The sequence below is a fragment of the Tasmannia lanceolata genome, unplaced genomic scaffold, assembly GCF_043159265.1.
Source record: "Tasmannia lanceolata isolate RefF3 unplaced genomic scaffold, GAP_Taslan_0.1 ptg000002l, whole genome shotgun sequence".
Lineage (NCBI taxonomy): Eukaryota > Viridiplantae > Streptophyta > Magnoliopsida > Canellales > Winteraceae > Tasmannia > Tasmannia lanceolata.
Window position 1 is genome coordinate 29,212,394 of NW_027518679.1, and position 72,089 is coordinate 29,284,482.

Below are 72,089 nucleotides of genomic sequence, written 5' to 3' on the forward strand. Positions count from 1 at the left end.
GATCATGAACCCTTTTTACACTGTTTTCAAACTAAAAACCTGGATTCTAAAATCCGGTATCCAAATGGCCGCCGTTTGCCGATTCTCATTTTTCCACTTCCACCAGATTATTTAAACGAGAATGAGAAACCTTGAGGAACATGCTCTTATTTTGCGTACTCATCCTAAATTCTCTAGTTCGAGGGCTATCCTTTTTGTTTTTAATAAAGAAACAATTTGCAAAAAAATAATTTTATACAGCAAAAAAGAATTTTATACAACAAGATGAGTTAGTGTAAGTATTAAAAACATGGTAGTGCATGTGACTGGGATTGCACGTGATGATCTTCACCATCTCTGATCTCCGATCGAAGGCTGATGACCACAAGACCCAACAATAGAATTATCCCAACACATTGACTATGTAATATCACCATTAGATTATCTTGTCCAAGATCAGATGGGCAGGGCCCACTGATTAATGGAATTTTAAAGCTCTCTCATGATGAGATTTTAGATGGTGTAAGCCAGTATACTCCAGTATTTTTCAAAAAGTACTATACGGGCCGCGACATAGGATGATCCAAACCGCCTATTCGATGGGCCACAACGTAAATAGTTTGTGGCCCAAAAATCATTTCCCAAACCTCCCATCTATAGAGGTTTTCATAATCAGAAGGCTAGGATCATCCTAATGAAATGATCTTTTGAGCATGACCTATTTATGATGTGGCCCGTGGAATTGGTGGTTTGGATCATCCTTTGGAATGGCTCGTGCTATACTTTTTAAAACGTATATGGGTTTACGCCGTATAAAAGCCTTTTTATCACTAGAGAGACCAGACATTATTAGGGATGCAACTCAGGTCGGCGGGTCGGGTTTTCCAGAAACCTACCCTAGCCGAGAAATTATCTCAGGTCGGGTCGGGTCGAGTTTAGTTTTTTTTTTTAAAAAAAAAACACTAGATTCATAAATCCGACTCTACTCAAGATAGTTTCTCAGGTTGGGTCGGGTCGGGTCGGGTTTTTATTTTTTTAGCGTAGGATAATGACTAATTTCAAAGATTGTAAACAACGACAAATTTTCATGCTAAAAATCTCTAGATTTATACCATCAAGTGCATAAATTTAATAAAGAAACTATTTTTTCACATTACAAACATGATGAGCCCAATGAAAACAATTATATCAATATATTAGAAAATAATTTGCAATGTTATTCAAGAGATATTTAAGAAAGTAATAGTACACCTATAAGAATCGGATTAGGTTTCGGGTTTTTTTTCTTTAAATCCAATCCGACCCGACCTGACCCAAGATTGAGTCGGGCTTTTAAACTTCAAACCCTACGCCCTACCCAACCCAAGACCCATGATTTCTAAACCCAACCTGGGTTATTTTCAGATGGGGTTGTTGTGGGTCGGGTTGACCCAAGTTTCAACCCTAGAAATTATATGATGCCTGGCCGTAGAGACCTGCATTTTACAAAAAAGTATGGTAAGGCCCACTCCATATGATGATCCAAACCGGCCCACTCCATAGGATGATCCAAACTGTCAATTTGTTGGGCTACAATGTAAATAGGTTGTGCCCAAAAATCATTTCTATAGGATGATCCTATCCCTCTGATCTATCGAAATTTCCGTAATGTGCAGTTGTTGGATAGATCGGAGGGTTGGGGTCATCCTATAGAAAATGATTTTTGGGCACTGACCTATTAACCTTGTGGCCCAACAAATATGGGTCCGTACGGTCATATCATTTCTCGTCAGAGACATCCAATTAGGGGTGTCAACGGATCACTTTGTATCGGATATACCTATATCTTCGTATCGGATATACCTATATCTTAGTCAGATCGGATTCGGAGTGTTATTCGGATCCTACTTCTCATGTCTCAGCCACAATCCATTTCAAATTGGACCATCCATCGGAGTTTCCTAGTAGGTCCTAATTACGTTGTACAAAGTTAAAATTCACAAAAGAGGACGAGGGCGAGTTGCAACTGTGACAACCCACCAGATTAGAGGCTTAAAGTCAATGTTTAGAGAAGGAAAAGAAGTCTGACTCAGATGAATGACAAAATACTGAAAATAGAAATCACTTGACAAATACTTATAGCTTATTTTTACTAAAATACCCTTCAAATAATACTTAATTTTATAAAAATTGAACGGAACAGTGAGGGTACTCGGTCGAGTAGATAAGCTTATCTACTCGGTCGGGTTAAAAACAGTGGGGGCCCACATTGTTTGCGTGATCCCAACCATTCATTTGAAAGGCCCTTACCTACATAGGGTGTCCACAAAAAAATTAGATCCATAGGATCATCCTAACCCATCTAAATGTGAAGGGAAAAGTGGTGAAAAATGGACAGACACAGTTTGTCCACAAATCTGCCCATTTTTCCCTCCACTGTTGAATGGGTTAGGATGATCCTATGTAGCTGATTTTTTGTAGACATCCTATCTAGGCAAGGACCTTTGAAATGAATGGTTTGGATCACCCAAAAATATGGGCCTCCATTGTTTTTAGCCTACCGAGTAGATAAGCTTATCTACTTGACCGAGTACGCTCACTTTTCCCAAAACCGAAAGGTATTTTCGTAAAATAATATAGGGAAAATTACATGTACAGCCGCTCTAGTTTCTGACACATACACTTCTACCCCTGTGCTGAGGGATTAGGGTTACGCCATTTCCACCACCGCCGTCGCACCTCCGGCCACCGCCACCTTCGGCCACCCGCCGCACCTTCACCACAGACAATGAAACCCCACCCCATGGCTACATCAAACCCACATTTCAAGAAAAAAATATTGATAAAAACAAAAAAAAGCCCTAAAATGTTAGGGTTTATGTGCAAATCATGATTTTTTAGTTTTCAAGAGTTCGAATCAAACCCTAATTTTTAGTTTTCAAGTCTGAAAGCCCTAATTTTCAGTTGGGGAAGACGAGGGCATTTTGGTCATTTCCACCTCGCCGTCTGGTCCGTCCAGTTAAAAAAAAAACCCAATGGAACCACAGGGGTGTAGTTGTCACGTTTAGAACCACAGGGTCGAAGTATGTATGTCAAAAGCTAGAGGGGGTGTAAATGTAATTTTCCCAATAATATAATATTCTCGGATTTCGGACTGTCATGTGGGCTTTTACATTAAACTTGTGATTCGGATAGTCCATCGGACACTGTTTGATCCATTGGGACACCCCCTACATCCAATCCAAGGGTTTAAGCTTTCACTCGTTTCATTTTCTCAAAGCAGAGAGAGGGGTTTTAGGAGGGAGAGAGGTATAGCTATATTACTCTATTAGCTACTGAAAAGCAAACCTAAAAAAACCCATTCTTTCATGGCTCTGACCCCTTCTTCTCTCTTCCTCTTCCTCCGTTCCTTTTCTCCTACAAACCCTAATTTTCAATCTCGTTTCCCTTCTCTCATCCTCAAAACCCTAACCCTCCGCCATTTTTATGGCTCCATCTACAGAACATCTTTCTCTACCTCTCCTTCCTCTGCTCTCCTCCAATCCGACCCCAATTTCCCCAAACCCACAGATCCCAAAACCCTAACCCTGTCTGCTCGAATGAGCTTCGTCTTCGAACAAATGGACGCTCTCGAAAAGGACAAAGAAACTAGCAGTAAAGACGAAGCCTTACAGAGAATTCGCACATGGAGAGAGAAGAAACAAAAGAACGATGAGACTAACAACATTTCAGAATTAGGGTTTTTAGGGTCTGTTGATTCGAAATCAGAAGAAAATATGAAGAAAGATAATTTATTTACTAAGGAGGTGGAGGTGGAGGTGGTTCATCCTTGGCCTGAATGGATTGAATTGATGGAGAGATTAGTGCATCAGAATTACTTCGATTTTCGGAGGAAGAACGAGGATCGATTGATTGAGAATGAGATTGATGATGTAGATTTGTTAGGGTTGAACGAAGAAGGATTGAGAGAAGAAGGGATTGATTTTACAAGGGATTTTATGACGGTTCGATCCGCTTGTATTAATTTCGGTCGTGATCGCTTCGATATCTTAAGGTTTACTCTTACCTATTTTTATACATACAGTTGGGGCTCTCATAATTAATGCTCCATAAATTTATAATCTCTTATAATCTATTGCTAGAAAAATCAAGTGATATAAGATATAAAAGAGTACCTTTTTAGAAAATGTTGTTCAAACTACATATACTTTACAATTCTATATGTAGGTACACTATAGGAGAAGGAAGAGAAAAAATAGGAAAGAAAACATGTGTCAAAATTCACAGATCCTAATCTCATTTCATACCACTAGCATTTTGACAAGATTGGAGTGTGTGTATATACAGAATGTTTCTAACCAAAAGAGTGAAAGACCGTCAATTCATCTCTCTTAAATGATAAGAAGTGTAAGACCACTCATCTCTCTCATCCCACTCTCTCGCTTAGTATCATATGCTAAAAAAAATGAAATTTAAGGGTGGTGATAACGGGTAGTGATAAGGGGCGGTGAGATTGCAAGAAAAATCAAGTGATAGACTTATTTCTTATTACTTAATATGCTCTAATATTTTATATAAAAAGATGCCACTGGGAATATACAATATAAGAGACCCATCTGTATTACTTTGTTAAAACTTAAAACGACCCGTATAATTAATATTGTAATGGTAGTTTTCTCCAACTTAAATATGAACCCCTTGAAGCATATGTATGTGATCAAGGTGCTTGCATCTATATATGTTATGGGTCTAATTGGTCATAACACAAATAAACAGATAAAAAGATTGAAAAAGAGAAGGGAAGGGTTGATTCGAGACAATCAGACCTCTTAAAGGTTCAATTTGAGAGGAACCATGACTATCCAGAAACACAAGTTTCTTTGTTGCCAAATTCTTCGTATTTTCATTAAGATACAACTTCTTAAATACAAGAAGAAAGGTGTGCCACATCACTACCCTATTAACCCGCTTACATGACATATAAGTTTCTTTGTTTGTGTTGAAGAAGAAATCAAAGCAAGAGAAAAAATCAAGGAGAAAAACCACAAAGCAAAGAGGGAAACTTTTTCGTCTTTTTTAATGTGATTTCAAAGCATTACACTACTCACCACAAGTTTTTGCTCTTCCCCTTCTTATAGAGAAAAACTAAAAACTAACTTGTAGTCAAACTTCATAACCAAATCCTATTCTAACTAAAATTATAGAGAGCAAAATGACCACCTAGATACAATCACACATTTAACTCCTTTTAATTATATCTTTAGATGAAACTCAAATACAATACCACCCACAAGTCCTCAAACAAATAGAATACTAGAAATCAAAAGAACTCACCTACTTATCCAAAATCATCACCTAAGAAGTCTGCGATGACAATGAAGCATCCCAAGATTGCACTTGAGAGGCATTGTGTGTGATAAGCTTGGAAGACCACATTGGCGCTGTTTGTGTTGCAAAAATTGAAGTGATGAATGCATATATTATGAACACCTACGTTTTCTACTTTGTACATATTCAGCCTTCTGTGGTCTTTGGGTACCTTTTTTCTACTGATTGTACCTTCTTGTAGTTTGCATGGGAAATTATATTTTCTGAGATAGTTTCCTGCTCGGATATTTCTTGCTTCTCCAATCATCTTGGTGTATGGATTTTGTGCTTTGCTCAGTAACTGTTTCGATGACTGTGGACTATTATTTCAATCAACATTATTCTATTCAGTATGTGCTGAGCTGGCAAGGGATTTCAGGTCATTGTCGCGCAAGGATATTCAAATTCTGGTTGGTCATGGGTGCCCTTCCGTGGATCCAAAGGTGGTTTTTTCTGCAAAGATATTGAGAAAGCATGTCCATCTGGATGAAGGAGATGTATGTATCACATCCTTTACTTTGGAGGTTTTCAGTATCAACGTGTATGTTCTTGTGAAACAGGGGTTTTCATGTGGTAGGAATGTTTGTTGTTGTCGTGTTGTATTATTTGTTCTTTGATGCTCATATTACCGATAAAGTCATTACTCATTAGTATTCTTAAGTTGCTTAGTTGTTGTTATCTATCTAGGTCTGAAGCCCTCCCTAGTCAAACAATGTTCCAAACAACCATGGTTTAAGGCTCAACTAACTTTTTGAGTTGCCAAGTTTGAATTGTCAAGGTAACAAGCTGGGAAGTCTAGACATGTGATGTCAACTTAATCAAATTATATGACACACCTTCTTAATTATGCAATTTTATTAATATAACGATATGCTTATTATGAAACTATAAAAGTATTAAGAGTAATGCTATCTCCAAATCCACGTCATGAAACTGACTTCAAACTGTTACAAAAGTTCCAACAACATTCATCATAATTCTCATAAATTAAGAGCTACAAAGCCCCTCATACCCTCTCTCATATGTGATGTTCCAAGACTTAGAAGTACAGCAAAAAATGTCTCACTGGGATTCAGGAAAAAATCCTGCATACACTGCCAATTTTTGGACCAGCGAATAAAAATTATTTCTCTGAATTTATATCGTCTATGAGGGAGGTAAGACCTTCAATCTTAAATCTTGATAACCTTGATTATGCTGCAATGAACTGCCATAGGAAATGGTTAAATCCATTGGGTGGTTCAGTTAGATTGTATTAACAAACTTGTAAATGGCATTTGTACTACCCAAAATAAACTACTTGTCTAATATTCTTTAGTACAACGACTAAACTACCCTTTGTAGTTAGTATATTAATAATAATGTAGAAAAACGTATGCAACAGTCCAAACTGTTGGTTCTGTTTATGCATATACCTAGATCCTGCACTTTGCGTACTATGATGCATTACATTGTAATTTTCATCCTCTATTAGTTCCATGTGGCGGCAAATAATTTAATTGGTTAAAATATGTTATTATATCCATCTCAGAAGTGAATTGTATGGTTGCTAATTTTCAATTGACTTTTTGGGTGAAGTTGAAGCAGCATCATTTCCTTCACGTGTCTTACCTTTCTCATTTAATCCTTTAGTAGTCTTGTCCTTGCTGGCACCTTCCAAGTCTTCCTTTAGAGGCAATCCAGAATTGCTCTCTGTTGTTTTCTCTTGTTTGATCTCTAATTTTTTTCTTGTAAGCTCTCTGAAATTCAGTTCTTTTTTCTCAAGAACTAACTTTTCAGTTTTGCATTTTGATTCTGTAATAGGCTCCCTTTTTGGAGGATATGGTGAGGCAAGACTCACCACATTTTCATATTCATCTCCATCATTTGAGAAATGAAAAACTCTTTCACCATTTGAATGTATCTCTCTTATAGTTAATATTTGCACATCATCATCACTACTGCCATCATCCAGTGCTTCGCGGGCACAAATTTGTAACTGAATGATGATTTTAACACAGGGCAAGAGAAAATACATATAATTCAGATTAACAGATAATGTGACTAGCAATAAATTACTGAAGTAAATCAAGCATGGAAGGGAAATTAAATTAAATAGAAATAACCTTCTCATTGCAGAAGAGAGGCGATGTTGGGTTTAGACTAAACTAGGTATATAAGGTATCTGTTATGCCTTTTGCAAAGACAGGTGTTCTACGTAAAGAAGAGAGACACTTGGTTGTCTTCTCCTGGGGCATGTGAGAGAGGGAGCTTGTGTGATCTTTGGGTTGAGTGGAATTGGGTTAATCTCATTGTAATCTTATTTGTTTCTCTTGTTTTTGGCCGATCAAAATTTTTACAGGCTATATAAAGGTCGAATCATGTCTAGTAATTATGCAATTTGTGCATAGTGAAAATTCCTTGTTGGCTTCGTCTGACATAGCTTCCTTTGGAAGTGAACCACGAAAATCCTCATGATTTCTCTATTTTTTTGCCTTATATTGCCATCATAGATTATATCGTATGATTATTTGGATAATCCTAATCTAACTGGATTTTTGCTGTTAGTGATTTACCATCCAACATTTGGATATGTCTCCTCATGGTGGCAAAGAAAGTGTTTTTCTTTCTAATTTTAGTTTTAAGAGTCATTTAGTTGAATTGTTTGATCTAACGAGGGTGAGCACCACTGTTTTTCAATGATCCAAACCACTAATCTTCTAGGCCCTATTGTAGATGGAATATACTGATAAAACTCCGCCCCTTTCAAATGATCCTAACCCTCTGACGATGGTGATTTCTTGCTGAATGTGAATGTTGGATTTCATTTGTTTAACAATCCATTTGCATGGCACTAATTGGAATGCTAAGATCATCAGAATGGGGAGATCTTGGGCATGGCCTATCCAACACGTGCTCCATCAAATGGTGTAGATCAATGAATATATGGTCTCGCTTCTACTTTTACCGCCCCTATTTTTATTTCGTAAAATAAGTTTGAACACAATATATTGCACATAGTTCTTCCTGAAAATTTGATGCCTTCCAAAAGAGTTGAGCTTCCACTCCTTTCAAGTTTCTTATTCCTATCAACCCCAAAAAAGCACCACAATTTCACCTCCAACTATACTAGACACGACCCATGCAGCAATGCCTACTTTCCCGCTGTAATTGCCGTCAGAATTCACCTCAGTCCCCCAGTTATATTCTCATGATTAATATAAGAAGTGCTTTGCCTGGTGTCTTTGTCATGTTGGTCTTTTTGTTCATCTCCCTGAACTTTTTTTTTGTTTTACTTGGTGTACCATTTTTATTGTCATTTTCAATGAACTGGTTTATGTGTAGGAAGAAAAAGTAAGAAATTTACCATTCAAAAACGAAAGAAAAAGTAAGAAATTTTTATCATGCTTGAATTTTTACTATATTTTATTGAATGAGATAAATGGAATGTTAACTGATGCCATGGAACCCATGCATTTTCAGGTCTGTAGTTCTTGCAGTCTTAGAAACTCCTGTAGCAGAGCATATTTGCTCACACCTAAAGAGGATGAGGCGCGGACTCTTGATGTAATGCGTATTCTATTGACATTTGGCTTTGAGCCAGTGACTGGATCGGTCGAAAATAAGGCTCTTTTGAAATTGAAGTCTGTAAAAACAGTCGTCCGAAAGTTACTACATGAGGTTGTCAAATTGAGTGCCATTCCAATAGATCCAAATCTTCCACCACCGGTAATCAAAAAGCGCCCTCCCAAAGTCAAGCAACCACCTCCCCCACCCAAGAAACGAGTAGGACGTGATGATATTGAAATGAAGAAAGGAGACTGGCTCTGTCCAAAGTATTTTTTCACTAGATTATTACTTTTTTTATGTTTGGATTTAGCTCTACTTTCATCTAATTCATCATTCAGGAGCTTCAGATTCCCTTTGTAATTGGCTAATGTTATTTGCACTGGTTTCAGGTGCGACTTTATGAATTTTGCAAAGAACACTGTCTGCTTGCAATGCGATGCCAAACGCCCTAAGAGGCAGCTACTCCCAGGGGAATGGGAATGTCCTGAGTAGGTTCTCTCGCCGTTATAGTTGAAACCTATGCCACAAATATCGTTCTCGGGAATTTCTCAGCAAGGGAAAATCTCGGGATATGTTAATCTTTTGTATTTTTTTATATTTTATATCGGGGAAAATGATAACATAAAATTATTTAAAAATATATAAATTGAGAAAAAATATTAAAAAAAAATAGAGAAAAAATCATAAAAATATCGTGATATTAAATGAAAATATCACTAGATTTTTTAAATTCTCTAGATTATTTTGGGATTTTGTCGTTTTATCAAAATATTGCGATAAAATCACTATATTGTGAAAATATCAGAGATCTTTGTGACATAGCATGAAACCATTTCTTGATTTGTTGATGCTTTACTATCATGTTCCCGGGTTGGTTTTTTCTTGCCATTTTCCATTTTTACATTTTAATGGACAGCTATGAAGCGTCGGACTACGGTTGCTTTTATTGTGCTGCAGGTGCAACTTTCTGAATTATAGGCGAAACATGGCATGCTTTCATTGTGACCACAAACGCCCACCAGATGAATTCATGGAGAATCAATTTCAGGAAAAGCCACGTGGGCCTAGGACAAGGTTGGAGAGGGCTGCCAGTATGCCAGGCATTTCTAATGCGTGGAATTTTGATTTTGATGACAATGAATCCGACGGTGCAGATGTTGCTGCCTTTGAGTTTGCAGATCCTCCTAGAATGGGTGAGGATTCTCCTTTAAATGACCAGGCTTATAGAGGAAGTTCGAGAGGCTTCGAAGATGATTCATTTGAGGCTGGAAAAATGCAAAGAATCCATGAAAGGAGCAGATATTCAGACTCTGATCTAAGAAAGCCCCCTTCACGTGCTGCTGGCACGGGATTTGATGATTTTGATGATGAAGAAGATGATGACATTAATAGTTATGAGTTAGACACATCGAATAGCTATCCAAAACCGGAGGTTCCTTCAAAGAATTTCTCTAGGGTTGACGGGCCTTCTGGGTCTGAAGATTTTGATGATTCTGGTTATGACAAGCCATCTCGAATGATGCGAGGAAGGGAAGCTTTTTCTGGCTCTGAGGATGATGACATTGACGAGCAAGATTTTGATTCTGACAAAGAACTTTCAGCTCATCGCAACTGGAAATCTAGTCATGTTTCTGATTCTGGACGGAGAAATAGAAATAGAGGTGGAAGTGGTCCACACAGGGGTCTCTCTTTTGGTTCGGACGATGAACTAGGTCTTAACTCTGATTCTGATGATGATATAGACCATGGCTTCACACCTAAACAGAATAAAGGGAGGATTCAGAGTTCAAATAGAAAGCGTCTTAGGCCAGTAGATTCTGATTCTGAAGATGGGATTCTGTTTGGTTCAGAATCCGACGATGATGAGAGTGGTGATGATTTGCAATCTCGTAGAAATAAGATGAGAGGGAATAAAACTAGGCCTGATAAAAGAGAAAATGCTTTCGGGGATCGTCATCAGTCGGGTTCTGCAAAAGATGGACGATTCAGATCGAATGGTACGATGAATGGCAGAAGAAAATCATTCGATGATGTTGATCATGATAGATCTTTTGGAGGGTCCCGCAGGAATGATAGAGGATCTCGAAGAGATGACAGAGGATCTCGAGGGGAAGCCAATGGTGGATGGCGAGAAAACAGAGGTGGGGGCAGAGGATCTCGAGGGGATGACAATGGTGGGTGGAGGGGGGACAGAGGTGGGGGCAGAGGATCTCGAGGGGATGACAATGGTGGGTGGAGGGGGGACAGAGGTGGGGGCAGAGGATCTCGAGGTGATGACAATGGTGGGTGGAGAGGGAGCAGAGATGGGGGCAGAGGATCTCGAGCGGATGACAATGGTGGGTGGAGAGGGAACAGAGATGGGGGCAGAGGATCTCGAGCGGATGACAATGGTGGCTGGAGAGCAAACAGAAGTGGGGGTAGAGGATCTCGAGGGGATGACAATGGTGGATGGAGAGCGAATAACAAAGGAGGTGATTTACGGGATTTTGATAGGCCTGCCAGAGGGGAAGGATTTAGAAACGGGCCACGGGGAAGATCTAATGAATTCCGTGATAGATCGGATAAAGTAAGAGGTTTCGGTGATGATAGACCACGTAGGCGTATAATTGAAAGATAAATGTTGGTCATTTTTGGATATTCCTTTATGTGAACGTCCCGGATCGAATTTAAGGCAATTACTGCAAGTTGCAGCATTCTATGAGAGTTATGCGGCTGTGTGGGAATATTAGAGGTTGTATCTTCTTCCTATGTGAGGAGATTATAGTCAAAGGTTAGTCATCGCGGTCGGTTCTATTTAGTTTTGCAGTTTAATCTCTTCATATATGTTGTATCATATTTGCCTTTTCTTTTATTATGTTGTAAAGCATGCATACCGCATGCTGTTGAGAGAAAATGGCATCTCAAGTTTGATTTTGGCAAAATTGTTACTGAAATTCATGTGGTAGCAAAAGTACAGTTAAAGCTTAACATTAATAATAAAAATTAGAGAACGAGAGATCATTTAAGCTGATAATAGGCATGAATTTAATGGAGTTCCTTTGTTCTTGTTTTCCTTAGCTGTTGAACTTTGCTTCACGCAGGTTCCAATCTTGATTCAATTCCGGATTTAATATTCTTTTTTGGAGTTTAAACAGGTGAAATAACATCCAAACTGAGAATATATGTTCTTGTTAATGGAAGGCACTCTCTTAAATATACTCAAGAACGGAGAGGGAAGAAAGAATAAGAACAGACAACAGAGTAACTTTTAATCAATGTGTCAGTAATTTATCTATTGCACAACTATTGTGTAAATTAGGTTTGGGATGGAAATTTTACAGTTAGTTTTTCAATGGAAATTGAATCAACTGTTCATATAGTTCTGGAGAAGTTTGGTGTCATAAATTTGATTCATGTAAATTCTAATCCCTTTAGCAAATTATCCATAGTTAGGATTTTAGAGGCTGGTTGTTTTCTGCTTGTTAAACTTTAGTTCTGATGAGGAAGTTTTCATCAGGGTTCAGTACATCTTGCAGATATTAGCTATTGAAAGAATTAAAAAGAAAAAAGAATGCTCATGGTTTCTTGACTGAGTGTAATTCTTAAACACTACACCCTTTGTTATCTGCATCTATATTTCAGAAACTTTTTCATTGCATCGAATGCACATTTGAGAGAATTGTAAGTTCATGTCAGTATGGATGTTGACACTTAATGCTTTCATGGCACATTATCAGAACAATAAGAGATTCTTAGAACCCAATAACTGCGAGCTTTCATTTCAAAAGAAAACCTGCCAGCTTCAGCTGGAAGAACAATGGTCTCCCTGACCATTCTATCTTTACTTCCAATTCCTCATATTGTATTATAACACACTCCAAGCTTATAGTTAGTATACATTATATGAGATTGGTAGACTGCCCTTCGCAATCGTTCAACAGAATCCATAGAGAAATTCTGTGGAATACTGAATCTTGCAAAAACAACTATCTATGATTCAACCATTCCAAAAAAAAAAGCAGAAAAAGAAACCTATCTATGATTCATTAAACACTATCACAATACCTTTATACACTCATACACACAGATTCACGAAACGGAGTGACGCCTCCTCTTCTGAAATAGAAATCGAGCTTCTGAATTAGCCTTTCCATTAATGGGCTTGACATCTTTTACTCGGAATAGGGCATTGAGTTTGCTTAATTTTTTAGTGAAGGATTTGAGTATCTTATTAGCAGGATTTGATTTAATAAGCTCCTGTTTCATAGAGACATGGTCTTTCTCTAAGTCAGTAAGCCTCATTCTCATCCTTGCAACCTCAAGCTTTAGTTCTCTGTTTTCTCTTCGAACTGATGCATAATTATCTCTTGGTGAGATGGCCCCACTACCAGCACCACTGCTCGAACGTTGAGGATAATGGCCATTGGTCGATCCAAAGAAGAACTGAGTGTGACCTCCATTCATGGCATTTCGAAGCCTTATCTGCTCGAAATACAGAACTTGGACTGCCATTTGCACTGGTAGCCGTTCGTTCTGAGCTGCATGGCTGCAGGCCTCCTGTGATAGCTTTTGACAATCAATGGTTTTGCAGAGGCGGTAACGGTCGGAATCCTTGATATTGGGATGAACCTGTGAGGAAAGAATGGGGTTTTAGAGCTCTTACAAATATGGTAAAACACTGAACATAGTTCTAAATTTCGGCCGAAATATTTCGGTTTCAGTCCAAACAGATTCCAAAAGTATATTGAATCGTTTTTTTTTACAGGATTTTGGCGAAATTTCGGTTATTTACAAGATTTCCACTGAAATTTTAAAAATTTCGAATTTCCATCGAAATTTAAGATATCCGCCGAAATTGTCGAAATTTTGTAAATTTCCACCGAAAAAAATATACTAAATTTTTTTACCAAATTTTACATGATTTCAAATTTCGGCTGAAACCGACATTTAAATACTTGACACTGCAAAGGAAACAAGACCAAGTGGCGAAGACAGATTTCTTAAAGATTCTGTGTTGAACAGACATTAGTTATACTTTCAAAAGCAATTAAAATTTGAATCAGAATTAAAGTAATGCAAGGGGACCGGATGCTACCTTGAGGAAAATATCGACCGCTCTGTATAACCCATCATTCACGACTCGTGCATGGTCAGGGAGTAATTCTGCTAGGGCGATGAACTTTGATGGCATCAAGTTTGAATCTAGTGCAATTTCTGCCAGATAAGAGTCCAAGAGCTTTGATGCTTTAAGTATTAAGCTCTGTTTAGGAGATCTCGGACTGTCAAAATCATAACCCATATCACTCTCATCTCTCAGCTGATTCCCTTCATCTTCATCCTCATCCAAGTTTAGGAAAATCGAGAAAATCCTCAATATAGAATCTGTATCATACAAAGGGTGATTATTACCATGGGGGTTTGCAGGAATGAGAATATCTTCAAGAATTGCTTGGTCTAGTTGCAACCCAATTCTTCTTTCTAAATCTGCTTTACAGGCGGCCGACGCAGATGCCATTGTTGCAGTTTTAAGTAGACCCGAAAGAAAAGCCATAGGTACCGGACTTTTTCTCGATTGAGTTGGCAGTAAACCCACTACTGCCTCAACAATAATTCTCTGTTTTTTCTGCAATTCCATATCCATAAAGCTCCCTTTAACTGATTGAATGTCTCTAACAACGAGACCTTGAAGAGAATTATGTGCATAGTTGATCAATATCTTGCTAATCATGTCTTGTTTTAGACCCTTTGATTTCACTGCTGATAGAACCCTTTGGAAAAAGTCTAGATTAAGCACTGTGAGACTCTTTCCCCACCAATCTGATGGAGTTTCTATTTCTGTATTGATTGGTTTCATGGGTAAGTTCTGTTCAAGTTTGGATAAGCCACTTGTGAGTTGTTCTTTACAGGCGTTTGATGCAATCCCATTAATCAGTCTGCTAATCATGTTGATTTCCTCTGCTACTGGTAGGAGGGTTTCACAACGATGAAGAACAGTTATTGAGTTTGAAATGTGAGGGATCACAGTCTCTTTTATGTATATCTCAGTGCGGATTTCCAAATTCTTTTCTGCGAAATCTTCTGTCATGTCTAGATAATGAGCCGCACATCGGAGCATGGCAACATTAGATAGAGCGATCTCGACATTTACACCATAGCAGAACTTTGCAGCTAACTCAAATGCCTCTGATCCCCCAGGGACAGCCTGGAGATTTATTCGCGATACTTTTGGATCCCTTGCTTCAGACAATATTTTTCTGATTTTTCCACTTCTGGAAACCAAAGGGAACTGTAAAGGAACCATGACTTTGTAAGAAAGCAATCACTGTAATTTTTTTGGGTCAAACTCATAAAACAGAAACAAATATAATTTCTAATTTCACAGATACTTGTAAGATAACAATGGGAGAAAATATAACTCTATTGCTTCTTTTTTATTTTGAAAGATATATAACTTTGTTTTTGAAGGTCATAATGAAAATTTGTGGATTTATATCGTGAACTGAAACTCACTCCATTTTAAATGAGATGTTACTCATATTATAAGAACTTAAGTGAACAAGTAGGTACTCATTATTTCAATAAAAAAGATGAACATTGAAATCAGAATGTGTTATCTAGCATGCAGTTAATATAGACGCTTATGATAGTAAAATGGAAAAATAACATAAGAAATTATCTGTAGCTGAGAAGCAATGGAAACAAAGATGCCTAGCCTAGTTCATGATTTCCTATGATGCCCCTCCCCAAAAAAATGTGATACCGATCAAAATGCTTTCGTTTCCATCACACCGAAATGATTCGAAATTGAGACACATTCTAAAACCAATTATCTCAAGTGCATTAGTGGTATACTATATCAGTATGTGTTATATAATTATATTTATATGAAATGCATGTGAAATGTTGTGTATGTATTATGTATAAATATTTATATGAATTACAAGTGAAATGTGATATGTACTGAATTACCATACATGTGCGATAATGCATGTCACTAGGCGTCTAATGTTCATCATGAATGACAGTCTTACTTCTGTAATGGTTTCTAAGTGTGTGTTTGTGCGTATTCCAGCATTTCTTATAGTTTCTATCTCAAAATTCTATCATTTGCATATCTTTCCATACGTTTTTTGTGATTTTACATGATTTCCACCAAAATTTCTATCCAAAAATGAATTTAAAACCTTGGGCATGATAAGGATGCAAGGTTAAAGATATAATGCGCAGTTCACAATTTAATTAGTACGGAAGCAACCCTGTTCTTACCTTATGAAGTGAGAAATTTGTTCCTCCTACTTCCACTGTAAGATCACTAGAAACATCAGAAAGTGGCCTGCAAGATGGTAAACATCCTATAATTAGCAATAGAGATTGATGAATGAAGACAACTGTGTCTTCGGCCTACATGTTTATTAAATTCCTAAACATGAAAAATATTAAACAGAGTTATTGCTGAATCTGCACCATCTTTGATACATAAGCTTCAAACCAAATCAGTGACAAAGGACAAGGCCTTCTCTTGGAAGTTCTTATTAATGGTTCCAGTTCTAATGCATTGTAATCATGCCTATGAAGTATGTATGTGCCATTGGAGTTTTTCTGGTCTGGTTCATGTGAACCTATAATTCGACATGGACGCTGAAGAAGTGCAGAAATAACTTATCAATGTCAGAATTTGAAGATTGTTCATGGTTCCTATGGGTTTTATCTGGAATATGGGCTTGGTTGAATTAGAAAGCTCATTGTCAAATTCAAGCAACACAGACATTCCAGCTCCATGCCTTCGGCCAACTTGTTCTGGGTAATTTTCGGCCTCATAAGTGACCAAGTTTAGCTTCTTTTTTAAGCAGGAATAGTATTTTGTGGGATACCCAGAATGAAAATTTGCTTTAGATGGACTCCTTTTTACCTTGACCGTGTTCTTGTCTGAGTCCACGTTTTGCCCTACAAATCCAATCAAAAGTCCTTTTGACTCTCCTGAGTTAATACCACGTCAACCAATTACTCAGCCAAGTACTCGATCTTGGATTGAACCTCGGACTCAAGGTTGAAGAACAGAGCTTTGATCAATTGGGCGAAGGTTCAAACCCTACACTTGGGTAGCTTTTAATTTCTATTTTAACCAACTATTTTCTGACCCATTTGATGGGTAGTTTGGCTCATCATACACATGGCAATGTTTAGATGCTGCAGTGTTGGATAGAAGACTTCAAAGTAAATAGGTGAAGTACATTTTAATCCTACTCTTTAAATGCTGCAGAAATTGTTTAGAGATTAAGAACGCCTAGTTTTTGTTTAACTAAACTCAGGAAGTGAAAAAGAAATGTAAAGTATTCCTACTTTCGGCCAAAGAAAATTCTGCCCCATGTTTTCTGGTGAAAGATTTTGAAAGTTCATTCAGGAAAAGGAGAAATGCCATTTAAATCAGTTTACACCTCCACGAAAGTCCACCAAATTGGAATGTTAGGTAACCATTCTCTTCACTTTTGCACATTTTTTCATGCTGAATGATGAATGAAAAGAACAAAACAAAAAAAGGAAAAAAAAGAGGGAAAAAGGGGTTTGGAAAATCAGACTCACAAAGCAATGAGTGGGAGAGGGAGGAAACAAAAGCAATTTGTTTTGGGTTCATGATATTTCCACCCCCATGGGCTAAGAATTATATTGATTGTGATCTTAGCCATTCAATCAAATGGCTTTTTGATCAGGTGGTCACATTGTATGTGGGAAATAGCAAAGCTCATTCTTGGCCGTCCGATTTTAGATCTTTGATCAAATTTTCTCAAACTTTTCCATCCTAACCATCAAATTAAGCGAAAATCGAACAATTTCCAACATATTGTTTGTTTTGATGAGTTTCATAAGGCGTATAAAGATATATATCATTAGCTATAACATACCTATATCTCCCATTTGATCTAAACTGTCTCTGTTTCTTTCTGTGAAACAATTGGGAGACACCCTAAGCCAGTCTGGGCGTGGACTGGCTATTTAGCATTTACCAGTAAGAACTTAATTCCTTGCAATGGATAGTTGCAACTCCAAAAAAATGGAATTCGGCATGTATATGTGTAGATGACATATCAGAATAAGTAAACAAACACTGTTCTCAAGGACTCGCATAATCGAAATAGCAAAATTCATGGGTCATTATCAATATAGGCGTAGAAATGTACATTTTGGCCGCACAAAGAGCAAATCCCAAAACCAAGAATATGGGAAGCAGAAGAATTATCAATGGGGGGAAGGCCTGTTTGTTTTGGTTTCTGAGAATTGATTTTGACTCCAAAATTGATTATTGGACTCAAAATTAAACGCTTTTGAATGGAGCCAAAAATAATTAACATGTAGTAGGTAAGTAGGGTATATCTAAGGTTGCAATGTGGAGAATCTTTTTACTTGACCCGGCCCGAAAATAAGCTTGGTTGGGTTTAGGAATCATGGGTCTTAGGTTTGGTAGGGTTTTAAGGGGAAAAAACCGGAAACGCTACCGGACTCTTACAGGTGATTAGGTTTGTGATGTGAAAAAGTAATCTCATTATTAAGTCTACACACTTACTGACTTAAATTTAGAGGGTTTTCTTGCGAAGATTTGCTATTTTCTACAATCTTTGAGATTAGTCCTATCCTAAGCTAACTATAAAAAAATCTGACCCAACCCAAGGAACTATTTTGGGTAGGGTCCGCTATATGAATCACGAGTTTTCCCATAAAAAAACTCGACCGGACCCGACGAGAGATAATTTCTTGGTTAGGGTAAGGTTCTGAAAAACCCGACCTGAGTTGTAAACCTACGTATACCTCGCTTAGTAATGGGTTATATGGGTCTAAACCTATGTTACCTGGTTCATCAGTTCACTTGGTTTGGGTTATTTTCCACGGTTCAAAGCTTTTATAGGAACCGGATTCTTAGGAGTGCTTTCTTTGGCTTTACTTCTATTCTAGTTTAGTACACTCTTGCACTTACTGGTATTCATGAAGACTTTTCAAAGGCAGCTGTTATCCACACTACAATACTTAAACAGTGGCACTACAAACTTTGTTTTACACTTTTCTAATTGGATGCTGGTAGCATATTGAGTATTGAAATATCCATTAAAGGCTAATTACAAAACTATAAAACAGCAAAGTACTGCCATTATCAAAATATGGTACTGCAGATATCAGTCTTCATCTTCTCAAATCTTAATACACTGGAGATGACATGTAGATACTCAAAAATAGAAAGTGAAAATACAGAGATTTTATATGGTGCCAGATACTGAAATCCAGTGTAGGACTTACCACCCTTCAGATTTGATCTAACGGCATCCCACATTTTAAGAGGCTGTTGTTGGATCAAATATCAAGGGTGGTACTTCTAACACACTGCCTACATTGGACTCCATGCTCGGGCACTATATAATTTCTAGAAAAAAGATTTTATATGGTGCCCAAGCATGAAGTCCAGTGTAGGACTTATCGCTCTTGATATTTGATCCAACAACAGCCTCTTAAAAGGGCGGTATCGTACAGCCTACACTGGACTTGTACACTCGGGCACCATATAATTTCTTGAAAAGAGATTCTATATGGTTATTGAGCATGAAGTCTAGCTTAAGACTTAGCCAAAACGATCTCTTCCCAAGGTTAGATGTCGAAATTGAGCATTGAAGAAGAAGAAGAAGAAGAAGAAGAATACCATTCGGTTGCTTGACGGGTGCTTGAACTTGGCCGAAACGATCTCTTCCCCGAAATGCTCGGCTTCAATTCATTCATTGTAGCAACACCCATATCTTCTTCACCAAGAGAACCCAATAAAACCCCAACTCTCTCTCTCTCTGTCTATAAGAAATCTAAGCCATTTTCATGGAGCTTTCATGGCCCACCTCGAGGAAGGCATGGGTAGGTGTATAGATACATAGAGTTCTTTTTTTTTTCTTGGTTGATTAAAGGTCACATTGAAAAGCTAGAGTGCAGCGTGTTTGAGCTAAAAGTTAACTTACTTAAGAACCTTTGTTGGATTAAGGGGATGCTTTGATGTGCTTTTGAATATTTTAGTCCTGATCAGAGTCACATAATTCAACTTCACCTTCTTTTCGGTGAAAGTGGGTGCCTTTCAATTTGATTTTGGTTGCTGGATTCCTGAGACTTGCAGTGCTTTTTGGGGGTGTAATCATGACTGATGAAAGCTGCCCCCCTAACAAAAAATTGTTTTTTCAACTTTATGTTGTGTCATGGTTAGTGTAAGGGGCACTTGTGGGTTTATTTCACAGAGGAAAATTAGGTTTAGATTGGTCTTAGTTTTGTATTCAAATGGCAAAGATTGCCTTGCATATGTGTGTAACTCCCTGTTTGGGGAAATGAATAGAATCACATTTGTCCTTTTTTTTTTGGCAATTTGTGGAGTTTCCTACATGCTTTGTTGGCATTGGATGTCAAGGTTGGAATGGTAGGATATAAATGGTGGTGACTAAAGAGACAGAAATGACCAAAGGGATATCAATTGGACAAATGGGTCTGAATCATTAGTAGGGAGAAGTTAGTGGCTGTAATTATGGTGTACTAAAAACATGTGAGCCCTCAAACTTCCTGTATATACACTATGACTGATCATAAAACTGTCTCTCCAAATTCTGTATAGCATGATTGATCATGAGTCTCTTCCTCTATCTACTAAATTGGACACAGCCACCTAACTTTCATATTAGTTGCCATATCCAAATCATGAGATTTTATATGGTGTATGTGGGCTCAAAGTCAAGAATTTTTTTAAAAAGTATAGTAGAGCCCACTTCATAGGATGATCCAATCTATTCATTTGTTGGTCACAACTAAATAGGTTGTACCCAGAAAATCATTTCCATAGGATGATCTGAACCCTCCAACCTTTCGATGGACTGCACATTATGGAAACCTTTATAGATCGAACGGTTAGGATCATCCTATGGAGATGATTTATGGAGTACAGCATATTTTAAGTTGTGGCCCAGCAATTAAAATAGTTACAAAGTTCAGATTAAAGAATAAGGGCTACTATGGATACCTCTAAAACTTTGAATACAAATGGCTCTCAAATTAAATATGATTATTTACAAATAATCTTTATAATACTTTTTTTAGAAATGAGATATTAATGACTTCTCAGGAAGTCTTAATTTCACATATGAAAATTGATTTAATTAAATAGTCTTACTGCAAATAAGGTTCAACTTCAGTGGTTCAAAAGAGGCCCTAAATCGGCGAAGCAAATGTTCGAAAAATTGAGGAACAATTCTGAAAAATATAAAATAAATGTACAGATAAAATAAGAAAAATAGAACAAAAATATATTGGTAAATGCTTCAAATATTCAAGAAAGTTCTGAAAGAATAAAGTATAAATACATAGGTAAACTAAGAAAAATAGAACTAAATTTTTTTTACAGGTAAATTTATAAATTTTTTAAATTGCATTATTCTTTGAATTATTGATTTTTAAAGTACCAACCCACTAGAAAAAAGTTTTGTATGCCTTGTGTGGACATGAAGCAACTGCAGGAATTCTTCAATGCAAAAGAATGACCATGATAAAAGGGGAATTCAATAATTCACAATATTTTGTACAAAATTTCCAATTAATCGAAGTCGATAGTTGAGAAAGTTTTTGTTGGAATTTCTTGCTTGAATTTAATTTCTGGAAAATTTTGGAATGGGAAAAATATTTCTAAATGCTTCTACCTTTTTTTTTATATACTAAAAATGATAACTTGAACCAACCCTATTCATTTTTTTATATAGTGGTACCTCCAATTTATGATAATATCCCTTTAAATTAACCACAATCATATCATTTCCCTATAAATAGTGGAAAGAAAAAATTTCCCAAGAATTATTTTATCAGAAATGTTTTTCTTGCAATCCAAACTGGGCCTAAGTTTCAAATTGTTAAGATAAACTTCTAATCAATGAACTGGTCATAGAATTGATATTGTTTTAACTTTAACCACTCCACAATCATTAAAGTTATTGTACTGTGATTTAGTGGAATGTTAGGGTTTGATTCTTTGAGGTGGACATAATTAGGTAGCACAATCCACCACTTTTGGAACCATTTTTTACATGCTAAAAATGATAACTTGAACTAACCCTTCTCAATTTTTACATAGAGGTACCTCAAATTTGTGGTAACATCTCTCTAAATTAACCACTACCATATCATTTGCCTCTAAATAGTGGAAAGGAAAAAAGAAAAGAAAATTTTTTTAGAAGAATTTTTTTTCTTGCAATCCAAACAGCAACTAAGCTGCATTAATATTATATTGCCAAATAATATCTTAAACATTCAATTAAGTATGAACCGATGTGCCTAACGACCGTGGTGTCAAATCAAGCGGTCCCCATTACACTGCTAAACCCATATTTTTAAGGAAAAGTACAGTTCATCAAAGATAATCTCAGAAAATTTTAGTGGAGTTAAATATCGATCGAGCGCTGCAGTCTCTAAACATGTTATTTAATTACATTCTGATCTCTGATAGCTAAGTTGTGTTTAAGGTGAAGATTAGGATTTATTTCAAGCATCTTAACTGAAAATTGCATCCATGGTTATTTGTTTTGAAGACAACAATGTCTTGCATGTAGAGGACTAGCACTCTTGCCTCTTGGATCTAGGAAACAAAATTGGTAAAAAGTGATGGCTTGAGGGGTCATGACAAGCTGTTGAGTGCAAGAAAAGCCTGTTTTGAAATGATCAAGCCCTGTAGAGATATTGGAGGCACATGGAATCCATATTAGGGAGCTGGTTTGTCTTTTACTAACTTTAAGAGTCAATAACATGTAGCAAGTGGTCAACATCATTGAAAGGGAAATGAAAGAGTTGAATGATACTATTACTGAAAATAACCTTGGATCATTGAGATAAGAAAGTTTTACGTAGACATTTAGATCTAATCCCATTGATGGAGCCCAAAGGACAGAGTTTTTGATATAAATGGGCAGAAATGAACTTTCATGGATCTTCAAGAGGATATTTGTGTTATATTTTGTGGGCATGTGACATTCTACTTCATGGGGCAGTTTGGGTGCAAAGGATAATTTCTTTGGGAAAAAATCCCTGGAAAATAAAGTTTTTATGAAAAATACTTTTCAAAGTTGGAAATTTTCGCTGTTTTGTAGGAAAATATCAACAATTCTAGACCCTCGAATTTCTTTTTCTTATATCTTTTATATTTGTTTTGCTAGATCGATACAGTCCTAAGGTCCTCTTTGGATTATAAGATTTTTTGTATGAAAAAGTTTGGAAAAGAAAAACTTCTCCTGAGTTTCTTGCTTTTCCATTGTTCGATCATAGTTTCAAAACTCTCCCGCGTCATTGTGTAGTCCCTTGATTCAACTCCCTTTTACCTCGACTGTGATCTTGTCGTGAGTCCACATTTTAGACTATAGAGTCAATCAAACTCCTTTGACTCTTCCGAGTTATGATGGCATTAACTGAGTACTCAGCTGGGTCAACCGAGTACTCAACGATGTTGTTCTGAGTCAACTAAGATTTGTTTTGGCTGAGTTGTGACCTGCATTCACGTTTTGAAACAATATATTTGATTACGCATGGAAAAAGTAACTTGAACCACTCCCATACAAGTTTTATCTAGAGAGACCTTCAATTTATAATGATATCCCTTTAAATATGTCATAACCATCGCATTTCCTTATAAATTGTTGAAACAGAAAAAAAAATTATGGGGGAAAATTTGCACAAGAAATGTGTTTCCTTTATGCCCTGTTTGGATCGTAAGAAAAACAGTTTTGATTTAAAAAATTTTGCTTGAATTTTTTTTCTTTCCATAATTTGGAGGAAAATAATATGATTATGGTTACTTTAGATGGATTTTATCATAAGTTGAAGGACCTTCTAAAGAAAAATTGAATTAGTGTAGGGTCAAGTTATCTTTTTCCGTGTATAAAAGGTACGAATTTTAGAAATATTTTTCCTTTCTAAATTTTTCCAAAAAATTCTTGCAACCCAAGCAAGACCTAAGAGACATGTTCTTCCCCAAGAGGAGCATGCTTGTAAACCTTGGAGAAACCATGTACATTACTTGTACAGGGAGGGGCCCCAGATCTCTCGGTATGATTTCCCCTATTCGAGTGATGTTCCCGGATAAGCTATGCATGTGCACCTTGTGTTAGAGAAATAATTATGTATCTGTTGGAAAGAAAAAGCAGTAACCAGTTTGCTTCAAGGCGCGAAATCGCTTTCCTTAAGACAGATTTCGCCCCCACTAGAAGTGTGCAAAGGGGATCCGCGAACTGCCTCCAAGATACAATGAAGCCAGTAGGAATGTCCTACTAATTTGACGACGCTATGCACAAGCGGAGTCAAATCCGAAATGCCCTTAGAATCTTACAAGCCTGAGAGAATTAGTCTAATTTCTGTTACTGCAGTATAACAGTAATTAGATAAACAATAAGAAAATAGTTTAGTAAAACGAATTTTGGTGGGAGCAAGAAAGAGAGTATAATGCACTAGAAGTCTTAAGAATTTATCCAGAAACGGGTAAATTCGATTGTCCTTTGAAATGGTTGGGTTCTGCAACTTTTATAGAGCCTCTGGTGTCTTTTCAGTGTGAAAAGCACCCCTGTATAGAGTCTTTCCAGATCGGTTTGAATTCTGGCCGTTAGATCGCGCCCATACGCGATTCAACGAACCAGATCAATCCTAGAGAGTCTGTTGGGATATTTAAATTCCCGTCCTCCCATCTAACCGTTAGATGATCCATCTATGGTACAGATCGCACCCCTTAGATCCTTGACCGTTGGGAAGGGACACAACCCAATGGATCGCACCCACTGACCGTTGGAGCACTGGGCCCGCTGGGCCGACCGTTGTGCTCGAATCAAAGCCCAACCCAATCGAACTATTCGACACTGGGCTTGGGCTTGATGGGCCTTTGAACTATTCGGCCCACCCACTAGACCGATCCACAATCGTCTAGATCCAACGGTCCAGATCAGATCTGGAAAAATTAAAGGCTCCAATCGCTCCTCGCTACGATGCGGCGTGCGAAGTGCAAAGTGCGCCTAAAAAAGCGCCACTATGCGCCCTATAGCCCATTGCCCACGTCGCGCGTGCGTGTGCGCGTGCGCGAACGGTGCGTTGCACCGTCCCGCGGGTCCAACCATGGGTTCAACCCAATGTGCAATCAAACAAGTAATAGAAAAGTGTAGTGCTTTATAAGCCCTTCTCTTTATTTTCTCTCATCCGATTTGGGACTATCTTTTCAACTACATTACACTATTCTCTTTCTCTTGCAAAAAGCAACTATTTCCAAAGAAAAGTTTTTCTTTTTCCAAAACACACTTAAAGAAAATATTTTCCAAAAATTGTTTTGACCAAAAACACTTGATTTTGAAAAATCTTTAACACCTTGTGCATTCATTTCTGACTGTGGTAGGGAATTGGGTCAAACCCGCGGTCTCAAGGTTGTGACACAGATCACTATCAAATTGAGCTATGAACGGGCCAGGGCTCCTTGTTTGGTTGTTAATATAGCATTGAAATCCCTGGAGACTGTCTCAAGCTTAATCATTTCTTGTGTACTGATGTGTCACCCTTGTCTCCTCCCAATAAAACTCATGCCGAAAACTACAAAAAAAAGTGACATTTTGCTTGGATTTCTGAGAAATGATGCTTCTTCTCTCTTTCTCTCCCTCTTGTATCTACGTTGGTAATGCCATCTCTACCGCTACTCTACAAGGTTACCAACCAATCACCCACTATTCTATGAGGTAAGTTCCAGGTAAATCCAATGTTTGTCTCCTCCCTGCTAACTGCTTACACCACTACTCGACAAGGTAATTACCTGCAACTAAACAAAACCTAAAGAAACCTACATATATTTGGTATATAGGACCTATAGAGAAATTTACATGCATAAGATGTTTAATCAATAATGTATAATGAAGAAGGTAATGATTTGAAGACTGGGCTCCATTCAACTCAACAAAGCCTTTGTCCCAAACTAGTTGGGGTCGTCTAAATGAATCCTTTAGAAAAAATTTATGAAGAAGGTGAAAGGAATCTACCCGGCTCTAATCCTGGCTCCAGTTGGGTTCTTCTACGTGAATCATTTTCTTCCATTCTATCCTATCCAAGGTCATGTTCTCTATTATGTTCCTAGCTATCAAGTCTTTCCTCACTGTTTCTACCCAACGGTCTGCCCATACTTCTTTTTACTCCATCACGAGATGCCTCTTTCACTAGAGCTCCAAAGGCCTACGTTGGATGTGTCCAAACCATCTTGCGGTGCTCTCTCATCTTCTCCTCAATTGGTGCCACCCCCACCTTTTTACGAACGTCTACATTTTTAATTCTATCTAACCTTGTGTGGCCGTACATCCATCTAAGCATTCGCCTCTCCACTACACTAATCTTATGCACATGCTGCTTCTTGGTGGCCCAACATTTTGAGCCGTACAGCATGGTTGGCCTCACAACTATCTTATAAAACTTTCCCTTTAACTTGGTAGGGATTTTACAGTCGCACAGAACTCTTGAAGCAAGCTTTCACTTCAACCAACCTGCTCTTATCTAAGACCGGGCTCTATTCTGGAAATAATATTGATGATGGTAAATAACCAAAATGTCCTTATCTAAGAGTTAAATTTTTAAATAAATGCCATCTCCATAAAACCTTGTTACCCGCAGCCACATGTTCTGTAATGGAAAAGACTCCTTTCTGTTTCATTTTAGATATTTCTGGAACAAAAAAGAAAAAAAAAAAAACAAGAAAGACGAGTCTTATTTACCCAGATGTATACATTAAACATGATTTTTCTGATTTTAAAATAGAAAAAAACATTAAAAAATATTTCCCTAAAACCGCCAAATGCCTTCTGAACTCTTTGTGGACTTTCCTATGGAAATTTACCAGTAAAATAGGTGTAGTTTAGTCATTTTGGTGGCCGTTTGTCATCTTGGGCATGTGTGGCAAAACTATAAACTCGTCTTTTTCAGCAAAATGGATTCCTATTTTACTAGCAGCTGGAGAAAGTAGAAATATGGGTTGCCACGAGCATGTCTCATGCTATTTAAAACATTACAAATGTTAATACAACTTTTAAATACCTAGTATAGGTAAATTACTTTATATCTGTGTTGTATACCTCATAAATATAAACTTCAATTTATATTATTATAAGGGAAATTTTTTGTTTCCATGCTCCACCTTAGGCCCTATTTTGATTGCAAGAATTTTTTGGAAAACTTTGGATGGGAATTTTTTTTTTTTTTTTTTGAAATGGCAAGATCTTTATTAATAAATGAGACAAACCTCTAGATCAAGCGGATCTAAGCGAGATACAAGAGGAGAGAGATAGAACAAGGACAAAGAGTAAGTAGCTAATCACGGGGAAGAAAAGAAAAAATCTCAAAGGGTGATCGATTAACCCCCTCCCTGGCTAGACAATCTGCCTCACTGTTTGTCGTTCGGTGAACATGTTGAAATTGGACATGGTGATCGACCTATTATTTAAATGAGTTCGCCCCAGTTCAGATAAGCTTGTTTTGACCCGCTTTGTATGAGGGTTTTGGGCTTATTTTTGTATTCTAGTTTTCAGAATAGCATTGCACGCTCAGAAAGGGTGTGCAATCTGGGTGGGTTAGGTGAGATATACTAATTTTCTCTTGTAATCTCCGGTTCTTATTTTGGATTTTCTTGTCGCCTCTACCATGGATGTAGGCTTTATATAGAGAAAGACGGATTTCACAACACCGAAATATCCTCTTCTCAAATAGTGCAACCGAGGTTAACACTAGCCCAAGAACAATAACCAAAAGAGAAGAAGAACAATGCCCAAAAGAGATGTGCTTCAATATATGATAGAAAGAACAACACAGAACAAAAAGAGAGAAGAAAGCTTCAATACATAGACAGAATATGAAAAAGTTAGCATTTTCTTCAAACACTAGCTTGCACACAAGAGAGCTTCAATGAAGTTTCAATGGAGGTCTAGGTAGTGGAGAATCTCTACCAAAGTGAAGTAATGAGAATTAGGCTTGGTCAAGGAAAGTAAAGAGAAGATAGCTTAGGTAAGTGGTAGTGGGTATGGGAAAGTGGTGTCTTAAATGCTTAGGGAAATAGTGGGTTTGGAGTTCCAAGTAAAGGTTTGAATTTGAAATAGGTAGGTAGTGGGAAAAGTTGGAGCAAACATGTGTGGCTCACACATGTGCAAGCTAGGCAAAAAGGCCAACATGCCCATGGACACAAAAGTACATATTTGCCCTCACTACAACACTCAAAATAAAAATAAAATAAAGCTACCCAAAAAATACACTTTAAAATTTAACACTTTACACCGAAGCTTTTAAATCTTTGTGTTTTCATGTGCTTGCTTGTGTTTGTCTATGTCATTTTGTTTTGCCGTTGAAATTGCAGGTTGCTATTTGGGGGGGGGGGGGGGGTGCGTGGGGTGCGTTTTCACAGCTTTTTATCGTAAAGGCTCTACCCAAATTCACAGCGTCTTCACAGCTTTTTATCGTAAAGGCTCTACCCAAATTCACAAAAATCAACCTGAGTTGCACCCCTATGTGCCATGAGAAGCTAAATTGTCAATTTTTTTAGTCGTTGATCTTACAAGTAGTGTGTTCATGTCGCAAATGTGAAACTACCAATTACTCCAAACGCTTAAGCTGTTGGAGAAAGAGTTATTTAATCTTTTATACTTAAAGACTCTCCCTCTTTTATACTTCAACACCCCCCATCACGTGTGGCCCCTCTTTTAGGGTTGATCTACACGTGGCACATGTGGCCCCTTTTTTAGATAGAAAGGGATACTGTTATCAAAATGAGGGAAAGTGAGTATGAGTTCCATTATTTTTGTAAACTCTGACGGGTCTATTCTAGAATAGTCTGAAATCGAATAAGGAAGCAATATATTAGCGTTTATCATCTCAAGCTTGACCTATACCCTTATAAATTTAGTGATCCTCAGCCCTATATCTTGATATGCATTGTATGAGTTGATCTTCTCACTACTCAACAGAACATGTGTAGAAGGTGTGATTGAAAGCCTCATCGACTCGATCGGATTATTGGTCATATAAATTCCATAGTTACATATTATAATTAATATCTAAAAAAAGGGAAATGATATATTCCCCCCTCTAATGGATAAAATCCCCCTCCCCCCACCCCCCTCCTAACGTTTTCCGTTAAGTTTTAAAGGCAAAGAAAAACGTTACAGGGGGTGAATTTATCCTCGAGCAGTGAACCATTCTCACAGAACCCGTTACAGGAGGGGTTGTTGTGAGGGCGCCGAATATCATTTCCCAAAAAGGAAAATTTTAGATCAAGCTGAACCTATGGTTTACGACTACATCACACAAGGAGTTTGTGCTTTGTACAATGGAATTGGTCACCTAAGCTTCATTGAAATGTAACAGACTAAAAAAGATAGAAACTTATATTACCTGGTTCATTTGTTCGCCCAATTCAGATTTGGGTTTGGGTTAGTGAAAATTGTTTCCAGGTATTGAAGCAGCGGTTAGTGTCAGCTCCTATCCTATACTCACCTTGCCGACCAGCGGCAAGGGGTCACAATCTACAGCAATGCCTCGAAGAAAGGCATGGGCTACGGGTTGATACAGAATGGAAAGGTGGTGGCCTATGCCTCCCGACAGCGAAACTTTATAAAAAAAAATTACCCCACTCATGATTTGGAATTAGCAGCGGTAGTCTTTGCTTTGGAGATTTGGAGAAACTATATATACGGTGAGCCCTGTGAAATATATACAAATCACAAAAGTCTTAAGTACATATTCACTAAGAAAGAACTCAACATGGGGAAGCGAAGATGGCTAGAACTCATGAATAATATGACTTGTCAATCCACTATCACCCGGGTAAAGCGCACATAGTTGGCGACGCCCTAAGTAGAAAATCCCCTGTCAATTTGGCAACATTGATTACATCACATAAACACATTCTAGAAGACTTGAGTTATTTGGTTATTGTGGTGCATCAACATGGGGCATATGTTTAGTTGGTCGGTTTGCAAGTCCAGCTGACATTTGCTTTAAAAGATTAAGGGGCCGTTTGGATATGCGGATTTTAAAATCCGGGATTTCTTCAAAATTGTAGCTAAGAGATAGACCAGGCAAACGGGTAACCCACGCGGGTACGGGTACGACCCGCGTGGGTACATACCTAGTGGGTATGGGTAAAAAATACCCGCAGTTCTACGGGTAGACTTTTCACTAACCCAGACCCAACCCGCGCGTAGGTAAACCCGCGGGTAACCCATCAAATATATATTTAATTTAAAAAAAACCTTTTGCGGCAACGACGATTTCATTTTCTATGGACCATAATCCAATAGAAAATGCAGGCAAGTGCAGTGATTAATTCAGTAATTTCCATAGATACCCTTACAAACTCCTTGAATATCTAAACTTCTCAATCAACAATCCTGAATATGGGAATAACATTCTTTGCTTTGCTATTTCCCATCTACCCATGGTTTTCAACTATAAACTCTAGTTTTGACAAGTAACCCGCGGGCACCAGGGCCCGACCCAGACCCACCCGCTAGTCACGGGGTACGGGCCAGGTGCGGGTCTTTTTTTTGGCGGGCAACGAAATTGGTACCCATACCCGCAAATTTTGCTACGGGCCGGGTATACCCGCGGGTACAGGTGCCATTTTGCCGGGTCTACTAAGAGACAAGAGAAGAAGTGGACTAGCCGTTGTTTTTGACTCGTTTTTTACTTCTCGCCCTTCTTTTCGACAACAAGAGAGTAGCAGATCCTCCTATATTTCCAGGTTTTAGAAATCTTAGGATGCAGGAGAGATTTTTACATCCTGAATTTCTCATTTAAAATCCAAGAAACACTGTCAGGACAACATACAACTGCTTGATCATGAACCCTCTTTTACATTGTTTTCAAACTAAAAACCTGGATTCTAAAATCCGCGTATCCAAACAGCCCCTAAAGTGGCATAGTTTACTAACCTTCAGAGGCAAAAGATCAAGGCTTTAGTAGAATCCGGTTCAGTCACTCAGTTTCAGATTCACGGGGATGGCTCATTACAGTCTTCATGTTCATATATCAAGACTAAAGCCACTAGTTAGATCATCCTTTTTCAGAAGTAGAGCTAGTCAATCTACACTTGTCTTTCGCTGAAGACAGGTTAGGACCAACTTAAGAGTGTTTAATGCTATCCTAATTGCTGACGCCCCTTCTCTAATTTCTACCCACTCGATGAGAGAATTGAGCAAGAAATATGTCAGGTTATCGTGTCAAGGTCTTTTAGTTAAGGGTGAGTCTAATCTGGTTGACTCAGAGAGGTTTGTGAGCTCGAGCTGGATCTGTTCGGATTCGGATTGGAGGTCTTGGGCTTGCATCTTCCCATTTCCTTCTAACTTCGGCTTGCTGGTGGTGGGGTGGGGAAGTAAGGAATAGTGCGAAGAGAAGGAAGTGCGCTAAAGCATTGAGCTAGCAAGAGAAAGTGCACCTAAGAATTGGTTTTCCTGTCATATAAGGAAGTTCATCGTCCTGCAATTCCAAATCAAAGGGGGGCGACCTGGGGGAAAAGGATAAGGTAGAAGCTCACAACACAGGGTATACAATACATCTAGATAGCACCAAGACGTATAGAGATTTGAAAAGCATTTTCTGTTGGAACACTATATAAAGAGAGAGATTGCCCAATCTGTGTCACATGGAGTCTGAAGAAAATTGGAAATTTTCATTAATCTTGGATGTATTACAAAGAGTAGGTTAGTGCTTATATAGAGCACCTACATGATAAACATAGAATGGAATCAAGATAATTCTAGAAGGAAATAATCCCTAATCAAATCTACTTTCCTAATCTCCATTGCTTGCCTCTTCTAACCCACTTGCCTCATTTATCTTCCTGCCTCGTTTACCCAACTTACCTAATCTACCTCCAAGATGATCCAACGGTGAGATCTTAACCCAATCTAACCTTTGGATCCCACATATTCCAGCATGCCCTCTCAAACGTATATGGATTGAAAATCGATATACGTTTGACAACAATTAAAAAAAAAAAATCCCAATACAATAGAATTCCCCAAATTACAAATGTAATAAAAATCAACAGATTTGATACACACTTCCAAAAGTCTATGATGAAGATCCTCTGATGAAGACTGATGTTGCCGCCAATGATCATTGATGATAGTTGCGAAGAAGATGACGATTGACTTTTTGTCGTGAAGAGGACTTAAAAGCCAATAGATCATAGCCTCGATAGGGCTAGATAATACTCAAGCCTTGATGGGTGAGTAAATATGGGTCACTATGGACCAATGCCGGAATAGGCAAGAATTGGGTCACAATGGACACATGCCGGAATGGGCAAAAAATGAGCTAAAAATGAGCCTCGTGGGCGAGAAAGGGCCACGATGGGCAAGAAATAATGGGTCAGCAAGTACCGATCCTCTTGGAATTTGACTCTCAAGTGCGAACCTCAAATAATCGAGGCCCCTCAACTGAGTAGAGAAATCAATTTCAGGCATGCACCTCAAAGATGTACCTCAACTGAAATAAGACAAAGAAAAGAAATGGAAAAAAAAAGAAGCGACAAAAAACGACTACTTTAATGACGGCAACAACACTTAACTTTGAGAAAGTCGAGAAAAGGAGTGTGCACATATCAAATATGATGGTGTGATTATCAATTTTAGGGTATGCCACGTAAGATGAGGTGTGAGGCATTTTGAAGGAATTGTAAAAATGCAGTTGAGAATATTTGAGAAATTAGGAAGAGAGGCTGCCACCATCAATTTTGGTAGTTGAGTTCAGGACAAAAGGAAGGTATGTCGATCCAAGATGAAGGGTACTATTAGGAATACTAATTCCCTTGATGTCATACTAATTCAAAGACAGGAAGATGCCATGTTTGCAGGAAAATGAGAATATTTTAAAATGCAAAGAAAAGTGAAAAGTTTTGGAGATAGAAGTGGGTGTTGGAAGCAAAGTTATCCCTTATTTTTGTGAAAGACAATGGAAGGGTGTTTTGAGAAAAATGGTGTGATGTTATTTCTCACACTCTCCTTTTAATGCCTTTTCCAAAGCCAAAAACAATCAAAACGTATCTCTGTTGGCATTAAATGCCTTCTTTTAAGATGGCTTAGAACAATAACGGCAATTACATGAGAAAGGCACAATAATGGGCCAATTATAAAATTTTAGATGGGGATTAGAGATATGAAATATGGAATGGAGGGGCTGCCTTTATCAAACCTAGTGCAAAAGTTTTGCTAATGAGGAAAGTCTAAAAAATTAGAAGGAAATGTTGCTGCCATTATCAATTTTGTGGTGAGGGCACCATGGTTCATCAAATATAAAGCGGGAAAAAAAAGAACGTCAGAAGGACATGGACGAACTCATTCTCTACCCTTGTGATCTTGTAATGGCACTTCTGCAAACACACTGAAACAACACAATGGTGCTATTGGATGGTTAGGACAAATAAAACTAAGAGAAAAATAAAAAAGACAGTAAAACAAAGTTGGGAAAGATGGTGGCCTGGCGGACGGCTAGATCAGCTGTCCGCCGGAAAGCAAAGATTGTAGGGTTGTCGTCAAGGCCGCACCTCGGTAGGATCGACCCGCTCTGATACCATGAAGAAAATTGGAGATTTTCATTAATCTTTGATGTATTACAAAGAGTAGGTTAGTGCTTATATAGAGCACCTACATGATAAACATAGAATGGAATCAAGATAATTCTAGAAGGAAATAATCCCTAATCAAATCTACTTTCCTAATCTCCATTGCTTGCCTCTTCTAATCCACTTGCCTCATTTATCTTGTTGCTTCGTTTACCCAACTTACCTAATCTACCTCCAAGATGATCCAACGGTGAGATCTTAACGCAATCTAAACGTTGGATTCCACATATTCTAACAGGATCGACTGGTTGATACCATGTCAAAGATTTGATTTCCACTAACTTTGAATTGAATTAAAATTAGCTCTAATGTGTGTTGATATAGAACACTCTGATAGGATAAACATAGAAAGAAATTAGCTCAATCGATTAAGTAAACAAATCTAACCCAACAACCCAATTTAGCCTAGCTGCCTAATATACTAATGATCTTTCTTCAAATCTAATATATTTGAACATATCTTATCATGGATCTTTGTAGGACAAACAATGGATATGTTCAAAATAGAGCACTTACATGATAAAATGTGCTTATATAGAGCACTTATATTATAAATATATATATTAAAATCAAGATAACTATGGAAAAAGATAAGAATAGAAACATCCTAATCAAACCTAATTACCATATCCGGCTTACTTGCCTAATCCAACAAATAACATAATACCATATCCGGCTTACTTGCCTAATCCAACCAATTACTTAATCTACCATCCTAACAATCAACGGTAAACATTCCCTTAAATTCAAGGGTCAAGATTAGTGTCCACCGCATAAGGAATTTCGCGGCTGGTGAATAGAGATAAAAGCTGTTGTCTTCATTCACGAGGTGGCTAGTCTTACATGCGACAGACGAGTTGTGAAATGCCTTTTGGGATGGACCCTAGCAAATCCCTTCATTTCATACACGTGGATATTCATTCAAATTACTCATAGTCGGAAAATGACCAAAAGACCCTTCTTCCTCCCTTTCTTTCTCTGACAACTATATAACCAAAATGTCCTATTCCATCGCCCTTGACTATTTCTTCCTCGTTGTAACGTTTTCAAACAAACAAAAAAAAAAACCCTTTTTTCTGATTTCACCTTACTTTTCCCTCCTTTTTCAAAGATCTTTCAATGCCAATATTTATCTACCTTCTGCATTAACTTGTTATACGTAAGAATCTCCTCCTAGCTGTCATGGATAGAGAATCTAGGGTTTCTGAATCCCAATCCAGGGAAGAACAGGTAAATAATGAAATTAGGGTTTTGGGTTTTTTCTTTTGAATGATTTTTATCTGTTTAATCTTCACGTAGTTTGATTTGAATCAGTATTTTTATGTTGGGTTTTTGTGTAGGGTTTGATTAGTATTGCACATTTATTGTTTTGTTCATACAAAGAGAGTGATGATGATTGAGTGAAATAAATATACTTGAAAACCCAAAAAAATTAATGAAAATAATAATTATATACTATAAAATTAAATAAAGGGTTTCTGAATCCCAATCCAGGGAAGAACAGGTAAATAATGAAATTAGGGTTTTGGGTTTTTCTTTTCAATGATTTTTATCTGTTTAATCTACACGTAGTTTGATTTGAATTAGTATTTTTATGTTGGGTTTGATTAGCATTGCACATTCATTGTTTTGTTCATACAAAGAGAGTGATCATGATTGAGTGAAATAAATATACTTGAAAACCCAAAAAAATAAAAAATAAAATTATATACTATAAAATTAAATAAATATACTTCATGATGTTTTTAGAGTGTTTACTAGTGCAAACCATTTATACCCGTTACATCTCCCACCCTGTCACTATATCATATGCTATCATTTTTTGGCGGACCCTACCTAACGATGTCCCCATGCCAAGTTACCAACTGATGTGGCAGAACATTGACACCATTCATCCATTAATGTTTGTTCACATGGATGTGATGGCGTAAATGATTGATGACTTTTTTTTTTTTTGGGTAAAATATAAATTCATATAGAGGTAAAACCATGCATAATGTACGTGTGTGCAAAGAGTGATGGAAATTTGTCATACGACGAAGGTTATTTGTCCATTTGCCTCGGCTATCTGATTGAGGGCAAATGACCCCACGATCTTGCATTAGGAATTTTTCCTATAATGAAGCTTATAGATTTTATTTTCTTGTCCCTCAATTTCACGTCTTCCAGACTAGATCATATAAATTTCTTCATTAAGTTCTCTATTTAAGAATATTGTTTTAACATTCATTTGGAAAACCTTCAAATCATGGTATGCCACTATGCCACTACTGACATAATTATCCTTGTGGGTGTAAATTTGGCTACATGAGAGTATGTTTCTTCATAATCAAATCCTTCTGTTTATGTAAATCCCTTTGCTACTAATCTTGCTTTGTGCTTCTCTGTTGATCCATCTGGTTTGAATTTTCAGTTAAATGCCTATGTACAACGTATAGCCTTTCTATTTTTCTTCTTTAGGTTTATCTACTAACTCTCATACCTGATTTTTCTCAATGGAGTTTAATTCTTCTTTAATAGCTTCCTCCTATTTGTCTGACTTGGGTTATTCTAGAGCTTCTCAATAAGATGAAGAGTCATCAATTTCACTTTCATTTAAGAAAGTATAAAATCGATTAACATTAATGAGGGTTATCTAACTTTTTGAACCCTAGGTTTTTAGTTCGAAGTATACTCAAGGGAGTTTTAGTTTCATTACCGACTGCATTGTTTTCTTTAGTTATTTCAATTGACTCTATTGACTTTCTAGGATTTCATGTATCTAAGGATTCTTTTAAGAAGTGAGTCTCTATCTCTCGACTACTCCTAGTGACCCTTCATCATGATGAATCACAAATCTATAACCCTTAAAATTCTCAGGATATCCTATGAATGTGCATTTAGTAGTTTTACTACTCACTTTATCTATGTTTTGACTTAGTACTAACACATGAGCGTCAGATCCCCAAACTTTTAAGTTTTTATATATGGTTTAAAACCTCTCGAGAGTTCATATGGTATCACTTTTTTGATTTCCGTTGAAACTCTGTTTAGTATATACATGGCTGTTGATAAAGCCTAGCCCCAAAAGTTTGAACTCTGTTTAGTGTATACATGGCTGTTGATAAAGCCTCACGCCTAACCATATCCATTAGGGTTCTGTTTCATCTTTCAGCTATACTGTTTTGTTCTAGTGTATAAATTATTGTTGTTTGGAGTGTTGTTCCGCATTCTCTGCTGAATTCATTGAATTGTTCTGAACAGTATTCAGAATTGTTGTGAACATATTCACCACCTGTATCTGTTTCAAGTATTTTAAGTTGTCTACCTAATTTGTTTTCAACTTCTTTCGTGTATTTTTTAAAGATGTCTAAAGCATCTGGTCTCAGGTGTTCATTATTTTTTATTGAGTATTTATTGGTCTTCTGTTCATGCAGGGTCACTGGAAGAGTACTAAGCATGTTCTGCTTTTAGCATATCAGAGTTTTGGCATAGTATATGGTGACTTGAGTACATCACCGCTTTATGTTTACAAAAGTACATTTGCTGGAAGGTTGCAACAGTATCAAAGCAAAGATTCAATATTTGGTGTTCTTTCCTTGATATTTTGGACTTTCACACTGATTCCGTTATTCAAGTATATTACTATCATCTTGAGTGCAGATGATAATGGTGAAGGTAAGTGCTATAAGCCTTTTATTGTGCTATAGTTTTCTTTTTCTGGGTTATAAAGTGATTATTGGGATCGTGTACAGGAGGAACGTTTGCTTTGTACTCCCTCCTTTGTAGACATGCAAAACTCAGTTTGCTTCCTAATCAGCAAGCAGCTGATGAGGAGCTATCTACATATTATGGAAATGGACACTTTGCTCGGAATATAGGTCCCTCTCCATTGAAAAGGTTTCTTGAAAAACATAAACGGCTGAGAACTTCCTTACTTCTTATAGTTTTATTCGGTGCTTGCATGGTCATAGGCGATGGTGTTCTCACACCATCAATTTCTGGTAAGAATACTTTATTTTCACCTTCCCAATATTTCCATTTTGACTGTCATAATCTAGTGAAGCACACTCAATTGGGTGTTTGCTTTTAACTGTGCATAGTTTGTTGTGCACTTCGTTGTTTCCATAGTACACATTCTGATAGCTTTTGGTGCAGTTCATTGTTTCCATATCACACTTTCTGAACTTTGAGCTTTGGTGCGTTGCAGTTTTATCATCCATCTCGGGTCTGCAAGTTCAAGTCAAGCAATTACATGATGGTAACTTTTGCTTTCTCGGATGTTGTTGGTCTTACCTGGAATAATTTTTAATTAAATCCGATTGTCTAACACTACGCTCCAAACTAGGAATAAGAATGCTGTTTCACTTGCAAAACTCAAATTATAATTATAACCCAGACGTGTAAATAATCAGCCTAGAGATTTTTCTCACATTTTTCTCACCTATGTTTATCCTGAAAAATCTGTAGCTTTTCTTTCAACATTTGAAAGTTAAGCCCAATGTTACTTGGAATATGGTTTATTCTGGTATGTGAAATGGGATCAGGTACTGGGTACGATAGTAGCCCGGTATGCGGAATGATGAAGGTAGGCTTAGCTGGTCCACTATTTGGGGCTGCGGGTCGATTTGGAGCGCTAAATCGGGTTGCCATGGTACCTTAAATCCTTAATATGTGTGTGTGTGTGTGTGTGTGTGTGTGTGTGTGTGTGTGTGTGTGTGTGTGTGTTACATGCCTGAATGGCCGTAACAGAATTAAACAAAGAAAAAAGATAGAAAGAGATGGGGGAATGGTTGATTCGAGGCAACCAGACCTCCTAATGGTTCAAATCAAGAGGAACCATGACTCTCCTAAACAAAGTCTCCTTTGCTGTAAATTTTTCTTCTCCTTCATTACATTGAAATACATAAACTTAAATACAAGCATAATGAGATTGCCACATCATCAACCCACTTACCACTAACATGACACATAATAAAAACTAACACCCATGACTCTAAAACACATACCCACAAACCTAAAATGCAAATCCCTACATTAACTACCTCGCAACTACCTCCTATACACCATACATATACGTATCATTCCTTCCCCCTTGCAAACGACCTTGTCCTCAAGCTCGAAAAATTAAATAAAATACTTCAATCCGCCTAGGTATGGGACTCGGTGGGACCCAGCCTGGTATGGGACAGGTTTAAAGGGCCTTGCCTAACGCGTTCCATCAGCTTTGGAGCTTTTGGCGTATCGGTAAGGTACCTAACATTTGGTATCAGAGCGGTAGATCCGTAGATCTTGTGCTATGGCTGCGCCGTCAAAGCTTTTGGAATCCCTACGCGATGATTTCCCGCAAATTAAAATCAAGTTTTTGAAAATGATGGAGGAACACCGGCGAATCACGGAAGGCTTGGAAAAAATCAGCAAAGAGATCAAAGAAATGCGAAAAGAAGATCAAAAGTTGAAATTTGAGAAAGCTATTGCTCGTGTAGAGAAAAGTTCGAGATTTGATGGCGACAAAGATAGTTTTGTTGATCGTTCTACCAAGAATCTTATTGATGATTTCCAACCATTCGATCACTCCATTATTTTAATGCGGTGTCCTGAAATATCATATTTCTGTTTGAGTTTGATTGCAGTGAATTTTGAAGGCGAGGTTAAATTGATCGTGACCATTAAGATTTGGGATCCCGGTGGAATAAATATTTTCTCCAACAAATTCAACCTTGAGGACAAGGTTGTTTTAAGGGGGAAGGAATGATATGTACATATTAGTGGTCTTAGTTGTGTGTAGTTATTATGTATTGTGATGTAATGTGGGGTTATTGTGGTAGTGGTGTGCGGTTACTAAGTAGTGGTATTAGGTTATGTAGTGGAGTCATTTGTGGTAGTTTTCAAGTGTCATGTGTTTGTATTTAACTTTTGTATTTTCAATGAAAGGAAGCAGAGAAGAATTCTACAGCAGCAAAAGAAACTTTGTTTTGGAGAGTCATGGCTCCTCTAGAATTGAGCCGTTAGGAGGTCCGGTTGCCTCTCTCAACCTCTCTCCCCCTCTTTTCTCTCTTTTGTTTTGTTTATTTGTGTTACGGGCAATTAGGCACGTAACTGTGTGTGTGTGTGTGTGATTTGGACTAAAAATATATTCCCAATATATAAAAAAGAGCATGGCATAAGGGGATTAGAAATTAGTGAAAAATGTCAATTAAAGTGAACTTTATAAGGAAAGAATACAAAATCATAATAATCAACCAACAAGTTTGGTGAGGTTGAACAACGTAAATGTCAAAATTTCAAGAGCATGACAATAGAAAAGGCATGATATCCGCTGTTGAAGGGAAAAACCCCTGTTGATCTGTGTGTGTGTGTGTGTTAGAGCGTATGTTGACATGCATATATCTCATTCTCTCTTGTGGGTCGCCATTTTAAGCTATCTGGGTTGCAAACAAACCATGTTCTGGTCGTGCGACCTGAATTGCCATTTTTAGTGATCCGTGTTGCAAAAGAACCATGTTCCGGGTCATTCGATCTTGATCGGGGGTCGATTGGGGAGGGGGGCGCATCAAGATACATTTCTGGGAAAATCTTTGGGTGGTTGGACTGTCAAATCTTGGCCATACTTTTTGTGAGCCTTTACCATCTAGTGAACCATAGTGTCAAGTATTAAAGAATGCTATGAGTGGCAGGGGGTAGAAGTGTTTGGTCCCTAGTGTTTAGGGAGTAATATAAAAGAGAAAGAACCTGACCGGATCCGTTTCCTCATTACTATCCTTGATAAAGTTAATGTATCGTCCATAGAACCCTACAGGAGAATTTAGTCTCAGGATTCTAAAGGATTTTTTTATCAACATTTTCATTAGTCACATAATTGGAGGGTTTGTGTCTCTACTTTCTTGTGTTTGGAAGGCACTGGTTCCACCACAAGTAGAAGCGCTTTGTTGAACAACTATTGTCGAGAATATCAACACCAATGATATGCTCATGAGTAAACGTTTCTCCTTTCCAAGTAGGTGCTCTCTTTGACATATGAAGATGAATTCCTATCTAATTTATTCATTCACTATTCTGCTTCTTTTAGCTTGTGGGGCAGAATGTTATCTTGCTTTGAAGTCTCTTGGGCATTCCAATCATCATTACTAGACATATGTAGAAGTGGGAAGCATAAAGGTGGAGGGTGGTTCCATTTGCTATTATTTGCAAATTTGGAAGGAAAGGAACAATAGGATATTCAAAAGCTAAGAAGAGATCCATTGTAAACATCATAATAGATATTAAAATTTCTTTGGTTCGATCAATGGGTTTCATGGATCCTTTTTGGGGCTACAATTATGACCAAATTGATATTCTTAGGAAATGGAGGGGGATGATATACGACAGAGGATCATGATCGAGAGCAGCTCCCAGATGTACATTGCCTACTAACACTCTAAGGGGCTGTTTGGATACGGTCGTTAGAGAGTCACTCTAAGGGACATTGCCTCGTGACACTCTAAGGGGCCGTTTGGATATGCGGATTTTAGAATCGTGGATTTCCTCAAAATTGTAGATGGGAGACGAGAGAAGGAGACCAGCAGGCGTTTTCTAATTTCTTTCCCTTCTTTCCGTCAACAAGAGTAGGAGATCATCCCATGTTTCCAGGTTTTAGAAATCTCAGGATGGGGAAGAGATTTCTAAGACCTGGATTTCTTACTTAAAATCCAAGATTCTAAAGAAAAGTGAAGCGAACGGTCTCCTTCTTGTCTCCCATCCAGGATTTTAAGGAAATACAAGATTCTAAAATCCGCGTATCCAAATGGCCCCTAAAAGTGAACTTTGATAGAAGAGAGGTAACCCGGGCCTAGGTGGGGTGTTTAGAAGGGGGATATCATCAAGACATGCTCTGGTCCAACAGGTGAAATACTGTTATCTTAAAGAAATGAAGTTTCTAAACCACTTCGTTCTATCTGGCGTGAGATCACATTCATATTCATAAATGAAATATTAGATCTGGAGTAAGATTCTCTTTCTTAATGGGAGAGTGCAGGGTCAAGGATCAGAACACTGCCAAAGTGGAAATATATCGTAGCCGGATCGGTGAGATTGATCCAAAATTAGCTGGACAGATTCTTAAGGCTCTAGAAGAGCTAGTTCACTTTATATGCACTTTCCTCTACCTGAATGAGAGTTGTAGCTTTTAGCAGATCAAATGAAATCTTTATTTTGAGAAAAAGGTCCAATAGTTAGTTAACCAGTTATGCATAGGGAAAACAATCTCCGGTGTTCATACTTGTTGGTTTGAAATTCTTGGACCTCTTGATTTCTATCTTGTTTGAAGTCATCAACATGTTAACACTCATCTGTTGATGATGAGGGAAACTCGAGAATCTCCTTTTGCCATATCAGAAGATATACTAATGGGGTGGTAGATAAACTTGCGAAGGATGGGGTTCGTTTGGAGGCTTTAGAGCAGTTCGAGTTTCTTCCGCCTTGACTCTTTGTCTTTTTCTCGTTTGCTTGTAGTGTGATTATCAGTGTCTCTCTATTGTTTCATCTTTTCCGTTGCTTGTATTTGAGCATCTCGGTCCTCTTCTTTTAAGAAAATTTTCAACCATTAAAAAAAAAGAAAACTTAACACTCATCTGTTTCTTTACCTCTACCGACGAACTCTTGTCTATTTTCTTTTTCTTTCTTTTTTCTTTTGGAAGGTAGGCTGGAATTTAACCCTCAACTTTAATTATTTTTCATGTCATTCTGTTTCTTCTCATATTCTAGTAGAGTCAGCTCATATATTTGTAGATTAATTATTGGTTCTACTAAAACACAGGTGGCGTGCTAATTATTGCTTGCACGGTATTGATTGGACTCTTTGCTTTGCAACACTTTGGTACTCACAGGGTAGCCTTCATGTTTGCACCCATTGTTATCATCTGGCTCTTATGCATTGCCACAATTGGCATATACAATATCGTTCTCTGGAATCCCAGAATATACCATGCCCTTTCTCCCTATTACATTTACAAGTTCTTTAAGGATACAGGAAAAGATGGTTGGATTTCTCTTGGTGGGATACTTCTGTGTATTACAGGTGAATGAGGAAGTTGGATTTTATCAACCCTTCCTTAGAGTTTGCAATGTTGGTATGCCATCTCCATTTGTGATTATCTCATGTAAACTTCTACCACCCACAGGTTCTGAAGCTATGTTTGCTGACCTTGGTCACTTCAGTAATGCCTCCATAAGGGTACGCAAGGCTATCTATATCCGCATTGTTGATGTCAATGGTTTTCTCAGCGCAAAGCTACATACAGACATGCTTATATTGCTTGTCAATTGTGCATTACGCTCCAACTTTTCTCACGATAATGCATTTTTTATGACATCAGAAATACATGCCATCATTGGATTCATTTAGATGAGACCCACTGCTATCATACATAAATAACTGAATATCACCCAACTGAATATCACCCATGTCTTCTCTATCATTTTTTCCCTTGAGCTCTTTGCTTTCCTCTTTTTAGATTTTCACTTAATCTCATGTTTTAATCTAAATGAAAATTTTCTAATTTATACCAATCACTCTCATAACATATGCAAGATAATTTGAGTTTGAGCACTTGTGAATATAATAGGCATGTTTTCAATTTAAAAATACTCAATCTCTCAATATATAGTAATCGAATTTGAGAATGATTGAATAATAGTCGTTTGCCTTTGTTATAATAATTGTTGAGGAAGGGTCGTGCGAGTTCGGGGCAAAAAGTCTTTCATTTCGGGTGGAAAAGTTCTGAACTCCAGGGGAAGGATAGCTCTTTCATGTGCTCCCTCCCTAGGTCGATGGAAACCCTAGGGAGGGAGGCGATTTCATCTCTCTCTCTCTCTCTCTCTCTCTCTCTCTCCTTTTTAGAGTTTTTTCTCCCTCTCTCTTGCTGGTCTCTCTCTCCGATCTCTCTCTCTCTCCCTCTCTCCTTTCCTGATCTCTCTGTCTCTCCCCCTATCTCATTTTCTTTCATTTTTCTGCTCTCTCCATGATCTCTCTCTTTCTGGTTTTTCTGATCCCCCCTCTTTCTATCTCTCTGGTCTCTCATTCTCTTAGATCCATCTCTCCTACTTTCTGATCTCTCTCTGTCTCTCTCTCTCCCCCTGATGGGCAAGGGAGGTGTTGGTTGCCGGATGATGCCCGGAGTTGGGCAGATCTCGCAGGGGATGTAGCAATGGTGGCTGGAGGTACGGAATGGCCGGATCTGGGTCCGAGTGGGGAAAGGATCGGAACTAGGTAGGGTGGATGGAGAAAGTGGGCTGCTAAGTCGTCGGAAGTGGTGGACATGGCAGGAGTATGAAAAAGGGTGGCCAGATTCGGGGGAAAAAAGGAGGAGGTTGGATGTGGAGGTGATGGTGGAGAAAAGGTATGATGGAGAATGCGTACGACGGTATTGAGACGACCGGTTATTCCAAACCCCATTTTCCCTCGTGAAACACGGAAGGCATGCTGGATGTCAGAAATGGTGCGGTGGATGACCGGCAAAGGGCTTTGGGAAGCCGTGAATCGCCAGATCTGGGGGCTATGTTGAGTGGCGGAGGCGATGGGTAGCCGGAGATTGCATTGGGGTTGTCATTTGAAGATTGGGGGATAAAAGATGGATTTGATCGAGGTGTAAGGTTGGGGCTAGAAGGGCCGGGGTTTAGGTTAGGATATGTGTTTTGGGTTGCAGGTAGTTAGCTGGAGTAGTGGAAGGCAGTGCCTGGAGAGGTAGTGGTTGAAGAAGGAGGTAAGACTAGGGTTAGGCGGAAGGTAGGGTAGGGTTAGGGATTTAGGGTTTGGTGGAAATGAAGAGGAAGAATGTTAGGGTGAACAATGGTGGTCTCTAGGGTTAGACTAGGGTTTTTGGCTTGGTGGTTTAATGGGAATCCCCTGGGACGGGCGGGGGTACAAGGTGGATGCCGCCGAAGATCGAATTCGATGGGTTAGCTATCGTGCACGGTTAGGGGCGTACAATAGCTTCAGGCCTTTGAGCGGTATTTTTGAAAATTGAAAATGGTGGAGAAGTCTATGTGACGTGGCAGGTCACACGTATGACTTGATGGGGCCCACAAATATGGCACTTTTTGTAGGATTCGATTCAATTGAGACCATTGGGCAATGTAAAGGAAAGGAAGGGGGAATGGTGAAGGCACTCTCGGCTGCGATAGTAGATGAAGAATTCGAAAGGGAAGTGAAATAGTTATTCGGCATGGTGGCAGCGCATGGAAGTGTAGACCTCACTGTAGCAGTTGACCCAGAAGATCATTTCTTTTGGTTTTTTACTGGCCTAGGAGTATGCCCCTGGCCACCCTTAATTGATTCTATGTAATGCAAGTAGGGACCCCTGGTCCCCATGTAATCTTCATAGTATCAATGAAATTGTCAATTTAAAAAAAAAAATGATTGAATAATAGTTACGTAGATCACACATATATGATTAGGCATACTATGTATCAATCAGTTCAAGATGGTCATTTATGAGAGTATTTCAAAATTTAAGAATAAATGTAGTTTATCTTCTTTGCCTTGTTGCTTGTGTCAGCTGACAACAGTTCAAGTCAGTCGTTTGTTTTGTTCCTCTAAATACATAATATCGGCAGAACAAGTCAAACACTAAACTTTCTAGTTTTATGTAGGTTGCATTTTCTTGTGTCATTTACCCTTGTCTAGTACTACAATACATGGGGCAGGCAGCATATCTTTCTAAGAACTTCTCTGACATCTCTTTTAGCTTCTACAAATCTGTGCCCGGTAAGTTCCATAAACACTTAAAATAGGTGTACCTATACATATCACTTTTGTGTACGTTTTACTTACCTTATTGTTATTTTGTAGAACCTATGTTTTGGCCAGTTTTTGTGATGGCGACTCTAGCATCCATTGTTGCCAGTCAGTCTGTTATATCAGCGACATTTTCGATTATCAAGCAGTGTCACGCATTGGGTTGCTTTCCACGTGTCAAGGTTGTCCACACATCAAGGTGGATTCATGGTCAGATCTACATCCCGGAAATAAATTGGATTCTTATGGTTCTCTGCCTCGCTGTCACAATTGGTTTTCGAGACACAACTCTTATAGGAAATGCTTATGGTAATTTTTCTTCATTCTTTCATTAGATTATGACTTTCCCATTAGCTTAATCAGTTGTAAGTTGTAACTTCTGAAATTCAAGGTGGTTTCATTCATTTGCCTATTTATAGATGGGAACTATGTCACAAATATCTTCAATATTTTCAAAATATTGCCTTTTTATTGCGACATTTTGATAAAACGACAAAATCCAGAAATAATCCTGAGATTTTCAAAATATAGTGATATTTTCATTTTTATCATAAATTATCACAATAATATGATGATATTATCCGATATTTTATTTTACATTTTTTTCTTAAATTGTATATGTTTAAATATTTTTAAATAATTTTATTTTATCGTTTTTTTACAAATATAAACCTGAAAAAAATTAAAAAATTAATTATATCCGGAGATTTTCCCATGCTGAGAAATTCTCGAGAACAATATTTGTGACATAGGATGGGAAAACATCTATTTATGCATTATGCACCTATGCTAACCAAGGAATTACACATCATCACTCTTAAGAGCTGTATTTCTTTCTTTTTTTCCAGGAATTGCGGTTATCACTGTAATGTTCGTAACTACATGGTTGATGGCATTGGTTATCATCTTCGTATGGCAGCAGAACTTTTTATTCTCCCTCATGTTCCTCTTGTTCTTCGGATCAATTGAGGCCCTCTATCTATCGGCGTCAATCATGAAAGTTTCTCAAGGGGGATGGGCTCCCATTGTCCTAGCCAGCATTTTCATGGTTGTTATGTACATTTGGCACTATGGCACATGCCGCAAGTACCTTTTCGACCTACAAAACAAGGTATCCATGAAATGGATCCTCACGCTTGGCCCCAGCCTTGGAATTGTTCGAGTACCGGGAATTGGCCTCATCTACACAGATCTGGTCACCGGAGTACCTGCCATTTTCTCTCACTTTGTTACCAACCTTCCAGCTTTCCATCAGGTGCTTGTCTTTGTTTGTGTGAAGTCCGTTCCGGTCCCATATGTGTCAACAGATGAGCGTTACCTTATTGGCCGGATTGGCCCAAAATCCTATCGGATGTACCGGTGCATTGTTAGATACGGCTACAAAGATGTACGGAAAGATGATGACCACTTTGAAAATCAGCTAATGACGAGCATTGCCGAATTTATTCAGATGGAAGCTCAGGAGATAAATTCAAGTAGCAATGTGGGGTCCGTTGATGGCCGAATGGCAGTGGTGCGAACTTCGGAGAGGTTTGGCTCAATGTTGGTAATGTCAGAAGCCTCTGAAAATGGTTATGGTGAAGATACCACTGTTCAGAGTAGCAAATCGGCAACACTACAGAGTTTGCAGTCCTTATATGAGCAAGAGTCTCCCTCTGATAGCCGGAGGAGGCAGGTGCGGTTCCAGCTGACCCATGAAGAATACATGGACCCACAAGTGAAAGAAGAGCTCATGGAACTTGTGGAGGCTAAGCATGCTGGAGTTGCGTATGTGATGGGACACTCGTATATAAAAGCTAGGAAGAATTCCTCATTTTTAAAGAAGTTTGTTATTGATGTTGCCTATTCTTTCCTTCGGAAGAACTGCCGGGGCCCAGCAGTGGCCTTAAACATTCCCCACATCAGCCTCATTGAGGTAGGCATGATATATTATGTTTAGAGGCTTAATCTGTGTTGGTAGATTTGCCAAAGATGTGTTCTAGAATGGCGGACCTGTCAGGTTCGGCTCATTGTTTCCTGCACATATGTGCTGAATGGCTGATGATTTTTTAAACTGATACATTTTAAGCATTTGAATGCCTCACAGTTATTACTGGGATATAGCTTAAGTGTGTTTTAGCTTTGTTCTTAATGGATCGGAAGAGCAGGGCCTTGAGAGTCCTATAAAAAGATTTTTTTTTACCAGATGATTCATTAAAGGTCATATAAAAAGATGACATTGTACAAGATGAGATAAAAGGCATTCCAGAAGATTGAATGGCAAGGGAATAGGGGTGTAAACGAGCCAAGCCGAGCTTGGCTAGGCTCGGCTCGGCTCGTTAAGCTAAAAGGTTAGGCTCGGGCTCGGCTCGGGCTCGAACCAGGCTCGGCTAGGCTCGCGAGCCGCTCGCGAGCCTTATCGAGCTTGGCTGGTTTGCTATTTTAAAAAGAAACAGATGTCTCGCAAAGGTCGCTAGCAAAAAGAAAAAACTGGTTTGGTTATTTTAAAAAGAAAAAGTTGTCTGGCTAGCAAAAAGGAAAAAGAAAAAAAAGTAATCATTACGGGGGGAAAAAGTAAAATACCTAAAATAAAGTTTTAAATGAAAAATTACGAATAAAAGTTGGCAAGTTATGACCATTACTAAAAAAATGCGAACAAAAGTTTGAAAATTATGACAATTACAGAAAAAAGTCATGATTATGTACAGCTGTTTCCTACTGTTTCCTACTCTATTATATTTATTACTATTATAATTACGGAAAAAATTATATTATATTTTATACGAGCCGAGCCGAGCCTGGCCTAAATCAGGCTCGGCTCGTTAAGCTTAACGAGCCTGGCAAGCCGGCTCGGCTCGGCTCGTTAAGGATTCGAGCCGAGCTCGAGCGAGCTTGCGAGCCCGAGCCAAAATTGACACCCCTACAAGGGAAGGTATATTTTCTTCGGCTATTATATATTGTTCGTTTTAATTTTAGGCTCTCTATTTGTTTCACTTTGATTTGGCTCTTTGGTGCTCGAGCCAGAGATTTCCAGCTTGATATAATCTGCGTAACCTCGAGGATGTGAGACAATTCTCAGTGCCGTAAAACTCTTGGATATTTTAAGTTGTAGACTTGGAAATCTGCGTTTCCTTTTACCGATTTTCCTGTTATGGTTAGAATTGGTCTTATGCTTTTATTTTTTTCTATTTTTTGTCTCTTCTGTTCACCTTTCAAATAGCAATCATCTTTATTTTTCTACCAAGTGTTTTTTTACTTAATGATAGGTTATTGTTGTTTTATATTGGATTCTATTGGCTTGCTCGCGATCACATTGCTCATGCTCGATCAGATTCTCGGAGGTAATACACCATTCCCTTTCCTCTTTTTAATGCTTTATGAAAGGAGAAATCCTTTTTCAGGTTGTGATGAATGTGGACGTTTATAAGGTTTATTGAGAATTCCTTTTCCTTTATATGTAGTATATGTGTGATTGTGCTGGCTGTGGATTTTTAGCATGTTCATAATCTGTACTCCTACTACATGGTTGGAGGGGTATTCCATTGAAGTCTCAGTGGGATCAGGTGGTGGAACCGTGCATTTCACTATGTGTTCAATGTTTTTAAACTGTTGTGTGTGTGTGTGGTTTTTAGTGTGTATTTGTGCTTATTCTAGCACTTCGTGAAGTTTATCCTAAATATCAATTATTTGCATATGCTTCCATATGTTTTTGAAATTGTACAAAATTTTCATCGAAATTTTCACCTGAAACTGACATATTCCCATTTCCATCATGATCAAAACACATACAAAAACTGAGACCTAAAAACCGTTGAGCAGAACTAATAAAACAGACATATTTCCATTTCCATCATGACCGAAACGCATAGAGAAACCACAACTTGAAACCTTGAGCAGAACTGAGCAGAAGTAATATTGTGAATGATCGAACTCGTCAATATATTAAACATAAGTTAGAGAGTAAAGAAAACTAAATTGACATTAGATTCAAACGAGCGTATCAAATTAAAGACAACTACGAGCGCCTTTCATATCAACTTTACCCTCTAATTCAAATTGCCCTTCAACTGTGCTAGTTAAGCAAGTATTAAGATCTCCTCAAAATGAAACAAGCATAAATCTGCTGAAAATTCAAATGAAAACTGCCCCAGAAAATAAGCATTGCATAATTGGAATATCATATGCCAAAAAGGTCTAGATATACATGGATATAAAACACTTAGTATTATATCACTATAAAAATACTCCCACGACTTCCTCATTCTTGTTCAGCTGCTGTCTCCAAGACAAGCATGATCAGGTAAATTTTTTTTTAAAAAAGGGCGACCCAGTGCATGAGGCTCCCGCCATTGCGGGGTTTGGGGAGGGCTATCAACTCATACATCGCTTACCCTATCAACGCCTTGTTTTTGGTTGAAGAAAGATGACTATATTCAACCACTCAAAAAAAAAAAAAAAAAGATGAATATGTTCAAATAAGAGATTACAGATTCACATCAATGGGGACAGTGGACCCAGAATAAAATGGGTCCCTCAATGCCCCAGATTTAGCCAGCTGGTCTGATAGATCATTGGCACTCCCAGGAATATGAACAAAATAAATGAAACTATTGTCGATCATAGAACTAATCCCATCCAAAATTTTAGCTAATCTCCATGGACCAATGCTTGTGCCTCGAACCCTAGAAATTACATTTGAAGAATCCCCTTTTACATTCATCACGCCTTCCATTTGATCGCTAAATGAGCTCACGCCTTACGTTCATCACGCCTTCCATTTGAGTATAATTTAATAACAATAATCCCATTTTTAGATAATTATAGAAAGAAGATTTCATTTTTAGTTTCCATTTTTGCATTCGATGTATCTTGTTTTCCTTTTCTCTGAATTTTGCTTTGCTCTTTGATCACCTCGGTCATTTTCTCTGATAAAATTAGTTATCCTTTCAAAAAAAAAAGGAAAAAAGATTGCCAATGAGGGTGCAACTCGGGTCGATTTTTGGGAATTCGGGTTGAGCTTTGACTATGTTACGGTCCTAAGTAGGGGCCTGCCTAGGTATGGAACTGGGTGGGACCCAGCCTGGTACGGGACAGGTTTAAAGGGCCTATCCTAACGCGTTCAATCAACTCTGGAGCTTTTGGCTAATCGGGTCGGGTTTAGGTTGTTTCCAATTCATTTTTTAGACACTCCCCGACAAAAATTGCTCCTATGATTGTCAAGATGTAAGACCCCTTATTGGTCATGGGCACGGGTGATGTTTAGCGACAAAGTTGAATAATTCTGACTTTTTTGCACTGGGATTTTGTACACGGGGCTTAGATTGAACCTCGATGATTTTATTAGAGAAATCCAAAGGACAATGACGTAAAGAAGACATATAAAGTCTAAAGCCTGATCATTGTGCACATGGCACTATGTTATTTTCACATTGGTTGCTCCCACACCCACTTGCATCAAAATGTTTTGAGATGGAGGATTCTTATACAATACAAGTCTATACTTGAGCAAATCTGAAATAAGAAAAAACAAAAGAATCAGCTTATAGCATGTGCAATATGAGCCCTCATAGAATAAGAGATTGTTGGCAGCTTCCCCAAACCTTGCTGCCATAAAATTGTTCATTTACATCAAGATAAGACATTGATCCGTCCTTATATAGACTCTTAACAGCCAAATTCAATTGAATCGACTTCTACCCCCTTTTCCCAAACATGTCTATTTATTAAAAGTTGTTTGGATACTATTGGGTCAAACACTGGGGGATTTTCTCAAATAGGTGGGGTTCTATTTTGTCAATTTTTGTTAAAAAAGAAGCCGTTCAATTGAGTCGACAACCATGGTTTTATATTTTGACCGAAACCCAAAATTTCGAACCGGTCGAGACCAAAACCAAAATCACACATACCTGAAACGGTCGTTAATTTCAAAATTTAGGGGATTTCACCCAAAAATCTTGATTTTTATTAATTATTTAATATCTTCCAAAATTTAGGCTGAAATTCTGTACAAGATAAAATATTCTTTTATTCGATTTCGTTCGAAATTTCAGCCTAAATTCGGTGAGGGCCGAAACGCGTTCTGAAACTGGCATTTGAAACCATGTCGACAACTAGGGAATTTTCTCAAACAGTGGGGTGTGTTTTATCCAAAAAGTCCGTTCAATTGAGTCCGACGCCGAGGGGGGTGTGTTGAGAGCAAGGTTGGGTCAATCCGTAGGTAATTTAAAAATAAAAATGGTGGTTCAATTGAGTTCAGTCCTGAGGGCGTGCTGGGACCAAGGCACGCTAAAATGGTGGTTCAATTGAGTTCAGTCCTGAGGGCGTGCTGGGACCAAGGCACGCTAACTCGTTATCCTTTCACTGCTGAGAGCGGGAAGTGTTCGCTGCTCTGTGAAACCAGCCTGGCGCATTGCCCTCCTCTCTAAGAACCAAGTAACCTAAAGCCTTCGCTTGGGTCACATGACTCAACTACTCAGCTTGAAACGGGCGAGCCAGGACTAAGCACCTCAAACCCAACCCAGCAGAGCCAGAACAAATTGTCCACACCATCTTAAAGCCCCCACATGGGTTACAAGCTCTCGTAAGTGAGCTCGGCATTTGAAAATCTAGGAGAAAGGTTCATAAAGGCTTGCTTGATTTTTACTTTTTCCGATGTGGGACTAGAGCAAATGGTTGTTCTCCCCCTTTCATTGGTAAAATTACCAAAACAGCCCTCTCCTTCCATAATGCAGATGCGCCATTTGAGGAGTTTGCCCAATGGGTGAGAAAAAGGACGTTATGGGCAATTAGAGGAAGCTTATATTTTAAAGTTTACCACCGTAGATTCCGCTAACTATAGGTGATCAAGACTAGCCATCTATAAGAGCCATTGTAGATGGAATATTTACCAAATACCAACTTATCGGATGGCTAGGATTGTCCGATGGCGGGCATTTTCTTGGGCATGACAAATCCATTGTGGTGCCTAGTAGATAAATGATCAAGATTATCAATGGCAAGACCTAAGTTAGATTGTGATTTTCTTATGGTTATGTTTTTTTTCTTGTATTTTTCTGTTTAGTCCTAGGTGAAACCTAACCCAACCGATCTAACCCATTTTGGAAAAAATGGGTTGGGTTGAGTCGGGTTAGGTTTAGAGATTTCAAGGCGGGATGGATTAGGGTTGGCCATCGTTGATCCGAGGCTCAGGTTGGGTTGTGCTAGGGTTGACCATCCTCAACCGATCCGACGAGAGTTTGTGATCCGACGAGAGTTTGTGCTATTGTTTAACACACTTTTCATCGGCCCAGCTTGAACTGAACATGATGTAATCAAAACTTTGATTAAACTTATCCGATAGATGTGAGCTCCATAGAGCAATATTGGCAAATGATGTGCAATGGAAAGGCTTGAGAAGCATTCCAGGGTACAAATCGCGCCAAAAAAGGTGGTGGTTCAATTGAGTTGAGCCCTGACAGCGTGCTGGACCAAGGCACGCTAATTCTATCCGCTAGATGTGAGCTCCATAGAGCAATAGTGGCATATGCAGTGGAGTAGAAAGCCTTGAGAAGCATTTTTAGCATACAAATCCCTAAGAGCAAGGCATTCGGGGTGTGTGCGCCAAAAAAGGCAGTGGTTTAATTGGCGTGCTGGACCAAGGCATGCTAACTCATTATCCTTTCACCAAAAAGGCGGTGGTTCAATTGAGTTCAGCCCTGAGGGCGTGCTGGAACCAAGGCACGCTAACTCGTTATCCTTTCACCGCTGAGAGCGGGAAGTGTTCGCTGCTCTGTGAAGCCAGCCTGGCGCATTGCCCTCCTATCTAAGAGCCAAGTAACCCATGCCTTCGCTTGGGTCACATGACTCAACTACCCAGCTTGAAATGGGCGAGCCAGAACTAAGCACCTTAATTCCAACCCAGCAGTGCCAGAACACACTGTCCACACCACCTTAAAGCCCCCACATGGGTTACAAGCTCTCGTAAGTGAGCTCGGCATTCAAAACTCGAAGAAATAGGTTTATAAAGGTTTGCTTGATTTTTATTTCTTTCCGATGTGGGACTAAAGCAAATGGTTGTTCAATCCTTTTTTGTAATTTGTTGATTCTTTCAATGGTAAAATTACCAAAACAGCCCTCTCCTTCCATAATGCAGATGAGTCATTTGAAGAGTGTGCCCAATGGGTGAGAAAAAAAGGACATTATGGGAAGTTAGAGGAAGCTTATATGAGATATGTTTGGCTTTTCAATAGATGGATCTACACCATCCATCTATAAGACCCATTGTAGATGGAAATATCTACCAAATGCCCACTTATCAGATGGCTAGGATTGTCCGATGGCGGAAATTTTCTTGGGCATGACAAATCCACCGCGACTCCTAGTAGATCAATGGTCAAGATTGTCAATGGCAAGACCTAAGATAGATATGGGCCATGATCAATCAGAAATCGCATACTATATAACAATTGAAGTGCGCATTTATCAACAATCCATGTAACTAAAATTCAATCCAACCACACAATTTGCCCAAGATTGACAAGAACATCAATAATGGTATAGAATTTTGAATTTTTAGATCATTTCACCAAGCAGACAACTATCAAATTACCAAGGATTTTAATAAAGCTAAATGGTTTTTTGTTAAAAGCTAAATAAATCAACATAAAAAGATTATTTTTTCTTGAAAATTAAAAAAGACCTATTAAATTAAATTAAATTAAAGCTGAAAAATCTCTAAACTTTTAATCACTTTATGTTTTGTTGATGAGCTGAATCTAGGCGGTAGATCAGTTTCGTTCTTGCGGTTCTCCATGAAGAAAAGAAATACTCTAACAGTCCTCCTTTTGAGCATGGACTTGTCCATTTATGACAGCTATGATCATAAGTTTCTTGTCATTGTAAAGAGAGAGGCCGATAGGGGCACCCTTTTACCCGGTTTTTGTATGGCGCCTGTCAGCCTAGCATTCCTCTGCGACCCAAGGTTTTAAATTTCAACCGAAATCCGAGATTTCAGACTGAAATTTCAGGTTTCGGTGGAGAACGAAACCGAAATCGTGGTAACTCAAAACATTACCAAATTTCGACCAAAATTTCGGTCTGATATTTCACGAAAATCTCAAAAAATCTGGAATTATGACGTTATTTAATATTCTCCCGAAATTTCGGGGGAAATTACTGAAACGATTGGTCCCACCCACTTCCATCACAATGTTTTGGAGATATATGAGATGGAGAGTTCTCATAGTAATGCAAGCCTATGGTTAAGCAAATCTGAAATAGTAAAAAAACTAAAAATAAAGCAACACGCTATACGTTGTAATGTAGGAGCCTTTTGTAGATACAATTGATTCTAAATCAGGTTTGTGTTCTGCAAATTTTAGTTGAAACTGGTTAATTAGGAGTAGGCTTTTCCTACCTAATTTTATTAAAAAAAGAGAAAGAAAAAGATTACATAACTTTATCTAGGGAGGTTTTAACACTCCCCAATGAGGACTTAGCATCAAGGGACAAACTCACACTATTTCCACTCTCATCCACCCCAGTTTCTTCCTCTGTTTATTACTTGGCATTCTCATTTACATGTTCATTTCCATCAATTTAAGTAGACCACTGTCGCAATTTCTCATACAGATAGACTGAAAAGTCGGACCGAAAGGCCCCACTTGTAACGTGAATTGTTGACGTTAAATCACGTTCAAGGAGGGTGTATTATCCTACAGGGGCCGGAAAAGTCATGTCCCTTCGTCTCAGCTCACACGCTATAGATTTTGAGTGAAAGATAGCATATATATATATATATATATATGTGTGTGTGTGTGTGAAAATAAAGTTCCTAAGGTGTCACCTCATATAGCTTATATGAGGTGGCGCTTAAAAACATAAGGGGCCCACTTTGTTTGGATGATCCAAAGCATTCATTTGATAGGCCCTCACATAGATAGGGTGTGCCTAAAAAATTAACTTCATAGGATCATCCTAACCCTTCCATTTGTGGAGGTTGAAATGGATGGGTATAAACCTCCATAAATCTGCCCATTTTTAACCTCCATAAATGGAAGGGTTAGCATGATCCTATGGACCTGATTTTTTGTAGGCACCATATCCATATAAGGGCCTTTCAAATGAGTGGTTTGGATCACCCCAAAAATGTGGGCCCCTTATGTTTTGTGAGCGCCACCTCATATAAGCTATATGAGGTGACACCTTAGGAACTCTATTCTCTCTCTCTCTCTCTCTCTCTCTCTCTCTCTCTCTCTCTCTATATATATATATATATATATATATATATATATAGGATAAGAGAAAAGAAGAGAATTTTTTGAATTTTTGAAAAATTCTATGAGAGTTACACATCACTTTTTTGACTTTTTTTAACAGATGCACCCATTCAACTCACATATTTTCAATCATACCCCCTCCTTTATGCTTTTTAACAAATGCACCCATTAAAGCCACATAATTTCAATCTTACCCCCCTCCTTTATGGTTTTTTAATAAAAAATCTATAGGGTGATCTTAACCATCCGATTTAAGAGGAATTATGGAAACCTCTATAGATTGGACGGCTAGGATCAGCCTATGGAAATGAATTTTGGGGCACAACCTATTTATGTTGTGTTCCATCACATGGACGGTTTGGATCAACCTATGACGCGGTCCGTACAGTTCTTTGTCGGCCCGTGCATCGCACTTGATTTTTTACTAGTATATCTATTATAATAGCAGAAGAGAAAAGAAGAGAATTTTTTGAAAATTCTATGAGAATTACACATCACTTTTTTTGACTTTTTTTAACAAATGCACCCATTCAACTCACATATTTTTAATCATACCCTCTCCTTTATGCTTTTTAACAAAGGCACCCATTAGAGCCACATAATTTCAATCTTACCCGCCTGCTTTATGGTTTTTTAATAAAAAATCTATAGGGTGATCTTAACCATCCGATTTAAGAGGAAGTATGAAAACCTCTATAGATTGGAGGGTTAGGATCTGCCTATGGAAATGATTTTTGGGGCACAACCTATTTATATTGTGTTCCATCACATGGACGGTTTGGATCAACCTATGACGTAGTCCTTACAGTTCTTTGTCGGCCCGTTTTTTACTTGTGTATATATATATATATATATATATATATATATATATATATTGACGAGTTTTTGTATTTTGTGAGGCCGTGTAATCTATAGTAATTTTAGAGAAACTATTGTATGGCCCACTTCATAGGATGATCCAAACCATTCATAGGTTGGGCCACAACGTAAGTAGGTTGTGCATCAAAAATGATTTTCATAGGATGATCCTAACCCTCTAATCTATAGAGAGGCAGCATATATGGAAATGTCTTGAGATCCGAAGGTCAGGATCATCCTATGGAAATGATTTTGGGGCACAACCTACTTATCTTATGGTCCAATTTTGGGAGGATTTAGTCAAGGTGAAATGGTAGAAATTAGAGCGAAAACTGAAAAGAAGCCAATTCCCCCCCCCCCCCCCCCCCCGTAAAGCGCTCTTTAATCAACGCAAGTATAATTTAGATTTAAGTGATATTCCTTGTGGACAACCTGTCGACCAACGTTTGGTTGCCTTTAATAAATCATTAAATCTAATAGCAAGCACAAGAAACACTAGCCAGTGGGATCAAGGGTGAGGATCAATTCTATAGTCCCGTATTGAGTGTGTATGTAAAATCAAGACCGTTGATCCTGTAGAACATCATGAGATGACCCTCCTCATCCTGGCCCATGTGGTACAGATATCTCATTTGTAAGATAAAGAACTACAAGCAACAATCATCTTTAAATTGAGTTCAGCCCTGAGGGCGTGCTGGACCAAGGCACGCTAACTCGTTATCCTTTCACCGCTGGAGCATGAAGTGTTCGCGCAAGGCATTAGGGCGGCGCGGGGGCGGGGGTGCCAAAAAAGGTGTTAGTTCAATTGAGTTCAGCCCTGAGGGCGCCTAAGAGAAAGGTTTATAGCTTGATTTTTATTTCTTACCGATGTGGGACTAAAGCAAATGGTTGTTCAGTCCTTTTCTGTTTATTCTTTCAATGGTAAAATTACAAAAACAGCCCTCTCCTTCCATAATGCAGATGAGTCATTTGAGGAGTGTGCCCAATGGGTGAGAAAAAGGACATTATGGGCAGTTAGAGGAAGCTTATATTTCCAACATACCATATGTATTTCCACATATTTCCCCAAATGAAGAGGAGATTTTTGGATTTTCAATAGATCTGTTTGTTTCAAAGTTTACTACCATAGATCCCACTGGGCACTGACTATACTTGGTGAGGGGATCAAGACCATCCATCTATAAGGCCCATTGTAGATGGAATATCTACCAAATGCCCACTTATCGGATGGCTAGGATTGTCCGATCGCGGGTATTTTCTTGGGCATGACACATCCACCACGGTGCCTAGTAGATCAATGGTCAAGATTATAAATGGCAAGACCTAAGATAGATGGACCATGATCAATCAGAAATCGCATACTATGCGTATTTATCAACAATCTGTGCAAGTAAAATTCAATCAAACCACAAGATTTGCCTAAGATTGACACGAACATCAATAATGGCATAGAACTTTGAATTGTTAGATCATTTCCTCAACATGACAAGCAAACAACTATCAAATTACCAAGGGTTTTCAATGGAATTTTAGTTTATCACTTGGTGAGCGAGGGTGGGTGATAGAGGGCATTATTGAGGAGGGAGCGAGAAAAAGGATGGAAAACAATGAAAAGAAAAACTCTAATCAAAATACAATTTATTTATGAAAATGACATTAGTACAACCATGTTTTGATACTTTAAGGAGAAATTATATGATGAAGGGCCGTATAATCACTTAAAGGTGGTACGATAGAAGTAGAACATGTGTTCTCAAGTCTCTTCATCTCCACCACTAGCCTTCTCTAATCAATTGATCTAACTAAAATTTCATGGCTCCCAAATATTGCCTAAGAGTCACTACCCGTGCCAAGGGAGCTAACCTTTCACAACACCATAATGCTCCCACTTGGGTTATACGCTCTCGCTGATCTGAGCTCGGTACTTGAATTCACTGGTGAAGGCATGTAAAAGCTTATTTATTTTCATTTTTCCTTTCGATGTGGGATTAAAGAGAGTTGCTCTGCCCGTTTTAATTGAATTTCAATAGTGAAATTACCAAAACACCCACCTCTCCATCCAGGATGCTCGACTCATTAGATGACCTTCTTTCAAAAATGGTTATTTTAATTATGCAACATGGGTCGCCCCTCTAGAAGTTGGGGTGCAACTTGGATCGGGACCCTAGTCCAACCTAGGATAAATTCCTTCAACCTTGACTCGGCCCAACCTGAACCTTGGGTCGAGGATGATCAACCCTAATGTTGTAGATAATGATAAGAACAGAATGTAGAAACAGAACAGTAGAATTTGTTGGGCAAGGCACGTCCAGGAAGCTATCTTTAAGATAGTAATTTCCCACGTATAGATGCAGATGGACTCAGAACTTCTATCTCCAGGATACAATGCCCAACACCGAGAATTTTAACAGGACTGCACTTCCTGTATTCTCTCTCTATATATATATAATATTCCCGAAATGGTCGTTTATTTCGGTCGAAATTCGTCCAAAATTTAAGGAATTTCACCCAAAAATCTCGATTTTTATTAATTATTTAATATCTTCCCAAAATTTAGGCCAAAATTCTGTACGAGATAAAATATTCATTTTCGTTCAAAATTTCAGCCTAAATTCGGTGGGACCGAAACGCATTCTGAAATCGACATTTGAAACCATGTCGACAACCAGGGAATTTTCTCAAACAGTGGGGTGTGTTTTATCAAAAAAAGCCTGTTCAATTGAGTCCAACCCCGAGGGGGTGTGTTGAGAGCAAGGTTGGGTGAATCACTAGGGCATTTTCTGAAACAGCTGGGTGTGGTTTTATTTTAAAAAAAGTGGTGGGTGTTGTTGGTTCTTATTAAAACAAAAAGGTGGTGGTTCAATTGAGTTCAGCCCTGAGGGCGTGCTGGAATCAAGGCACGCTAACTCGTTATCCTTTCACCGCTGAGAGCGGGAAGTATTCGCTGCTCTGTGAAGCCAGCCTGGCGCATTGCCCTCCTATCTAAGAGTCAAGTAACCCAGGCCTTCGCTCGGGTGACATGACTCAACTACCCAGCTTGAAACGGGCGAGTCAGAACTAAGTACCTTGATACCAACCCAGCAGTGCCAGAACACACTGTCCACACCACCTTAAAGCCCCCACATGGGTTACAAGCTCTCGTAAGTAAGCTCGGCATTCCAAACTCCAACAGAGAGGTTTATAAAGGCTTGCTTGATTTTTATTTCCTTCCGATGTGGGACTAAAGCAAATGGTTGTTTCAATCCTTTTTGTTGATTCTATCAATGGTAAAATTACCAAAACAGCCCTCTCCCCTTCATAATGCAGATGACTCATTTGAGGAGTGTGCCCAATGGGTGAGAAAAAGGACATTATGGGAAGTTAGAGGAAGCTTATATTTCCAACATACCATATGTATTTCCCCAAATGTAGAGGATATTTTTGGCTTTTCAATAGATCTGTTTGTTTCAAAGTTTACTACCATAGATCCCACTGGGCACTGACTATACTTGGTGAGGGGATCAAGACCATCCATCTATAAGACCCATTGTAGATGGAAATATCTACCAAATGCCTACTTATCAGATGGCTAGGATTGTCTGATGGCGGGCATTTTCTTGGGCATGGCAAATCCACCGCGACTCCTAGTAGATCAATGGTCAAGATTGTCAATGGCAAGACCTAAGATAGATGGGCCATGATCAATCAGAAATCGCATACTATATCACATTTGAAGTGCGCATTTATCAACAATCCATGTAACTAAAATTCAATCCAACCACACGATTTGCCTAAGATTGAGAAGAACATCAATAATGGTATAGAAGTTTGAATTTTTAGATTATTTGATCAAGCAAACAACTATCAATTTACCAAGGATTCTCACAAAGCTAAATGTTTTTTTGTTAAAACCTAAAAACTTTACATAAAAAGATTATTTTTTCTTTAAGAGATGAATCTCGGTCGTAGATCAGTTTTGTTCTTGCGGCTCCCCATAAATGCTAGGACTGCCCAGTAAGATCAGTACATATCAGTTAATTTTCAAGAATACCTTAACCAACTGAACTAGGCGGGTGAGCCAAGCTGAACCACCCGCCTATGTTATATGTGAAAGGACTGCCATTATCTTTTACCGATCAAAATCCAACACTGAACATTTAAGAGTAATGCTAGGGAAACCGAGAGTAGGACCTAAAAGAGGACCGAAACGTATTGTTTCACGCCACAACATTACTAGTGACATGAGCAATCCCTTAAGTTTAGGGATATAATGAAAAAGTATTTTTCACTTTTCACGTCAAAAAACATGCATATAAATTAAAACTGAAGCATAAACACTTTAAATTCAGATTGCATAATTTTAGGCAATTATTAACTTTATTGTAGAAATTTTGGATTGATCGGATTACCTTAAGGGCCCGTTTGGATACCGAGAAGATTTTGATTTGGATTTCGGATCAAATTCTTGGATTTCTAATTCAGCAGCTGACAATGAAAAAAATCAGATTTCTAAATTTGCTGTGGAAAAAAGAACTTGAAAATTCATAGATGTGGCAGTTTCCTTCACCCTCTTTGCTCCTCAACCTCTCCCCTCCACTAGGAAGTAACCCCTTCCCCCTCTCTGTCTCTCTCTAGATGAGCTGCCGTATCTATTCAATTTGTATTCAAAACTCAAATCCAAATCCAAATACAAAATGGAAGATATCCAAACGGGCCCTAATGGAAAACCCAAATCAGTTTTCAAGAGCCTTTAGTCTGCAGGCAAAATCGATCATAAACAGCTTAAACTTATTCAAAACTGAAATCCATTAATCCAATCAGCCTGAAACTTATACACATAGTATCCTAGGGTGCTGGTAACATTCTATCAAAGTTTGAGAGTGTTCCCAAACCCTAAGGACAAAATCTGAAGCCCTTTTATAGTAGAAATAAATATAACAACAACCTACTGATCTCGGATTGTTCTGAAAACTATACCATTGCACCCGAAACGCCGAGAAACTTTAGGTTACAGTTCAGAACTTTTTCTGTTTACGATCCTAAACCCAAGAAAAGTTGGAATATCCAGTGCCCAAGAAAACGGAGATTCACGGAAAAGCAACCTACAGGTTTCAAATTGTTCCGAAAAGAGTTCCATTGAGTTCGGAACGCCGAGAAAAGGTAGGGTACAGTTCAACACCTTTTCCGAATCTCAAATTTAAGCGTCCAAATCGGAGTCCGAAGTAGATACGAGGAAAATGACGAAATAGATTAAAAAAAAACAAAAAAAATTGAATCTCTATTACACCGTAACGCACAGGGTGAGGCCTAGGGCTGCAACTCGAGCCGGGTTTTACCCGACCCGCATCGACCCGACCCAAAAATAACCTGGGTCTGGTTCAGGTTTCATGGGTTTTGGGTCGAGCCGGGTTGAGCATTCAAAAGCCCGCATGAATCTCGGGTCGAGCCGGGTTTGAAGGGGCCCGACCCGACCCGACCCGAGTTACATAAGTTATAGTATGTACATTTTTTTCTATTGTTAGTTACAAGTTAAAAGTGAAAACCCACACACCCACTGTTATTGTATGTGAGTGTAATTTCTGCTTCTATGAGTTGAGTTGATTCAATCGTTTGATTCAGCATTGTTTGATTGTAATTACAACATTGTTTGATTACGGCATTGTTTGATTCAAGTGTAATGTGAGCGTAATTACATAATTGTTTGATTCAAGTGTAATGTGAGTGTAATTTCTACTTCTATGAGTTGAGTTGCCTTGCCAAACAAGAATTTTCCTTAAAAAATTGCGTCAACGTGAAAAAACCCGACCCGACCCGACCCGAGATTTATCATGGGTAGGGCCGGGTTTGGGAATCGTGGGTTTTCCGAAAAAAAAACCCGACCCGACCCGACCCGAGATATTTCTCGGGTAGGGTTGGGTTCTCCAAAACCCGACCCGAGTTGCAGCCCTAGTGAGGCCGCTCTTGTCACCGTGACCTCGTCGTCTTCTTCACTGTATTTTTTGAAACCCTGTTTGGGAAAAGTTTCTGGAAAAACTTCAAAATTCCACCGACGAAGATCCAGCCGTCAGATCGACCCGTACTTGGTGGCATTGGAACCGTGAGACCGCCCTCTACACAGCCATACTGACCGTTCACAGATCCAATCTCCGGATCGCCATCTTTAGAATTAGGATAAAACTAAAACTTGATATTTCTGCCAATTTTAATGGTGACTCAGCCTCTGATTTCCCAGATTAATAATCTTTAATATTCAAAACAATTTTATAACATCTGATTTCTAAACTCTTAAAAATCGATTCCGATTTAATTTAGAAAGTAGATGAATAAAATCAGTTTGAATTACACCACAATGGAGAATTGATCTTTACTAGATCAATCGACACAAGGCGAAGGTCGGCTCTGATACCAACTGTTAGACTTTATTTAATTCAAAATAATGCGGAACTTACCTCCGGCCATGACGATTAGAATCAAAGATCACGAATCCCTTGAGCTTTGGTGAACCACCATCACGATCTCCGCTACGCATGAACAAAGAGAAGAGAGATCTTCTAATCTTGAGAAGATCGTAGGGCTCGATCGATGGACTTGCAGGCACAATTTTCCTCTCAGATTAGGGACCCTCTTAATGATGGAACTTTAGCTACAACTATAACGTATGAGTGTTGTTCCCATCAAACACAACCCATATTTATAGATTTTGGCAGAAACAAATTTGTGTCCTTCCACAACTCTAACAATCATGTGTTTTAGAGTTTCCAAAACACTTGAGATTTATCCCTAAGACTACCTTTTTAATATTACACAATGTGAAAAGAAAACCAACGTTTCTTTCTTTATAGTGGGTCCCACCAATGTGGGCCACACAATAAAATGCCAGTACATGGTTCTTGAATTTCGACAGTATGCTAATTGTTTTGGAGACATTTTATTGTAATCAAACGTACGTAGATTTTCAATATACATTTGAGGAGGCATGTTAAGATATTTCAGCTCAGATATGGTAAGATCTGACCATTGATCGTCTTGGTGGCAGATACGGGAAGTTGGTTATTTAAGGTATGTAGGCCTGGTTGGGAAATAGGCTAGGATTATCTTTTCCAAATCTTACCTTTATCATTTTCTATGTTTATCTGTAAGTTCTTATTTAAACACCATTTCTATGTTTATCTGTAAGTTCTTATTTAAACACCAGTTAATGTTAGGAAGGAGGGAGAGAGAGATGACAATCAACCCATCTTCATCATGGTTCTCGAATTTCTGCATTTCTGCTCTGAGAGCCAAAACCCCAAGCAGTTCCCCTGGCGAAGGCCTTGTTCGCCGTCTTAATCTCTTTGATCTCGTGCTACTCGGGATTGGGGCTTCGATCGGTGCTGGAATCTTCGTCGTCACAGGAACTGTGGCACGCGATGCCGGACCTGGTGTCACAGTTAGTTTTATACTTGCTGGAGCAGCATGTGTGCTAAATGCATTGTGCTATGCTGAGCTTTCATCGCGTTTTCCTGCTGTAGTTGGTGGAGCATACATGTATTCCTACGCCGCCTTTAATGAACTCACTGCTTTCCTTGTTTTCACACAACTAATGCTTGACTATCATATTGGCGCGGCTAGCATATCGCGAAGCTTAGGAAACTATATAGTGACAGTATTGAAGCTCAATCCCTATTTGAAGGAACATTTTCCAAGCTGGATTGGGCATGGCAAAGAGCTATTTGGAGGAGTTCTATCCATCAACATATTGGCTCCCATTCTACTTATTCTCTTAACAATAATTCTATGCCGAGGTGTTGGGGAATCATCCATTGTGAACTCTATTATGACTGCAACAAAGGTAATAATTGTTATTTTCGTCATCATTGCTGGTTCTTTTGAAGTGGATGTATCAAATTGGTCTCCTTTTGCTCCAAATGGTTTTGAAGCTGTTGTTACTGGAGCAACTATAGTCTTTTTTGCATATGTTGGATTTGATGCAGTGGCTAATTCAGCTGAAGAGTCTAAAAAACCACAGAGGGACTTACCCATAGCCATCCTTGCAAGCCTTTTTATTTGTGCAATATTATATATTGCTGTCTGCTTAGTGATTACTGGAATGGTGCCATACAAGTTTCTTGGTGAAGATGCTCCTCTAGCCGAAGCTTTTAAAGCAAAGGGGCTGAAATATATGACGGTTTTGATCAGCATAGGTGGCATTGCAGGCCTCACTACAACCCTTCTGGTTGGTTTATATGTTCAATCTAGGTTGTATCTTGGACTTGGAAGGGATGGTTTACTACCTTCAATTTTCGCGAAAGTACACCCTCTACATCACACGCCAATCCATTCTCAAATTTGGGTTGGTGTGATTGCTGGTATCTTGGGAGGGTTATTCAACGTGCATCAACTATCGCACATTCTTTCAGTTGGATCACTAACTGGCTATTCTGTTGTTTCAGCTTGTGTCATAACCCTTCGTTGGAAGGATAATGAAGAAAGTGATCAAGTCTCTAAGAGGTGGATTTCTACCTCGCGTGAAGGTGTCATCTGTATTGTTGTAGTTGCCTGTTGTGGATTTGCTGTAGGGCTCTTCTACCGTTTCAAAATCTCATTTATCTTTTCAATCGTAGCTGCTTTGATAGCAGTGTTAGCTATTGCTGCTCTTTGTTTTCGCCAATTCTACACAGACCCACCTGGGTTTTCTTGCCCTGGAGTTCCGTTTGTGCCGGCTATCTCCATCTTTTTCAACATCTTCTTATTTGCACAGCTCCACAAAGAGGCTTGGGTGAGATTTGTTGCTGTCAGTATCATCTCTATTGGAATATATGTTTTTTATGGGCAATATCATGGGGATCCTGCAGTAAGTTCAGACCAAACAATTATTTCTAACACGGCCCCAGCCGAAGTTTCACAATAGTCATCATGTATGGTATTTGATATAGTATATTATGTAACCAGTGAGACAACCCGTCGAGTTAGAAGTTATTTTTAATCGAAAAGAAATAGAAAAGTTTTTTGTCTTCCCTATACATTCTCTGATAGTTGGCATCTGAATTAAGTATTAAGTATACATTTACGAAGGACTCACTTGGCAAACCGATACAATCTTTCATGGATATGTACCCTTTGGTGGGAAAAATAATAAATTAATCATATTTCAGAAATAAGAAGGCTAATATCAGCAATAACAAAAGGAGCACAAAGAAAAGAACCACATTGTCCCCCAAGTATATACTTGCATCCGAAGTTCAGAATATACAGCTGTATGATCAGTGTCATAAGTATATACTTGCATCCCTAGTTAGTGTTGGAGTCTCTCTTCAGCATCTCCATGGCTCAACTGACCATCCTAGTCTCCAAGAGCAAACAACATTTCCGGTTGTAATTTGTAAACATATTGTTTCGTCTTAATCCATGCCACACTATACGCAATTAATTGCTAATGCCCTGTTCGTTTGGGATTATGACAACCGATTGCCACCCCCCAATCCGATTATTGGATCCAAAATTAATGTAATTTTGGGTCCAATAATCGGATTGTGGGGTGGCAATCGGTTGCCACAATCTCAAACGAACAGGGCCTAAGAGATGTGAAGTTGGAGAATCCTCAATCATAAAGGCTGAATACAGATCTATAAAACGAACAATGATAACCAATTTATGAGGAAGTTATTTTATGTCAAAAGCAAACTGCAAGAAATTCAAAGTTTCATGATATTAAGAAACACTTAGAATGACAATTACCTGTTTTGTTGCACGTGAATCTCATATATCTGCAAAATCGAATAACAACAATTCTCTGTTTTTACATGGATCACACACTATATTGCTGCATGGTAATTGGAAACTCCTCTCCATGCCATGTTATAGGGTCTGGAGAATGTCATTAAGGAAAATGGAAAAAAGAAAGAAAACAGAACGAAATGAAAATAATTTATCTGTATGTATTTTTTGGGTTCGCTTGTTCACATTATCAATTGGGTTAATTCTTTTTATCTCTCTCATGGGAATCAAGACTTGCAAACTATCAAAAAATTCAAGAGAATGTCAGTAAAGAAGAGATGCTATCTATACAGGAATGATAAACTGAAGGGGACATCACATGCCGCTCTACGTACACTTTTTTCTACACATGAATCTCATATCTGCAGAAGCAAGAGTAACAATACTCTGTTTTGTTGCATGGATCACATGACATATATACTATTGCATGCTAATTGGCAAGCCCTTTTCATGCCACATCATAGGATATGAGGCATGTCATAAAGGATAGCAGAAAAAAGTAAAAGAAAACAAAGAGAAATGAAATGAAACAATGTTTGAGAAATTTGAAAAACTCTGTCAAGGTGTTGGGACAAACATGTCTGTTATTAAATAAGGTCCATTTCTCGAATAATATCAGACATGTTGCATGAATACCAAGGTTCCAAGTTTGATATATTTTTCATATATATTAACGAAGGTTCCAAGACTTGATGGCTAGGAGCATAACAGAGAACATGACCTTAGATAGGAGAGAATGGAAGAAAATGATCCATGTAGATGAACCCAACTAGTGTCAGGATTAGACTTAGTCAATTTGAGCCGGGTAGATTCTTTCACCTGCTTCATGAAAATTTTCTAAAGGTAAAAGGATTCATTAGCCGATCCCAACTAGTTTGGGACAAAGGCTTAGTTGAGTTGAGTTGAGTTGAGTATTAACCGAGAATCCAAATTAAAACCATAATGAATAACAGAGAAATGACTAGAAATTTTCTCCAAATAGAAATCTGACAAATAGTTCAAAAATATACCTGGAAGACAAATTGTATAGCCCCACCATTTATGTCTCAGAGAATCGGTGCCACTGCTGGATTATTTGTATTAATAAATACATCTACGCAGCATGAAACCTTTAAAATTGATTCTGTCAATTACAACTTTAAAAAAAGCGTAACTGCACTAGTGCACTTGCATCCTAATTTAGAAACCTTGTCATAGCTCTTAAGTAACTTGAATTGAAGCTATACTGTATTGAAATGGGATCAAAAATAAAAAAGAATAATCAGAGAATGGAAGATGTGATGTGTGGTTACAAATGAGAGAAGGCCCCCTACATTCAGCAGAAGATCTCTTCAATCATTCTTGTGATGCACGACTTAAATCCAAAGATCATCTATGTTGAGTTCTTGAGAAGTCAGCAACTTCTGTTTCTACAAAGGAATGTCCAGGCAATCATTAGAAAATTCTATTAAACAGAAAACTCAAGTTGAAAACAGAGGATTCTAAGGGGCCGTTTAGATACGCGGATTTTAGAATCCGGGATTTCTTCAAAATTGTAGCTAAGAGACAAGAGAAGAAGCAGGCCAGCCGTCGGTTTTACTCATTTTTTACTTCTTGCCCTTTTTTCCGTCTGCAAGAGAGTAGCAGATCCTCCCATATTTCCAGGTTTTAGAAATCTTAGGATGCAGGAGAGACTTTTAAAACCTAAATTTCTCACTTAATATCCAAGAAATGCTGTCAGGACAGCAAACAGCAGCTTGATCATGAACCCTCTTTTACACTGTTTTCAAACTTAAAACCTGGATTCTAAAATCCGCGAATCCAAACGGCCCCTAAAGTTCTCCGTGTCTTAATAATTATGTTTTATCACATTTTCATGTATTTTCTTTTTAAATTTGAAATTTGAAATGTAAACTGATCTTTTTTAACCTTAATAAATTCCCATAAAATTTTGAGACCTAAACTTACTAAATTCAACAAAATTTTGAGTTACAACATTGTATATGCTTATTTTCAAAGAATTACAACACCAAAAATTTTTGTACATTAAAATTCTCTGAACAATAAGTGGCTGAAGTAGAAGTAGAGTTTCTGAAATCTTAGAGGTGCAAAATTTACAATTTCATTTTACTTCTAGAACCTCTAATTTCAGTACATTAAGAAATAACAGAAATTGGAGTTGACATGCTCATGTGATGTGAAAACAATCTCCTATAGAAACACATCAAAACCCAGATGAGGAAAGATGAAAAAAATCATAATGTTTTACTCTGAACCAAATCTCACCTTCTTTGTTGTCTTCAAAGGTTTTGGACTGTTGATTCCAACCAAGCCTGTATTTCTGCAATAAAAAGGAGAGGTAGAAATAATCAGTTCACCCAAGAATCAGTTCTCCTGCAGAGCACCCAAACCAAACAACAACAGGAAAAAAAAAACCATAACAGAAAGGGGAAAAAACATTTTTTCTTCAAGGCATTTCATCATCCAATTCGTGTGAGTGTGAAACATCTATTGGAAATCAAAGGGTCTCACCTTCTTTAGATTTCACTTCATCTTATGTTTTTTCTTTGCAAACCAAAACCAACCCACACATTAGAATGCAATGAAAAGCAAGGATATAAAGAAGACCCATGAAAATGGGAAGAAAATACTTATTGCCCTTATGGGAATGTCGACGCTGTCCGAGAGTGGATGTATTCTTTGGCGTTTTTCCAGGTTAGATTAAGATGGTAATTATACTGTACAAACATTTCAATTGTAAGAACATCATTTCGCTTGTATTGTTATATAAAAGTGTAGTTTAGTGCAAAAATTTAAAGTTTAGTTTGCACGGAGATTGCCCAAATCCAGTCAAGCTTCAAGAACCAACTGTATGATTTGAAATATCTTAACGTTCTCATCTGACTTAAGCAGGGTCCCGGGAGACGACAGGGGTGTTCGTTCTGTTATAACCGAACCGAGTAGACCGAAATTTGATAACCGAAATAATATAGTTATCAAATTTCAATAACCGAAATTTCCATAAACCGAACCAATTAAAAATTCGGTTATTCGGTTATAACCGAATAGTGGGAGAAAAATAGGGAAAAAAGCAAAATCTCGGTTCGGATTGGAGGGCTAGGATCATTCTATCGAAATGATTTTTTGAGCACAACCTAATTAAGTTGTGGACAATCAAATGGATGGTTTTGATCATCCTACGAAGTGACCATATAGCACTTTTTTGGGGAAAATAATGGTTTTTATCCATAATTTCGGTTATTCGGTTAACCATATTTTTTTTTTGAGATAACCGAACCCGAACCCGAATAACCAAATTTCCAAAAAAAAAAAAAAAAAATCGAAACCGAACCGACCAAACCAATTCGGTTCAGTTTTGTTATAACCAAATAATGAACACCCCTACCCGGAGTCCAAAGACACTTGAGAGGTTGGGAGTGAGAAAAGGGGAAAAAAGACAATTGTAAGTAGTCGTATTTTTGTGCCTCTTAACGCGCCCCCCCCCTCAATGCTCCAATGCTCTCTTTTGCAATTGGGCCAATGAATATTCCATGGAATATTTCTCTATGCTTGCCAAACACGTTCTTAATGAGGTTGGGGTAATAAGTTTACTTCAAGCAATAGTGGGGTTGTTGACTTTTTATTCCATATTATGAGGTATTTTTATTTTTCCGCAAGATTCCCTTGTAGTTATTTTAGGTCACGTTTGGATTCCTCATGTTTTTGCATTTGGATGCTGCCACCTTGCTCCAGTCGCGAGGGTGAACGTACTTGCCACAAATATGGATCTCCAAATAATGTCTCACTTAACATATTTGAAAACCAGATCTTTTTTCATTGTTGTAGCTGATTTGGAAATCTAAGGATTTGATCCAGATCCAAATGTTTAACTACCAAATGTGAGAAATCCAAATATAAATCTTGTGGGTATTCAAATGTGGCCTTAGGGAATTGATATATTCGCTTCCTTTTCTTACTTTGGACTGGGGTGTCAACAAATCCACTTCACATCGGATTCACCTATGCCTTAGTCACGATCCATGCAAATTCCTTATCGGTCAAATCAAATTCGGAGTGTTCTTCGGATCCTACTTCCCGTGCCCCGGTCACAATCCACTTCAAAATCGGACCATCGGAGAGTCCCTACTTACATTGCACACAATTAAAATGTTAAAAATAAGTTAGAATGCTTAGTCGACTATGAGTAAACCACTTTCCTTTACTGGATCATAAGATATGTAGTATCCTACTATGTCCTACTTACATTGTACACAATTAAAATGTTAAGAAGAAGTTAGAATGCTTAGTCGACTATGAGTAAACCACTTTCCTTTACTGGATCATAAGATATGTAGTATCTCCCAAATGACTCAGAGCCCTAGTACTTGCACAATGATAAAAATCCATGAACAGAGCTGTTCACCAAATGAAATCCAAATAGGACTTTTGAATAAACAAATGAATTAAAATGTGATTCCTTTTTATCTTGACTGAAACTTGAAGATTGCAAATAGACACCGAGAGCAAAAAATGAGATCCATACTGGTCGTTTCTTTCTAGTTATTGCGGATGGAGCATACACAAGACAAGATTGTGTCTATCGACGGAATGGAGTGGCCTAGTGGATTAGGATATGAGTGAGCGACTAGCAATGACTGAGTGGATTGAGGTTACGGGACGAAAATGGAGGAAAAGGAAAGTGAATCACAAAATCACGTAAATGTGAAATTTATTTGCTTTTACAGAAATACCCTGCACATTACATAATTACTTACTTTAAAAGGGTATTTTTTGTAAAAATATTTTGGATCTTGACTATCCATCAAATTTTCTTTGCATGTGTGGATCCGATCCCTAAAAATTTTAGGATCATGTGATGAGGATCCAAAACACGTCCATGGTTCTTTCTAGTATGACCATATCCCGTCCATTAAAGTTCGGATTCAGAGTATCCATCGGACCGTCTAGATCCATTGACACCCCTACTTTGGACAGCCCCCTCCAGTGTATTTATGACTACTCTTTTACACTAGAAGGGGATGTCCCAATTATGAAAAATGGGCTAATTTATCATTTCCCTTATTTTAATGTGACCCTTTTCTCAGATTTTATTTGGTGTAAGCCTGTACAGTCAAGTATTTTTTTTAAAAGATCGAATCCAGTGATTTTTTTTTTGGGCACAACCTGTTTCCCTTGTGGCCCATCAAATGAACGGTTTGGATCATCCTATGGTGTGGCCCCTACAATACTTTTGAAAAATACTGGAGTATATGCACTTCCACCATATAAAAACTCAAACCTTTTTCTTTCATTGGCGGGTATAAAAACTACCAGGAGCAGACAAAGAGTCGGAAAATCAAAGCTTTGAAAACGGGGGAAGAGAGAGAGAGAGAGAGAGAGAGATTGAGCTAAAGAAGAGAACACTGTAAATCCTTTACATAAAACCCCTCTTCTCCTCACACACCCAAAACCCCGTTTTCAACTCTGATCAGAATTCAGAAACTTCCAGAACCTTCTAGAAGCATTCCCTCCACACACACACACACACACACACACACACAAAACAAAACCCTTCCTTCTTCTGTAAATTTTTGTAGGTAAAAAAAAAAGGGGAGAAAAATTTTACAAGGAAAATGAAGATGTACGGACGGAATTTAATGGACGGAGCTGAGACGGGGCTTGAAGGTTAATTTTTCCTCATTGGATTACTCTTTCTCGATTTGAATTTCAATTTCATCGGAATTTTGTTCCATTTAGGGTTTTGAATTAGGGTTTAGGTTATTTAAGATATAGAGATAGAAAGAGAGTGGTGGGATTGGGTTAATGTTGGGTAATTATTGCATTACTCCTCGATTTTGATTTCAATTTCATCTGGGTTTTCTAGCATTTAGGGTTTGGAATTAGGGTTTAGGTTATTTAAGATATAGAGATAGAAACAGAGTGGTGGGATTAGGTTAATGCTGGGTGATTCTATCATTCCTTACCCTCGAGTTTTATTTCAATTTCATCTGAA

The 72,089-nt window shown here is 38.2% G+C and overlaps 4 protein-coding genes, 1 long non-coding RNA gene and 1 pseudogene across 6 annotated transcripts in view; 4 read left to right on the forward strand and 2 right to left on the reverse strand.

The window, feature by feature from the left end:
• Positions 1-3,213: 3,213 nt before the first annotated feature.
• On the forward strand, positions 3,214-11,101 carry LOC143890372 (zinc finger (Ran-binding) family protein; the record flags this gene model as incomplete). Its single annotated transcript, XM_077395022.1, has 5 exons — positions 3,214-4,012; positions 5,705-5,822; positions 8,788-9,140; positions 9,264-9,362; positions 9,832-11,101. Coding segments are annotated over exons 1-5 (2,526 nt in total), but the record flags the coding sequence as incomplete, so codon positions are not given.
• A 1,517-nt stretch (positions 11,102-12,618) lies between these two features.
• Positions 12,619-19,722, reverse strand: LOC143857084 (Phototropic-responsive NPH3 family protein). Its single transcript, XM_077367379.1, has 4 exons — positions 19,535-19,722; positions 16,120-16,186; positions 13,949-15,139; positions 12,619-13,482 (listed from the first exon to the last, which is right to left on the reverse strand). The coding sequence occupies exons 1-4, from the start codon at positions 19,624-19,626 to the stop codon at positions 12,943-12,945; spliced, it is 1,890 nt and encodes a 629-aa protein (XP_077223494.1). The 5' UTR covers positions 19,627-19,722; the 3' UTR covers positions 12,619-12,942.
• A 14,831-nt stretch (positions 19,723-34,553) lies between these two features.
• On the forward strand, positions 34,554-47,367 carry LOC143857135 (potassium transporter 7-like). Its single transcript, XM_077367484.1, has 9 exons — positions 34,554-34,747; positions 36,934-37,174; positions 37,252-37,500; positions 37,707-37,757; positions 42,291-42,551; positions 42,655-42,707; positions 45,125-45,239; positions 45,324-45,578; positions 46,118-47,367. Exons 1-9 carry the CDS (start codon positions 34,700-34,702, stop codon positions 47,206-47,208), a joined length of 2,364 nt encoding a protein of 787 aa, XP_077223599.1. The 5' UTR covers positions 34,554-34,699; the 3' UTR covers positions 47,209-47,367.
• Positions 47,368-63,548: 16,181 nt separating this feature from the next.
• LOC143883744 (cationic amino acid transporter 9, chloroplastic pseudogene) lies at positions 63,549-65,231 on the forward strand (annotated as a pseudogene).
• Positions 65,232-67,110: 1,879 nt separating this feature from the next.
• Positions 67,111-69,080, reverse strand: LOC143883755 (uncharacterized). Its single transcript, XR_013252501.1, has 3 exons — positions 68,609-69,080; positions 68,363-68,417; positions 67,111-67,506 (listed from the first exon to the last, which is right to left on the reverse strand). It is a non-coding gene; the product is annotated as an uncharacterized LOC143883755 (long non-coding RNA).
• A 2,322-nt stretch (positions 69,081-71,402) lies between these two features.
• Positions 71,403-72,089, forward strand: part of LOC143857175 (zinc finger CCCH domain-containing protein 32-like) — an 11,468-nt gene continuing 10,781 nt past the window's right edge. The window contains exon 1 of one of the 2 annotated variants that reach the window (XM_077367596.1): positions 71,403-71,761. In XM_077367596.1, the coding sequence (XP_077223711.1) occupies positions 71,710-71,761 (52 nt within the window). In that variant the 5' untranslated portion in view covers positions 71,403-71,709. The remainder of the gene's footprint in view (positions 71,762-72,089) is intronic. The other variant, XM_077367667.1, reaches the window with a different exon arrangement.

Bases quoted from the DNA above. Each gene is read 5' to 3' on its own strand.
- LOC143857084 (XM_077367379.1), bottom strand. From the start codon at position 19,626: ATGGGTGTTGCTACAATGAATGAATTGAAGCCGAGCATTTCGGGGAAG. The intron at 16,187-19,534 runs GTATTCTTCTTC...ACCATCTTGCAG, and splicing joins ACCCGTCAAGCAACCGAATG to GCCACTTTCTGATGTTTCTA. The intron at 15,140-16,119 runs GTAAGAACAGGG...GTTCCTTTACAG, and splicing joins CAAATTTCTCACTTCATAAG to TTCCCTTTGGTTTCCAGAAG.
- LOC143857135 (XM_077367484.1), top strand. From the start codon at position 34,700: ATGGATAGAGAATCTAGGGTTTCTGAATCCCAATCCAGGGAAGAACAG. The intron at 37,501-37,706 runs GTAAGAATACTT...GGTGCGTTGCAG, and splicing joins TCTCACACCATCAATTTCTG to TTTTATCATCCATCTCGGGT. The intron at 42,552-42,654 runs GTGAATGAGGAA...TACCACCCACAG, and splicing joins GATACTTCTGTGTATTACAG to GTTCTGAAGCTATGTTTGCT.